Below are 72,089 nucleotides of genomic sequence, written 5' to 3'. Positions count from 1 at the left end.
GAATTTGAATCGCTCCTGAATACGACAGCAAAAATACTCATAATAAAAAGGGAAATCTTCTGGCACATTCTGCATCACAGCTGCTTCCTGGCCTACTGACTGGAAACTGGCCTGGTATTTGCCCATACGAAGGTAGTGTCAGAAAACCTCTGCAGCCCTGAACAAAGTTGAACTTTGAACTCCATTCTGAGGGATTACTCCAGACAGATTAGTTAGCCAGCAGTGACATTACAATATGAACATCACTTAGATCCCACTATTTTCTTTAACAATTATTTGGGTCTTTGATCATTTTCAAGGATGATAATTCAATGGAGTTTTGTCCAAGTATGTACCTTTCATACGTATGGCAGACATTAATGTTTAAAGGTCTCCCTTAATGACACAAATTTCAGATGAATGCCTCTAATCCGCTATTGTACTAAAACTTAGTTCTTTGGAGAAGGAATTGTCTTCTTAGTTATATAGGAATATTTCGGCTAGAATAACTGGCCCCTGCCCAGACAAAAGGACCGTTCAAGCTAATATTGTGTCTCTAGTGGTGACCAATATGGGATCCCCAGAGGACAGCAAAGGTAGGTCAGATGAAGCACACAGTCATACTTCCCCAAAATAATTGTCTTGCATTTAAGCTTTTTATGGCAGAGACATTTCCCATTTTTCTACACGGAGATTGTCAACAACAAACATCTCTTGAAAATCGTCCAAATACATATAATTATTACTCAGAAAACATGATTCCAAGTAATGGACATCAGAAAATTGCTGTGAACTGACAAAGCTGTATCTTCAATTTAAGTACTGCTTTACTGTCAATCTAGTGATACATAATAATGGGCTTATCCTATTGTATGCTAAGGTATAACATATATTGTACATGGTATATTTTAAACATCTTTATCAGCTAGGTGGTAAATTTACAAAAACTATTTTACAGCCCCTCTTGAATCACAATATACACACGGCCATGTACGTGCATCCTTATTTGCATTCATATTCAGTAGTCTGACATTTGAATTTAAATATGCATTCATATTTTGAAATAGCCTGATTTTATAATAGCATGAAATCCATGAAAACACAAAGGATGAGTGCACGCTCATGCTTTAATTCACATTAGGTTAACCTGCGAAGTAGTGAAATGTCAATTTCCACTGACTACCTGAGGGATAAGCTCAAACCTTAGGCCAGAAATACGTGCTGTCCAGTAGACTATAGAATAAATAAATAAAAAACTCAGTTGTATCATTTTGAAGAGATTCAAGTACACATCAATAGTGTCATGTGTACTGGCTGTTAGTGTGTGAGCAATTGGGAAAGCATAAGCCCACAGGCAAGTAAGAAGGGACCGCAGAGGACATATTAGCAGAAATATTTAGCATGAGACAAGACTAGTAAAAAAGAGCTTTTCTCCTATCCATCACGTATATCAGAAACACAGTGTGTTGCCACAGAATCTGTCTTCTAAGGTTATCAATAAATAAAATAAGAAATTGTTTCTAAGATGCAGTATTAATTTAACATGGAAAAAGCTCCTAGCACATTTATACTATAATTTACCAGTACAATAACAATAGTACTATAAAAAATCTAATTGCTACAAGTACTGAGAGTATGACAGTGCATACTGCTGGTGGCATGCACTGAGGACTGCTGATGAAGCCCATTCCCTTCAGTGAACTGTAAAATAAAGCACTCTGTCTGATTTACTGTCTCATATGAATGAACTTGACAGTATAATTCTAGAATCTATTTTAGCCTCTGTTTGGTCAATTAAAAAAAAAAAAAGTGAACATGAAATTTAAGTTAGTTACATGGAGACCTGTCAAGCAATCTATTACAATGCAAAACCAGTATTTTGACTTACCTTTGGAAACAATGCAGCAACTGATCTTTTTTCTAAGTCTTCAACACAATGCATTATTTGAGCTACAATAAAAACAAGAGAAAAATGTCTTTTAGTCCTTTAGGAATTCTTGGCAAGCACTGTGAAAAGCTGGTAACAAAATTAGTCATTTTTTCCTGTGCTGTCTTCCACAAAAATAAAATACATTTAAAGTAGTTTCTCACTGTGAGAGATACAAGCCATAATTGCTAATGAGCCTATTACAGAGGAAGAAAAGATTGCACACCCAAGAGGCATATGATATCTTCTAAAAATTATAGATGAAGATGTCATCGTATAATCTGTTTTTAAAGGGGACAGATATTCGTTGCCTTCTTCAAAAGGGTTAAAAGTTTCTGATTAGCTTTTGGGTCATGTATCACACTTGGATTGCCTAAGCTTAACGACACACTTCATTGAACTCCATAGCAAGCTTCATGCTTATGAAGGTGTTCCTCTTGATTGCTTTTCATCTGGGCTGCAGAGCGATTTGGTTGGAGGCTGACATTGATTAAGTGGAAGAGAACCGTGTTTTACTGTGACAGCTGCTAGGCCTCTGTCAACAAATCAATGGGGCTTTTTCCCTTTTTTTTTCCCTGTGCTTTTTTTTTTGCTTTTGCTTTTTTTTTTCTTTTTCTTCTTTTTTTTTTTTTTTTTTCCTCTGGTCTTCTTAGCTCTCCTGTTAGCATCCTGCTGTTACTGGAGATGAAAAACATCTTTATAGCTGTCTTGTGATTGAACATTTTCTGATTTGCCAATCACATAAAATGTTTATCTGACAGGAACTAGGCTTTTTGTCCCTGGATTCTCCAAGCTATAGAGAATACACAGGAGGAAAGAGTCTACAATACCAGAATAAATGTCCTAAAAAAAAAAAAAATAAAGCTGTTTTTTTCTGTATGGACTGATGCACAAATAACAGTGTCTGTGTAAATAGTACATCAATGTATTATTGTACTAAATAGTGCCAGTTCTGAGCTGTGAAACTTGGCTTTGATAAAATCCTGTGGAGGAAAGCTTCTTCCTTTTCTTTTTTTAAAATACTTAAAACAAAACACTCTATATTTCTGGTCACAAAGCTTTGTATTGACAAAGAGCTTAATCTTGATTCTCTTAAATTCATTTTACACATTTCTATTTTATATATTTGTTTCATGTCAAACGTCACAAATTATCTACATGACCTCACATTTCTACTATTTTTGTCAGTCTTTTTTCCAGATTTGTTTTAGGAACAGAGCAGAATTTTCATTTTAAATTTCTCACTTTTTTTTTTTTAATTTATTTTCAAAAACTGATTGAGGAGTTTATTTATAGAAAAGCAATTAAAAGCTTTTTCTTGTATATGTTAGTTCCATAGGAGGCAATGTTATCCACATGGGCTTAATTTTGTATCATTAATTGGTTGTTCCACGGTCTAAAATGCATATTTTTATTAAAATAAAATTAAAAAATATTAGGATGCTCAAATGAAACATAACAGATAAATCATTAGTCTGAGTTATTTTTCAAATACCTAGTAGAAAAAAGTATCTAGTAAGCAGAAAAGGAACTTTTTGGATTAAATCAAAGAAACCTTCAAATTAAAAAAGCAACCAGGACAAAAAAAGATTATAATGTAAGGGGTAAAATTTATTATCAGGTTGAAATTGCAGAGTAATTAACCTGTATAAAAATAGATATAGAAAACCATCATCAGATTACTTTTAGAGGGTGCTACAAAATTTAAAAAACACCATTGTATTGATGTTCCTCAGGGCTCGGTACTGGGACCTGTACTGTTCAACATCTTTGCCGGTGACATGGACAGTGGGGTCGAGTGCACCCTCAGCAAGTTTGCAAATGATACCAAGCTCTTGGGCGAGGTAGACACGCTGGAGGGGACAGATGCCATCCAGAGGGACCGGGACAGGCTGCAGAGGTGGGCCCAAGCCAACCTCATGCAGTTCAACAAGGCCAAGTGCAACGTCTCACATCTGAGTCGGGGCAATCCCAAGCACAACTCCAGGCTGGGTGGGGAATGGCTGGAGAGCAGCCCTGAGGAGAAGGACCTGGGAGTGCTGATTGACAAGAAGATCAACATGAGCCAGCAATGTGCGATCGCAGCCCAGAAGACCAAACTGTATCCTGGGCTGCATCAGAAGAAGTGTGGTCAGCAGGTCAAAGGAGGTGATTCTGCCCCTCTACTCCACTCTCGTGAGACCCCACCTGGAGTACTGCATCCAGCTCTGGAGTCCTCAACATAAGAAGGACGTGGACCTGCTGAAGCATGTCCAGAGGAGAGCCATGAGGATGATCTGAGGGCTGGAGCACCTCTCCTATGAGGAGAGGTTGAAAGAGTTGGGGCTGTTCAGTCTGGAGAAGAGAAGGCTCCGGGGAGATCTTATTGCTGCCTTCCAGTACCTAAAAGGGGCCTAGAGGAGAGCCAGGGAAGGACTTTTTACTAGGCCATGTAGCGATAGGATGAGAGGGATTGGCTTTAAACTAGAAGAGGACAGATTTAAATTAAACATTAGGAAGAAATTTTTCACTTTAAGGGTGGTAAGGCACTGGAGCAGGTTGCCCAGAGAGGTTGTTGAGGCTCCATCCCTGGAGGTGTTCAAGGCCAGGCTGGACATGGCATCCCTTGTTGGCATCCCTTATCTTCCATTTAAGAAAGATAAATTGAAATGAACACATAAATCCACAGGTGCACACAAAACCTGCTCTATTAGAGTTGTAGTCATAAAAGTTTCAAATATATATTTATTTATACATAAAACCTATATTCTGTGAATACACTGAAAATCCAAAATAGCAGGATTTTATTATACAGAGAACTGCTCAGAGAGTGCTTGTGGATAAAGAAGATTGCAACTCCTTCCTATGCAAATGATGCCCCAAGAAGCAAAACATACATTTTGGAAATGCAACAGACAACACAGAAAAAAAGAAAATAGGACGTTACCATCAACTTCCGTAAAATGACCTCTGCAATCTCTGACAATACCCAAAATTTTAAGTTTCATGAATTGCAGAAAAGCACATTCAGAAAGCAACTTCTGTATGACCTGTTAGCCTTGACACACTACCAAGACCTGCAAGCTTGACCATGCTTCAAGCGGATATTATACTGAACAATCAAAAAGTAGGATTTTTTTTTTTTTTACAAAGTAAAATTATTCTTTTACAAAGAGTAGTACCATTTAGTAGCAAATGGAGTTACATCAGGCTGGTGGCCAGTCACTAGTTGGGTTTGCCTTGGATTGATTGCAGGTTCACTGCTCTTTAATGTTTTGATAAATGATCTGGAAGCAGGAATCAAATTTATATCAAGTCAGGTTGCCAATGATTCTACACTGGGAGGAGCTGTGGACTCCCTTGAGGGTAGAGAGGCCTTGCAGAGAGATCTGGATAGACTAGAGAGCTGGGCAATCACCAAAGGTATGAAGTTTAACAAGACCAAGTGTAGGATTCTCTGCCTGTGAATGGGTAATCCTGGTTATTCATACAAGCTGGGGGACAAAAGGCTGGAGAGCAGCCCCACAGAGAGAGATCTGGGGGTTTGGGTTGGTGGCAAGTTGAGCATGAGTCAACAGTGTGTCCTGGCAGCCAAAAGGGCCAACCATGTCCTGGGGCGCATCTGGCACAGCATAGCTAGCCAGTCAAAGGAGGTGATTGTCCCACTCTATACTGCATGGGTGTGACCCCACCCCGAGTACCATGTGCGGTTTTGAGCACCTCAATATGAGACGGACATCAAAGTATCTGAGTGTGTCCAGAGGAGGGTGACCAAGATGGTGAAAGATCTCAAGGTAAAGACTTATGAGGAGCAGCTGAGGTCACTTAGTTTGTTCAGCTTAGAGAAGAGAAGGCTGATGGGTGACCTCTTCACAGTTGACAGAATCCTCAAGGGGGGCAGCAGAGTGGGAGGTGATGATCTCCTCTCTCTGGTGATCATCAATAGACAAGAGGAAATGGAAGGAAGCTGCATCAGGAGAAGTTCAGATTGGACATTAGGAAAAGGTTCTTCACTGAGAGGGTGGTCAGTCACTGGAACAAGCTCCCCATGACACCACGCTTGTGTCAAGGAGCTTGTGTTCAAGGAGTTTCTGGACAATGCTCTTAGTCATATGGTTTAGTTTTAGATAGTCCTTTGAGGAGAAGGGAGTTGGACTTGCTGATCCTTATGGACCCCTTCCAACGAGAGGTATTCTATAATTCTATCCAAGAAGTCCTACTTGCAAAAATTTGATTTTGGCCTTTGTCACAGAATCACAGAGTCACAAATGGTAGGGTTGGAAGGGGCCTTTGGCAATCATCTAGTACAACCTCCCTGCCAAAGCAGGTTCACCTAGAACAGGTTGCACAGGAACGCATCCAGGCAAGTTTTGCGTATCTCCAGAGAAGGAGACTCCACAGCCTCTCTGCACAGTCTCTTCCAGTGCTCTGTTATCTTCAAAGTAAAGAAGTTTTTCTCATGTTGAGATGGAATTTCCTGTGTTCCAGTTTGTGTCTATTGTCCCTTGTCTTGTTGCTGGGCACCACCGAAAAGTGTCTGGCCCAAATCCTCTTGACATCCACCCCTTAGATATTTATAAGCATTGATGAGATCAATGTCAATTACAAAAGAATATTGTGAAAAATTTTGTTAACACAATCACATCTTCCTTGCAAAACTTCCAACCTTTAGCTAAGCAGCTGCTGTCTTCTCCTACTAAATGTAAAAGAATATGTACTGGAAAAGAACAGAAATGTTCATCAAAAAAAATTTAAGGACTTTGAAATTGTAGGGACTTCTGAATATTTGTCAAAATACAACCACTCACATACCACAAAAATTATATATCCAATTTCCAATATTTCACTGTGTTTTAAATTTAAAAATTACAGTCCTGTATTGCAGAGAAATTTTGAAGATATTAAATACATCTAAGTCATGCAAAGATTTACAGAAACTTCCAAACTATTGAAATAGTATGAACAAGTAAAAATGCAATGTTATCTCAGTGAAATTTAACTTCAGAGGCTTACTGATGAAAATTTTGGCACCAACTTTCATATTTATGATGCATAAGGAAAGACAGGAAGGATCACAGATCTGTTAGATAAATTGTGAATAAAGTCTGTTTCAATACTGTCAGTAAGAAGCATTCTGAGAGACTGTTTTTTCTCTAATTAAGAAAAATTACATGTGAGCCTATGTGAAGCTCCAGAGATTTGTCTGGCTATCAACACCAAAAAAACCCTATCATGATTCTTTATCAGAAATTCACTCTAGTACATGTACTGACGATTACTCAAAACTTCTGGCCAATGACAAAATAAACAAATTAACAAAAAAAAAAAAGCCTCCCTCAAACCACCAAAAAAAGTCCTCCAAAAAACCCATGGAACAATAAGATAAATAATCTTCTTTGTGCATTTACTCATCTTTGCACAGCAAATGTTAGACTACTCATAGGTTAAAGTATGAATGATTTCCCATTTTGACCACTTTCTGGAATACAGTTTGAGTAGAAAAGAAAAAGAAAGAAACTATATTTATGATACAAATTTTTCTATGCACTGATTACCTCATAATTAATATTTCAGCTGACACACAGCTAAGAATGATTGGAAGCCTAAAAATTTTCAAACTTTTAAAGAACTTGTGGCAATTTTAAAAGATACTTGATTCTAATTTGGTACATCTGTACAGCTTGTAAACAAAATTTAGATACAGAATAATTTTATGAGGCAATTTAGGCCTCAAAAAACTATTAAAAAAACTAAGAAGGAAGGTATCATAGCTTTTCTCCCTCCTTTGATATCTACAACAGTGATTCTCCAGTTAAGCCCTATCCAGTCAACAAGAGACAAGAAAGTAGCTCATTAAAAATAAACAAAAATTAGTTGTGCTTGTAGCTGTGGGAGAGTAGGGATCTTCAGCAAAATCATAGTGCAGTTCAGGAAAGAAGTAGGAAACAGAAATGATATTTTGATTGCCAAGCCTTCTCTGCCTATTTATGATTTTCATTCTTTCATTTAAGCTCCCAGTGCCTTCAACCAGCTACACATTTTTATTTTGCACTAACATTGTGATGACCTACAGAACTCAAATAGTCTGTAGTACCATGGGTACACTCTGTTTCCATTGCCAATTTACCTGAATTTCTCAGAAATCAAAGTAGATGTAGCAAAGCAAAAAAACAGATGCCAGCTGTAGCATCAGGGTACTTCCTACTCCAGGAATTGAAGGTCCTCCACCCCAAGCCCTCGCTGTACTGCAGCATCCTTAGAAGAGCTTCATTCATTGTCTTATTTCTGCCAGGTTATTCCTACCTTTTATTTTCTCTGGTCTAACTTTTTGTAGGAAATGATTGAACAGCTATGGTTAATCCAATATTTGGTCTTCTCATTCAGGGTATGAAATACCTCTTGTTCAGAGTAAAGATATAAATCTGGCTCACTCACATCTCGGGTGACCACTGGAATAAATGGCATGAAGGAGCAATGTTATAATTTCCTCGGTTTGGGTTTTGTAAATGACTCCTGAATTCCCTTATGAACATATCTTGAAAACATTCACTTTAGGATTGTGCATATGTCCTGCCAACAAAAACTTACCTACTTGGGGCATTTTACCTTTTTTGTAATAGCTATTACTTCAGTGAAAATTCCTTTCTGGTGAATAACTGGAAGGGAACATTAGGAGGAATAAATTATTTTAAACAAACGAACATCATCTGGTCTAGTTCCACTCTGTGGAGAAGCCTGTACATTTTTCTGGCCTAAGGATGGGCTGAGAACTGTTACACAGCACTGCTGTGCTCTACTGTCAGTTTTTAATTTTACAGTTCTTTTGGCAAAGGCACATGTTAGAGCCTGGAGCAGCCATATGTTTATATTTGCATATATGTATATACATATCTACATGCATATATATATATATATATGTCTTAGCGTGTAAAAAGTAATAACATATCAGGATTTTTTCCCTCAGCGGAGCAGAACAAACATTAGGGGAATCAATAGGTCAGTTTCTTCCAATGAGAGGTGAATGGAGCTAATGTTTTCATTATTTACTTATTTTAGATATAAGAAAAAGGTAAATGTATATCTTCTGTCACAGATTTCTCAAACTCCACCTTCTACAGTTCTTTCTTCTTATTATAACACTAGTCTAAGTCGCTGCCGTAACAAATGTGTCTTTAGGACTTACTAGAGCTTCACTAAATTAAACAGTGACATCAGAACTTACATACTAATTCAATGCTTTTTCCACCTGCAAAATAGGTTAGTTTGGATTCAGATTTTTCCACATGCCAGATCACTGTGTAAAATCTTTCCTTCCAGAAAGAAAAGATTTTCACTTGGAAAGAGGAATAGAGTGGAGAGTCATGCACATTTTATTCTAGGGTATTTGTTTTACCTGACACAATTACTAAGAAGGGTAATGAAGGGAAGAGAAAGACTTCTCATCAAATCCCTAATGTCTTCTTTCAGTTATAAAACATTTCTGAAGGTATCTTCTCAGTTGCCATAAAAGTCCTAGTGTTTCATTAGGCATTTTAACCAAATCCTACTTCAATTCTATTTGTTCTTCATCAGGAAAGGCTAAGAACATGATGCCTTAAGGTGAAAACTTTCTGGCTACCAAGTGTCTCCTGTCCACATCAAGGTTGCCTGTAATCACACAAACTTGAAGACTGCAATGTCAGGTTAAATACAAAAATGTACTTTTCAAAATTTTAGTCATACATATGTAGCACAGACACTTTCAAAGTCACCGTTTTATGGGGGATGATCCTCCAATATGACATCCAGAAACCAGACATTGGTCCTCAATATCAAAGGGAAACTTATTTAAATCATTTCAGCCTTCAAGACCTTAAAATACTCATTGATAAATTGGAAGTGTTTGTATAAACTCTGTTTTACTGTGAGGTCATATAAGGCATCACTAAATACATAGATTGTAAAGGACAGGAAATGTCTAAACCAAAGAATTTTAGAAAATTTTCCTTTCAAATCTGTAAATATCCCAAGTTAAAGCTTAGTTTCTTCCTAAGTGTTTATAGGATACAAGCACCTGATTTATACTAGTAAATTATCACCATGTGCCAGCACATGCAATGCAATGGAGTGTATTTTTATTCCCAAATGTTCCCTGACCAATTACTTCAATTTTTAATGCAATATTAGTAACAAACTAAACCAAAGACATAGATAGATAGATAGATATGCACTTTAAAAAGCACTAGATATGGGTATTTTTGTCAGGTTCTGTGTCAATATATTCTTTGCTTTAACTCGTTACACCTACTCTGTTATGCATTCCAACAATTTAATTACTCTGGGCCAAAATTTTGTTAAGATTTTTTAAAGTTAATAACTACTGGTTCTAGTCTAATCAATGCTTAGAAGAGAAAATTATCAAGCTTTTTATTTTCATATAACTAGTCACAAAATTTTCACGATAATACGAATATCTTTCGGTGAATGTCCAGTTCTTGTCCACATTATTTTGACGTTGTCGTTTTTCCTTATGACGCATGTTTTCTCCAGAGGTGCCAGCACAAGCCCTACCAGTTGCATTTTGTGGCTAGGTAAGACCTACAACTTTTCTTCATTCTAGCTAATGCCAGTTCAAAGAAGGACAGAGTTTGCTGGCATTGGTAGTGTCTTGTAACAAACCAACAGGGATCAGAAAGTTAAGTAGTTAGTCCAGTAACTGATTTACTGGAAAGAGGCAATGTCTACTTCTCCCTAAAATCTTGTCTACGTTATATCCTAGATCACTGTAGCTACGGCAACACCACAAATTCAAAGCAAGTATATATGCTACCAAAAAAAAGTACTATGTTAAGACAGTATGTAAAAGAAGACAGCTTTATTGTTTGCAGTCTCTATCGGAAGCAGTAGAAGAAAGAGAAAAGGAGCATACTGCTAGCAGACTCCAGCTCTTCACTACCTGGTAGATCCAGCAGAGGAACCAGCAAATGTACTGCCTGATTTCCCTCATGGGTGACTAGATCTCTGGCCTTAAAAGTTTTTTGTCGCAACGTAGGTATTGGGCTGGTGTATATATAGGAGGGGTGCTCTATCGATGCATATTTTCTACTGAGGTAGTCAAGGAAATATGGTTGCACATTCCTCCAAAAGCACCATTAACATTGTGTTTTTCTGTAGACGCTTCCACAATGGTCTCAGTGGAATTTGTTGATTTTTGTGGTAAACAACTACTATGTATCAATCACAAGGAGGAACACCATATATTGATAAAAGTAAATTAGGTGTCTAATCCAAAATGTTAAACTACCTAAGTGCAGTTTAAATGCTGTTTTCATCTCGGTGCTTCAAAAAATACCTAGTTACAACTCTGGTAATTTGTTTCTACATCACTCACTGGGACTTTTTTGCAGAAGAATTAATACTTTTCAGCTGTATAAATACTTACATTTTGTTTGCACCACTGTTAGTAATAATAAAAAAAAAATCCTAGAGCAGAAAAAAAAAAAAAAAGATTAAAAAAGCTTAAAGATAATAAACTGCATGAATGCATTTCTGTATGATTTGGACATCTATGAATAAAGAAAATATTTCTTCCTGGTTTTAGAGTTACATTTTGACCTTTCTCTTTCTAAGGTCTAAACACTGAACTCCAACACTGTGGAGCAATTTAGGTTTGGACTTGGGTTTAATGACTTTTCTTTCTCAAATTCAGTAGAGTTGGCTGATCAGCCCATTGAACATGTTATCTGAAGCTTTGACTTAAACTCATCTCCGTCTTATAAACGTTCAGTAGCAACTTGTTCTTACTGAGTTGAATTATTTTTCCCCTTATCTTTGTCTCACTGAAGAGCTATTTTAAAGTTTTTATATTTTAAAATCCTGAATTATCACCCCAAAAATTATATATTTTTTTTAAATCTATTTTAAGAGCAATTCTGGCACAAAGACTTCAGTGATGAACATGCGAAGAGTTTCAAGGAAAGATTTTTCTTGCTATTCCACCTGAAAGTCTACCTGAAGAAACATTTATCTTTAAGAAAATATGTGTCAGGCTTTAATCACATCCTGACCTTAACATCTGTGATCAAAGTAGGTTGTAAAATGATGACTGAAAATTATATGGATGATTTTCAAAATCAGATATCTAGCCACTCAGGAGCTAGAGATAAAAGCACCAGCTTTTCCTACCTAGATGGTTCACTGGCTATCTGATGGCTTTCTATTTGGCTGCTTTCATGCATCCAGTTGGCATGGGTTTAAAAGGCATTAGAATTTCTTTTTCAGGCTATTAGAGATGGAAATACAGACAACCCACACACACACTCAAATCCTCATGAAATTGTTACCATACTTCTATGTATAAGCTTTCTCCATTTTAGCTAATGAAAATATTTAAGGCATTATGAGATTGATTGCAGAATAAGTGTAAACAGAAATATTTACATTTTCCATTTCTTGTTTCAGTTGTCATTATGTAACAAACAATGCCCAAGAATCCTTTTGTGAGGTTGTAAAAAAATAGAGGCAGTTGTGTTCCACACCTGCACAAGTTATAGTATTCATTTCTGTATCGAGTCCAGAAGAGTACCAGTGTGATGTTCAGGGACTGGAGCACCTATCTCTGAGGAGAGGCAGAGGGATGGGCTTGTCCAGCCTGAAGAACAGATTACTTTGGAGGCATGTGGTATTGGTTCTTACCCAGGAAAGCTGTGCAGTCTCCACACTTGAAAGTTTGCGAGACCCAATTTGCAACCTGGTCTGAATCCACCATACAATCTACTTTGAGCAGGAGGTTGGCCTAAAAGACCTTCAGAGCTCCCTTCTAGCCTGATTTATACTGCAATTCTGTGATTTCAGAATGTCATACGTTGCCACCAGTGGCTTTAGTGTTCTGAATATGAATTAGTGTTTTGATTTCTGTACATACGGTCAACATTTAGGATTTTTCTCTTAATCGAGGTTCAAGAGAAACAGGGAGAGGAAGAAAAATTATCTAGAAACAAATCTTTTAGTATGTTGAGATCTCAGATAGCAAGAAGGACATGAAAGATTGCACTGATATAAGTTGGGGGGGTGGATGTAGAAATTGTAACTTAAATCTTTAGGTTTCTACCAACTCGTTAGAACATTATGTATCTTCTTTGACTAAGTAATCCAGAAAATGAGACACACTGAAAATGATTGGCCAATAACTAGAACTAGGCTCCTTTTAGCAGCTTCTTGTCAATGTTATTTTACATTTATCTTAAAAGTCAGTTCTATTGCAAAACATCCAGAATGAAATCCTAACACCAGTGAAGTCAGTGTTAAAAATTTGAATGTATTTCTTGAAAACCAGAACTTCATCTTTGGATTACAGCTAGAACGTACCTTAAAATACTAGAGTCTCTAAATCCTAACTTGCCCAGAGTTCAGGATGGTAAATAACCCTGCACTTTTCATGTTTGATGTGTTGCACAGAACGTTTCCCACTTGAAAAATTTAAAATATACTTGATGTTATAGTGGTAAAGAACAGTATAACGTATGATATTAATGACATAAATTTAATTACTGCAGCAGGTATGCACACTGGGTATATGAGAATAACAATTAAACCTCTGAACAGATTTGAACTGTACTATGATTCATTTTTTAATCTTACCTATAAGATACTCCGATTCCAATAGTGGTTTCTTTCTTCACAAAAGTTAGTAACTGTATTATAAAGGCACTGAGATTAGTGTTAGTTTACTTTAGACTTAATTTAAACAAATTTGTCATATACTCATCAGTGCAGTGAAAAGTGACATATCTTATTTTATATATTTTATTGTATGCCTCTTACACTTTTCTCCCAGAAATGCATTCAGCGGCCATCAGAATAACAAAGAATAGTGAAATAAAACTGTGAGCAAGTTAAAAAATGAGGCTGTAGCATAGTTAGGAGCTAAAATTAGAGACAGCAATTGAGGCTAAAGAATTAACTCATTCTTTGAAATCTAGTTATCACGGGTTCTCTCAAATAGTAAATCTTGAATAAGTGTTATGAAAGCTTATCTTTTTACCTGTTATGCTTTGCCCCTTGTCCTCCTGCTGGGCACCACTGAAAAGAGGCTGGCCCCATCCTCTTGACACTTGTCTTTTAGGTATTTATAAGCATTCATGAGATCCCCTCTCAGGCTTCTCCAGGTTAAACAGACCCAGGTCTCTCAGCCTTTCCTCATAAGGGAGATGCTCCGTTCCCTTGATAGTCTTTGTAGCCCTCCGCTGGACTCTTTCCAGTAGTTCCCTATCCTTCTTGAACTGGGGAGCCCAGAACTGGATGCTGTACTCCATCCCTCTGCCTCATGCTCAGTATAAAAGTTGAGGGATCAAAGGGTCAGCTCTTCTTCAATGACCAACATCTGAGGAGGACTCTGTTCATCTGCCTTTGATCCCGACCCAGAATCTAGATCCGGAATCCAATTCCCATCTGGCACTGAGTCCAGCCTGGGACTTCCCCAGTGCCAGCTGGTGACATGATCCTCATCCTGGGAGCTTGATACGGTTTTGTATATATTTACTTTTTTTAAATTTTATTATGAATATTTCATTAAAGGAGTTTAGTTCCTTCTAAACTCCTAAGTCTCTTTTTCCCTCCTCTGCCTCTCTCTTTGAAGAGGGATGGGGGGACCATCTGTCGGTCCCATCTGGGTTGCCTCACATCCCCAGTAGCCAATTCAGCCTAAACCACAACACCAGGACAGAGTAGAGGGGGAGGATGACCTCCCTCGACCTGCTGGCCACACTCTTTTTAATGCACCCCAGGATACCATTGGCCTTCTTGCCCACAAGGGCACATTGCTGGCTTATGGTCAACTTGTTGTCCACTAGCACTTCCCTCTCTGCAGAGCTGCTTTCCAACAGGTCAGCCCCTAACCTGTACTGGTGTATGGAGATATTCATACTTAGGTGCAGGACTTTACACTTGCCCTTGTTGAACTTTGTTAGGTTCCTCTCAGCCCAACTCTCCAGCCTGTCCAGGTCTCTCAGAATGGCAGCACAGCCTTCTGGTGTGTCATCCACTGCTCCCAGTTTTGCATCATCAGCAAACTCGCTGAGGGTATGCTCTACCCTCATCCAGGTAGTTGAACAAGACTAGGCCCAGTACTGACCATCGGGGGGTTACAGTAAATCCACTGGGGATTTCATCGTGTACCTTTGAGAGTTCCATGTCACCCACAATGCTAATGAAGCCAGAGATTCACTACAGAAGTCTTGCCAGTTGTAAAACCTAAAAAAAAGTCAAAGTCCATTTTCATTACAGTATAGTTGCCCTCACGCTTCATGCACTGAAGGTCCCAAAAACGTTGTCAGAATAGTATTTCCCTGCTATTTCTTCTCTGTTACACAACAAATATGAAGAAAAACATGACCTGTCCGAAATGAACGTGACAGCTATTATTTCCCAAAGCAAAATCAAGAGATACATTTGAGAAAGTCAGGTGTGCAGCTTTAGATCACACAACTGGCAGTAACACATCTGGAAACCAAAATGGAAATTGAGCTCAGCAACATTATGGCATCATGTACAATGAACTGTTATTGAAATGTTTATAAAATATGTTCAGAACCAATAGGCCTTTTTGAAAGAGCTGAAAATCATGCCTCCTATTTCAACTACACAATTTATTAATTTGTTTGTTTATTTACTTAAGACCCTGGGTAAAAAAATAAAAAAAAAAAAATTGTATGGAAACAGAGCCATTGACACAGCTGTTTTCTCAGGCATTTCAATGAAACTCTTTCTCCAAAGAAAGATATGTACATAGAGATGCATGATACATTCACCTGTAAACTATGCAGATTTTTTTCTGTGCTAAATAGGAGGACATAGAGCTACTGACCCACCTCACTCGGTCCTGACCGTGGTTTTCTCTCGAAATTTCTTTCGTAGGGACGTTGTATCCAATTTTCTGGGACATAATAGATCATGTTAACAGGACCAAATGACAGTACAAAGATTCTTCATAGTCTTTCAAATGTTTTGACCGTCTGGATTTTCAGGGATATTAATAACGTGTCTTTTATTACAGAACACAGAATTAGTATTAGAAACTTGCATTAACACTGCAGATAGATTAAAGGTAAATATATTTTTAAAAGCTGAAAATTACCTGTTTGCAATGGAAATAAATCACCCAGGGATTTCATTGTTGTCATTCTAATTTTTATAGCCATTTAGTCTTTAAGACATAACACATCCAATTATGCTGCCGTTGGTTTCTATGTTGCCTCATGCAGTTGGCTAGCACTTGTGAAGCATGCTGTTATGTTCATATCTCCACGGGCTACTTTTTCTCTGGAATATGAGATACACTGGCATGCAAGTTTGGAAATCCTTATACCATATTCTAAGGGATATTACACTTACTTATATTCTGTACAATAAAATCAGAATAAATAATATTATCAATGCTCATAAAATTTCTTTAGCTAAGTAAAATTTAAAAATGTTTTTACTCATTTATTGAAATATATTTATATTTGCAAATCATGTTTAACTACATGTTTTTGGCGATATATAAATGTTTTGGCAACCTATCTTCAAAAAACAAGGTGGAGAAAAGTTTGATAGGAACATTCAGAATCGCTGTATCATTGTTTCAGTTTCCAGCATACCCTGAAGCAGATGTACCATGCATTAGTATTTTCAGTTGTAGACAGAGAGTAACAGACATCATCTCTTGCAAATCAGCATCATTGTTTTCATTATTTTGAGTTCATGACAATTTACACACGCGTTACTGAGACCACAACCCGCCCACACTTTTAGATGTTCAGATGAAAAGGTGTTTTTCCTCCATTTTAGGATAGTTTAAAATATACAGATCAATCTCATCCAAAGATTGCAATATTTAGTAAAAAATGTATAGAACTTCTCTTGAAGAGAAAAAAACAGCAAACAGCCAAATGCAGCACGCCCAGCAGATGAGGCTGCGTGGCCAGGCTCTTGCCAGGGGCAAACTCCCTGGCAGGCTTTGGAGCCTCAAATTCAAAAGTCTTCCAGACAGAAAATTATCCTTTAGACAGCTGTTGCGAGTTATTCCAGTTACCTCTAGATAACCCAAAGCCTGGCGATACCCTCACACTCTGCAACGCTCTTTATTTATCCCCAGTGCTGACTGCTGGGTTACACCCTGAGTAGAGCTGAACATGCACTCGTTGTCCCTCAAAGTTTCCTCTTCAGCTGGCTGTGGGCTTCACTTGCCCTCTTTGAACTTTCTGAGGTCTTAATTTGTTCTGTTCAACCACAACCTGTTTTGCCATCTGAATTCTCCCTGTGCAAAAAACCACAGTTTTATCATGGCGTTAACATCAGTTTGATCACATTCCTTGTGTGTCTCTCACTATTTTGTCTGCCCTGAATACTTAGATTTTAAGTTTTTCCAGAATCTGATTATATATTTATATGGTATGTGGAACAATGAGGCCAGCACTGACTAACAGCTCCAAGAACTGTGTAATGAAAACAAATTAAGGATAAAAGTTATAAACATAATCTAAAGAGTATATTTTCACATAAGTTAAATTGCTAAAAGGAGGTAATGGTAAAGGCTGTATAGTCCAAACAGTATCACCACATTGGCTAACTCAATTCATATAAAAGTAGTTAAACTGTTATTTTAATTCTAGCTCTCCTGCCAGTGCTACTTGGAGGTCCATAGCAGACTAATTTTCCCTGTTGCCTTGTCTGAAAGGTAGATCTGTCTTCCATCTTCAGATTTCACTGAATTTTTAAAAGTGTTAGTGTAATGCCTCAGTTAATTTGTGGCTTTAGTGAATATTAAGGACGCTGCTGAAAATCTGAGAAGTTTTTGTCAAAGGAGTTTCAAACGGGCTTTAGCCACCTTCTAAAAATTGAAGAGTTTATCTTAAATAAAAGTTCAAGTTGAATGTTAGTGAATATTTATCCATCTGATTTGACTAGCAGGTATTGAACTTTTTTCCCTTGGCATTTGTATTTTGAATCTAAGCTACAAACCAAATCCCAAAGTTGAAACATCAGTGCTCTGTGTTCAGCTGTGTATTTACACATGCACATCTTCCTGCAGGACTCAGACTTACATATGTATAGAAGAGCTATGTGCAGATTTACACTTGCATTTTAAAAGTTTTGCTTTACTTGAGTGATCTATGTTTTGATGATACATTACAATGTTGTTATTACAAAACAGCAATGCATAGCGTATCTTCATTAGAGTTAAGAGAATTCATCATGTTCAGTAACAGCAAGTGAATATATCAACCCTTTTTTAGTAAGTAAGAAATCATTATTAACACCTTTCGCAATATTCATCATGATGGAGCTTTTAGATATTAATATAAAGTGGTGCGTTATATATATCACTTTACTGAATGATATCATAATTACATTATGCTTCATTAGATTTATATAAGGTAGGTATAAATATTTTAAATAAAATATATGTGTGTGAGCGTATGAATGTGTATATATACATAGATATACATATACACTTACCCAGCTTCTCTCAAGGCCAATGAAGGCCGATCAAGGCCAATTCAATCTCAAAGACTGGCTACCGTTTATACATCTTCTGTACTTTTCTTTCTTTAAAAAGATAATTAAAAGATATTCTGCCCCATATAAAATATTCTCATGCTGTTTTCACAGATCATCAGACATCAAGCAAGTCCTGATCTTCCCCATCTAAATGAATCATTAGCACTTTAAATACTTCTTGCTCAAAGTACCATACAGTCTATACCCTTCATGGTATATGCTCCAAGGCTGTTTGTAGAACGCATTTTAGAAAGTTACATTGACATTAACCATTTTACTCATGTACAGGAAAATATTTTTGATTGAGAATTCTACAAAACATCCACTCTACACTTTTTAGCTAGTTAACACTTTAGATACTGCCTACAAATAGAGATGTCTTCAAAGGACATGTTCTTATTTATAAAATAATCGACTCTCATGAGTCCTTTTACAACAAATGGATGCTCACACTACTACTTTTATCAGTACCAGCAATCAAACAAACTACCCGTGAAAATATTATTTAAAGTTAAAGCAATATCTCTGCATGAAGTTTTCCCAATAATTGCTTTAGAAAAGAAACAAAAAAAAAATAAAGAGCTCCGAAATTCTTGCTGCAAACAACACATGGTTATACCTTGGGCTGGCACTATTTCCTCACTAATGATTAAGTAAATTCAGTAAAAGTCCTGCAGGAATCTGTGGTTGCCTGAAGAAGAATAATTTCAGTTTTATCTAGCTATTTAGATACATCCTGGTCCCCTTTGGTATATAGTGGACAACAGATCGGGTTCCTTCTACTTTTTTAGCTATTCACTGATATTGTCTGGACAGCAGAATACTAGAATTTTTTTTGTCGCCTCGCTGTTTGTTTTTTGTTTGTTTGTTTGTTTGTTTGTTTTTAACTTAGGCTGGTTAAATCTGACAATAACAGCTGGAAAAAGTCCTAAAATTTCCCTTGTAAAAGGAATCCAGCAAGCACTTCTCCCCCTTGGCTTGACACTGCTGCGTGTCCTCCTTTCTCCTTGCACAATCACAAGTACAATGACACTACAACAAGACCTATCTGCACTATTTCCAGGAAAAGGATGGTGCAACTTTTCTTGTACACCACACCAGAGAAAACAGCAAGAAAACATCAGTTTTCTGGACCCAATGGCAAGGGCCTTTCACCTTTCTCCAAGTGTAGGGGCATGGAAAGGCTGCTGCTATCAGAGGTGCAGAGATGGTAATGCTGTAGAGTCATTTCTCTGCCACAGGCAGAAATAGATTTGGGCAGCTCTCTTCTCTTTATTTACCCCAGTACTTCACAGGTATGTTTTGGAGGAGTAGGACCTACTATAGTTTTTGCCCCTTTCAATATACAAACTTATCTGCTGAAGTACTGTTCGTGATTCCCAGAAATAACATGTTTAGAAGTACAATTTCCATTGGAACAGCTTCACTGCCTGCTGGCTATCCTTAGCTGTGCAGTCTAACATTACCCGTGGGTTTAGAAAATTTCACTACATCAGTTGCAGTCCTAATGCATTTTCAAGCTTCTCTTCGTGACTGCATGGGCTGGATCCTGACATAATTACATGATTCCCAAAGGAAAGGTTACAGAAATAAGTCTATAGTGTGTACACAGTCTAGTCCTAACTACTATAGGAACTCACCATAGATTGTTATGACAAGATAACTGGTTTATAAACTTTCTTCCATAAATATGGTATCATTTCTGTCTTTCAAAATATGCTGCATAGACTGCTGAGTAAGAGGGAACCAGTGTTTGATAAGGAGCTCTCTATTTTCTAGTACACACATCATTCCTCTGTGGACAAAGAGCCACAATTACCACGTTGCTGGAAACGGTTCTGGCTGGAGTGGGAAAGAAATTTCCAACTACAAAATGAATGTAAAAATCATGAGCTGTATGAAATTTAGCATACCAGAAAATCATCAAAAGCAACAAGACAGTACTACCCATGGACCATTTGGAGAGAAGGCAGATCCCATACAGCCATGACACCAGTTGTGGAAAAGTCCAAGTGTTATTATTCCATAGGTGTGTGTATCTTATTTAAATAGTTCTAATCCCTTCTAGAGGAGAATTTGTCATGTTTGTTTCCTCTGGCCAATTGATAAAAGAGTACAAAAGATAATTGCAATTATCAGCCCCATAGTCTTCACAAAGGTGAAGTTATGGCCTCAAGGCTTGCTTTTAACCACAATCGAGCTGCAGGCAGAAGCACAGTGGAATATGTCAACAGGGCAATGCTTTCAGGAGTCAGAAACTACAGTTCCATTTCCAGAAAGTATTGTCATTTAAGAAGCATTTGAAGCTTTCCGGTTTCTAGTGACAAGCTGCACTGTTAGTAAGGGCAGTTCTGTAATATCTTTATTGTGTGCAACTGCAACTGTCCTCTTCGCAAGGTTCAGTTTATTTAGTTGAAGGTAATGTTGGGTCCAAAGTCTTAAATTATAGAAAGAGCAGCTTCAGCTGCAGAGATGTTTGCTTAGTTCCCACTGGCTCAGGATAAGCTTCCTTTGCCTCACCAAGCAGAGCTGTTGTCTTTGGATCACAAAACCCTCAGTTCAGCTCCCAGCTACGACAGCATACAAAACACATTCACACAAAGTCCAAACACCATATGGGGGAACTCTGCTAATTGGAGGAATCTGCTTGGCTTCCAAAGGGTAGACACAATAAAAGTCAGAGGAAGGAGTCTGAACTCTGTACCAGAGAGGAGTTTACTTTGCTTTTAAAGGAAGCAGCTGAACTTAGGATGGAACTACACTTTTATCTTAAAAATCTTGGAACATTTTTAAGATCATCCTTGGAGTGAGGAATTATAAAGCTGTCTCAAATTTTAAATTGTTTCAGTAAATATGTCATAAATCAAAGGCCTAATAGCTGCATCTTGGGGACCACCAAGATGAAGAATTGTTTTTTGCATAGCCTGCAAAGACATTTTCTGTAACCAGTTTAAAAGGTTTCCTTGCCCTCTTCCTCCAATTAAAATCATTAGGATCCAGACAAAACCCAGCAATTAATCTAAGATTTGCAGATTTAAATAGTTAGCATTCTTTCAAATGAAGACTTCTGACTAACTTTTTCCATTTTTTTCCTGGCTCTTGCTCTCTCATTTTTGTAAAAGGCAAGCACCAGGACATTACAGCCAAGATTCACCTGCTAGAAAGGCAACATGGCACACAAAGGGGGACTTTGCAGGAAGGAGAGCCTTTCAGTGCATTCATCTTAAAGAGGAATCTTGAGAAGGTTTTGTTGTTTTTGTTGTTTTTATGTAGGTTGGGGCTGAGAGAAGTATTACTCAGTCAAGAAACAAAGCAGGAAGAACAGCACTGTTCCATTTCTTGCCCTTTACCACTTGGGTCTTACAACATTTGTTAATTATGTCCCCCACTAGCTTTTGCAATAAGGTGGTACGCTATGTACAAACACAGCTTCCAGTAACTTTATAATCTCTACCATTGATTTCAATGATGTACAGCACCAGCATCACTTACAAATGTGCATAATCCACCCTGCTTGTTGTGGGGAAACACTCAAGACAGGAAAATGGAAGTGGAGGAGGAGATGGAGACAAGGGATTAGGAAAAGCAAAAGAAAATAACATGTAGCCATGAGCCTAGGGGAACTCCAGGATGTGTTTTCAAACTAGCAAATCAACGATTAATATTTAAAGAAGAAATAAAAGCCAGGTCAGCAGAAAATGTGCTCTGGAAGTAACTATAAAGAAAATTTTATTGATGCTTTCATTCTGTCGACCCATTTTTATGGACTTTTATTGCAGGATACCTTTAGTTACCCACACAGGAGCATCATTTCAAAAACCTTAAAAAAATAAACTAAAATAAAATTTCAAAAGCCAATGAATATTTTATCAGTATTCATTAAGATCTAAACAATAATGATGAGACCCATCCAAATCCATGAAACTTGGAACTGCTCCTGTGAGCCAGAAAAATGCCACAGGGGTTCTGTCAGAGTAACAGAGCCATTTATTATTATTGCAAGCGCGTTCAGGCCGAGCAAAAGTTACCGCTGTCATAAACAGAAGTGTGTTGTATTCATCTCATTCCTTTCTATTTAGAAGGGCAAGAGAGGAAAAAATACACAGGCTTTCACCTACTTTCCCCGCGCCCAAACTGTCGTATTATGAGAAGCTGCACCTGATTCATCATGTCACACTCTGCGATGTGGCTGCATGGTTAATGCAATACAGTATGAGCCAGCCAAGGGAAAGTTATAAACCACCTGAGACCACTAGAAGTTAATGAGGTTTAGGGAAAATCAACCACTAAAGAAACCATCATTGTCAGAAAAAAAAGGAAATCCAATGTGCTTTTAAAAACATATAAGTGTTGCCAATGTTCAAGAGAAATGGAAATGGCGATAAACTAATTTCTCCATCATGTGGTGAATACCCAGTTCAAAACCATTGTGTGATTCATGTAACTAAAACCAAAATCTTTGAATACGCTTAGACCACAGTTTATTAATTATTAAATTACAAAAACCTAGGTTTAACACCAACATGAAGTAGCAAATGATAAATAGTGGCAACTGCTAATAAAAAAGGTGAAGGTGGTGGTCCTTCCCCACAACTCTGTTTTCTTCAGATTCGCTCAAAATCCCAGGAGTCTCCTGGGACTCTGTGTAACCTCTGGAGAACTTGATCACACAAGTGTACACTGGATATCACCTACTAAAGTGACCTTTCCTCTGGAGCCTGGCACTTCTACAAGATGATACCTGCTCTTTTCAACCCAACCAATCTCTTGTTGACTACCTGACCTATATAAAGCACCTAACTTGTATGCACTTCTTTGCACATCCATGCTACAACACTGGTCCTCAGGATTTATGCATACCTGCTCTTCAGTATGGATTTCTTACACCTGTCCTAGAGGTGGACTGGCTCCAAATCTTACCTGCAGTAGGCTGGCCCTGCTAACAACCAAACCCCCACCCAGCTTCTTACTCAACATTTTGATCTTAGTGGGCCAGCATGGATCCTAGCAATAACAGGAGTGAGAAAGTTCATGGATCAGGGTAAAGGCAGAAAGATTGTTTACTGATGACCACCTCAGGAAAAAAAAAAAAAAAAGGCTTGGCTTGGGGAACTTAATTTATTGCCAATAAATATATATTTAATTACTGATTGTTAAGTATTGTGAAGCAAAAACAAACAAACAAAAAGAAACAAAGATTAAAACACCTTGAGAAAAAATCTCTTCTCCCCACTTCCCAAGGTTCAACTTTACTCCTTCATTCCAAATGTCTCTGCTCTCCTCTGATGCTCCTTGCTATGATGCAGGTTACACTCAGTCCCTCAGCGAGGCAGCAAACATTGGGAGTAGGGAGCTGTCATGGTCAGTCTTTCTGTGACTTCCTCACACCTTTCCTCGGCTCCAGTGATGTTCCTCAATGGGCTGCAGGGATTTTTTCTCTGTCATGGCATCTTGTCTTCCTCCTCTGACCTAGCTGTTTCTTCAACTCTTTCTCACTCCTTTGACTCCTCTACCTGTCTGGTATCTTTTGCCCTTTTTTAAATAAGTTTCCCCTGAGGTGCCATGAGCTTCACTGATGGGTTTGACTGTGTCCTGCAGTGGGTCCACTGTAAAGCCAGCCACGTCCAGGAAAAGGCAGCCCCTGATGTCTTTCCATGGACACTGCCCCTGCAGCCACCCCACCCTGCCCAAAACCTGGACAGTTACACCAAATAAAATAGTAATAAAAATCTAACATTCTCCAATCATCTTCATACTATGGAAAGTGGGTCCTGGGTCAACGTCTCCTGTTAATGAGTGGGTACAAGAAGGGCTGGGACATTCTGATACAACAGAGTTACACATGAACAACCAGGGAAGCTGATTCATGAAAAAATAGAGGTGATAACCAAAGTGGCAGACACTTTGCCAATGAAGTCTTGAGAACCAAGATACTGCAATGCTAATTATTATTACTATCATCATCATCATCATCATCATTATTATTATCATTATCATTATCGTAATAATTATTATTAATATAACCCTGCTGGTAGATTTCTTGCTACCTAGAAGGCTTACAAACCCTCAGACAGGTTTGCAAGGCACAGGAGGCACCCATGTGTAACTGAGGGATGTCTACATAATAGTGTTACAGAAAGGCACCACCTCATTCTACCTCTGCTCAGACTTAGTCAGGCTTTAGCGTTTTTATACCAGAATCTAACCAGCACAGCGTAGTCCAACTACTACCAGTCTGTGCACATATTACCTGGGCTTATTAGCTCTAGCCTGGTGCTGTTCTAAAGCAGCTTTTAGATTAGAAGTGTGATTGTATGGCAAAAGATTTATAACAAAATAAACAACCCCGACTCAGCCTTTCTTCATAGAGGAGTGTTCTTTCTCTTTTGCACTGACAGTCTTTTTGAGTGGTTTGTTGTTTTTTTTTTTTTTCAATAATCTATTTGAAACTACCTCTTAATAGTTCTGTAACTTGTGTATATCACTGAAGTAAAGAAATTAAATTGAAGGTTGAAAACGGTCATTCAAATTAATATATATTGAGAGAACTACCCATACAATTTTTGCAGATGATGTGGCTCATGCAGGTCATGTTTGGGAGGGGGGGGGAGGGGGGTGTGCCCCTTTTTTTTCCTCCTCTCTTTTTTTTATTTTATTTTCCCTTTTTTTTTCCTCATGGGAGTGTTCAGCAAAAGGAGGAAAAGGTTATAATTTAAAGTCCATTGTCATTTTAATCAACTACCATAAAAGTCACTGAGTCAGTTGTGGTAATGACCTGCGTTGTCAGTGGGCTTTAATTGAGATCTGATGTATTTAGTGACACTGTATTCTGTCAGGTGAAGCTCAATCTTTGAAATGTCATTATTCTGAGAACTGCTTAAGCATGTCTTGAATTGAATTACTTGTAGTTTGTATTTTAGTTTTCTAATTATTACCTAGCAGGGTTCAAACAGCTTATACTTACATCAAAGTTCAATCAACTTGTTTATCTATTAGCTGCTGTTGCTTATAAATGTTTCTCGTGGTTTCAGTTAGGATAGAGTTAACTTTTTCAATAACAGCCGGTGTAGTGCTACGTTTTGGATTTGGGGTGAGAAATAGTGTTGATAGCACACTGGTCTTTTCAGTTGTTGCTAGGCAGTCAAGGCCTTTTCTGCTCCTCATACTGCCCCACCAGCAAACAGGCTGGGGGCGGAGTGGGGGGTGACACGAGAAGCTGGGAAGAGACCCAGCCAGGACACCTGACCCTAACTGACCAAAGGGATATTCATTACCATGTGATGTCATGCTCAGTATATAAAGCTGGGGGAAGAAGAAGAAAGGAGGGGATGTTTGGAGTGATGGCATTTGTCTTCCCAAGTAACCGTCACACATGAAGGAGCTCTAGGGATGGCTGAACACCTGCCCGCCCATGGGAAGCAGTGAATTAATTCCTTGGTTTGCTTTGCTTGTGTGCGTGGCTTTTGATTTACCTAATAAACTGTCTTTATTTCAGTGCACAAGTTCTCTCACTTTTACTCTTCCAATTCTTTTCCCCATCTCAACAGTGAGAAGTGAGCAAGCAGCTGCGTGGTTCTAGTTGTCGGTTTGCATTAAACCACGATAACAGTCAGTCTCAATCCAATAACAATAATATTCAGTACTGACAATCCTACTCCATTTTTCCCCACAAAGTGAAATTATTTAATTTCCCTAACTTATAAATTTGCTTTTCTGTTTCTTTAGTTTCCTGATTTGCAATCATTAAGTCCATTAACTAATTTCTAACAGATACATCACATTTTCTGTAACTTCTGGCCTTACAGCGAGATCTGGATAGCCTAGAGAGCTGGACAATCAACAACTGTATGAAGTTTAACAAGAGCAAGTGCAGGATTCTCTGCCTGCGAAGGGGTAATCCTGGTTACACATATGAATTGGGGGACATGAGGCTGGAGTGCAGCCCCACAGAGAGAGATCTGGGGGGTTGGGTTGGTGGCAAGTTGAGCGTGAGCCAACAGTGTGCCCTAGCAGCCAAAAGGGCCAACCATGTCCTGGGGCGCATCTGGCACAGCATAGCTAGCCGGTCAAAGGAGGTGATTGTCCCACTCTACACTGCAGTAGTATGGCTCCACCCCGAGAACTGTGTGCAGTTTCGGGAGCTGCAATATGAGAAGGACATCAAAGTATCTGAGTGTGTCCAGAGGACAGTGACCAAGATGGTGAAAGATCTCAAGGTAAAGACTTATGAGGAGCAGCTGAGGTCACTTAGTTTGTTCAGCTTAGAGAAGAGAAGGCTGAGGGGTGACCTCATCATAGTTGACAGATTCCTCAAGGGGAGCAGCAGAGTGGGAGGTGCTGATCTCCTCTTTCTGATGACCACCAATAGGACAAGACTAAATGGAATGAAACTGCATCAGGGGAAGTTCAGATTGGACATTAGGAAAAGGTTCTTCACTGAGAGGGTAGTCAGTCACTGTAACAGGTTCCCCATGGAAGCGGTCGCAATATCAAGCCTGTCAGAATTCAAGGAATGTTTGGACAATGGTCTTAGTCATATGGTTTAGTTTTAGGTAGTCTTGTATGGAGCAGGGAGTTGGACTTGGTGATTCTTACGGGTCCCTTCCAACTTGAGATATTCTGTGATTTTATGCTTCATACATATGCTGTGCTGCCCTGAGGTTTTCTTCCCTGGGCAGTTAAGCAGATTACTACCACGTCTTGTGTCTACATTACAGCATCTTATTACGTTCTTCCAGTTGCAACAACTTATTATTAAATACTTGTTTTATAAAACAAGTAAGATCTTGACAGCTTTCAGAATCCTGAACCATTGTTCTAACCCATATCCTGCTTTCCTACCTCCCAGTTCAGCTATGGTTTAGATTAAATATCTATATCAATATCACTGAAAACTTTTACCAACTGAAGAACAAAGTGCTAGTTTGGTCCAACTCTGCACTCTCAACTTTGTGCTAAAACTTTTGCAACAATTCAACAGTTAAGCAGGAAAACAGAGGCCATAACCTGGTGCTTGTCTATAACTAGTTTCTAAGTGGCTATCCCTCTTTCCTTGTCTGTTCTTATGTATCTGTAGCATGTATGCCTTGATGCAATTTTTGGAATAGCAAGTCATTAATATATCTTAGTATTGCATTACAAGAGATTAGTCGTAGAACTTGGTGTTATATTACCTTCTTGTGAAAGCTGTAAAAAAACTAAACAGTCCACATCTTATTGATTAAAAATGGCTCAATAATACAAAACAAATAAAGGTTTATGCCATTGTAAGTTTATACATTTATACAACTGTCATTCTCTGTTTCAATATATATTGCCTGCCTCTCCTACTGACAAGTATTATACAATATTATGATTTTCTTCTTTTCCTATACTTTTGCTACATATTCTACATTCCTTGATACTGGGGAAACAAATTTTATTTCTTCTATTTCTATTAATTTATATGCACACACACAAATCCACATATTCTTGTGGGACAAGAATGAGAATCAATAGTTTGCAGTCTAATTCCTGTATATGAATTATCAAGCAAGTCTAGATAACAGACACAGATAACATTTCCCGACTGCTACTAACCAACACACTCCAAACAACAAATTGCTGTGACTTACTTGAGGCCCAAATGGTGAGTTTTTGAGCACAACGTCTTCCACAGGGACTCACCACCTTGATAGTAGAGTGTCTGTTAACATGGAGAAAGTGCAACTCTGGAACATGAGTCTCTCATTAGCACACATATAATGTAAAAAGTATAATCATATTTACTCCTGTTGAGCTGAGCTTATATTCTGATCAAGAGGTCATTTGGCCAGGACATCTGTCTCAGTTGCAGCTTCATAGTTGCCTTAGGCTATCATAAGCAAGGAACATTTCAGAAGGGAACAGGTCTTACCCCCTCCATGCCCTCAGCTTGACTTTCTCACTTTTCCATACAGTACAATTCACACTCATGAACTACATAACACGTGACCTGCATGTTCACAAAGGCATACAAGGTAGATCAAGGATCTGCTGTGCTTTGCATGCGCATGTGTATGTGCAAGTTAGTCTTCAGTTAGAGTCCCGTGAATGTGCAAGGGAAAATGCAAAAACATACTGTCCTGGTTTCAACTGGGATAAAGTTAATTTTCTTTCTAGCAATTACTGTGAAAGAAATGTCAATAATGCATATTAGTCTAGTTGTTGCTAGGCAATGTTTACACTATTGAAGGACTTTTTTCAGCTTCCCATAGAGGCTGAGAAGAAGCATAGACAAAACAATTGAATGTCCAATGGAATATTCTATACCATAGAGTCATGCTCAGTATGCAAATAGGGAGGGAGGAAATCACTGCTAGGGAAGCTGTCAATTTCACCAATTCACCTCATTTTCACAATAAGGTGGTGAGAGTGACTTGTGTCATCATTATTATTGTTATTATTATCATTTTCCTTTTCTGCTGTTGTTCTATTAAACTGTCTTTATCTCAACCCATAAGGGTTTTTTTTTCCCCCTTTCCTTTCCCCTCCTTTTCTCTCTCTTCTTTTTACCCTGCTGGGGAGGGTTGGGGGGAGAACTGCGTGAGTGGCTGCATGGTCCTAGCTGCTGACTGGGCACAACACATACACATAGAGCTGAAATGACCCAATCTTTTTTAATGGCAGCTCTTTTTCTCACAATCATGAAACTGAAGTCCTAAGTTCTCACACAACTTTAAATCACTTTAATTCTAACTCATATCTTTATTTTCTCTTTTCTCTTGTTGCTTGTTTTGCTTGTAATTTAAACCATTTCATCAATGCAGTGTAAAGCATGATCTCACAAACTCATCTACAGGCACAACTGGTGCGGCAAAAAACTGAAGGCAGTGTAAGGATCTCTTTAACTAATTTTATCATTATAGGAGACTAATGTAGATCAGCACTCTAAATCACCTAATTTCCATATTAGTTTTGAAAAATAGGTATTAGGAGTGAAAATCTTTGTTAGATATTTTAGACAATGACTCTATGCTAAATGACAGGAACTGAGAGTCTGATCCACTGAGTAACTGCATTGTTTGTTTTATGTGCGTACACATAAATCTTATTACCAGGCAAACAATAGATTCTCTGACAGTTGACTCCACATTAAATGATTAGTAACTCTTGAGTGGTCTCTCCAAATGATGTAAGGATGTTGCCTATTTTTGTTTGTTTCTTTTTTATGCTGCTTACTCTTGCAAAATGTCAAAGGCAAATTCAGCAATCCAGCTCTAAAAGTAGCAGGTGGAAATGAGTAATATTACTGCTTCCCTGAAATAATAAGGCAACCCTTGGCTTCTGGCAGATTTGCTCACCAGCTGTGGTCTAAAACCCCCTCCCAATGTAAGGCACCACAGTTTTAAGTCTGACCTAGCAAACCATCTTTGATTTATTTTCAGAAATATTTATAGGTTTTTGTTGTGAAGCTTCTAGGCTGCTTCTGTACTACATTGCTTAAAAATAAGAGACATTTCTTAAAGTATGCTTTTTTTTTTTTTTTGCAGATGCACTTTTGAATTTGTGCACTACTAATCCTGACCTTAAGTTAGAGTGTAAATTGGCAGAATATAAATTGGAAATGTGACCATCTATCCCTTCTTTTGATAACATTGAGCATAAGCTGAAAGAGAAGATTGCTATCACTTTTTTGTTGGTAAATCTGATGGCTAGAATTCCACAGTAAACATTTATTTTCAGTCTTTCACATACTCTACTGTTTACAAAGTTAGTAACGGTTCTCTGCCTTAAATTTGACTTGGCTGTTCATGTTAACTTATTCCACTGTTCATTTTAACTTCTGTCACTGAGTAAGCTGAGACCAAGTTATTGAATGCTCAACAGATGTACAGGAACAGTAGCATGTGCTTTAACACCATATAGTTAGCCTAAAAATAATTTGTAAGATGGCAACCTCCTTTTCTGCTTAAGCCTAGCTGAGCTCTTGCATAGAGATGAATAAGGGGTCAAAGTCTAATTCATCATTTAATGCTGTAGTCTTCTCTTAAAAGTTGTATATTTTCTAACTTCTGAACTTCTAAGGAAGTATTACTCAGCGTATTTTACATGTACTTGAAACCCAAAACATATTTTTTCCCACCGTTCAAAAATGATATGACCATCAAACATAGAAGGAAAGAAAAGACTAGCTAGATTGAAGAACAACGAACCACATTATATAGCTCCAGCTAGTTCAGTATGCTCATTCAGCAACTCAGTCACTGGGGACACATTACCCTGATGCACTACTCTTGTAACAGTTCCTTTTTTAAAATAGAGACTGCTACAAAGCTGCTGTCTCAATTTTGAAACTTTGACTGGAATGTGTTTTGAGATGTTTTCCTATCACCACAGTCCCTATTGAGACAATCAACTGCATCAAGTGTTTTACCCCATTGCCAAGACCCTGAATGATCCAACCCCAAGTTCTTGAAAAGACATCTGAATTTTATGTTACATGAGTGGTAATACCTGCCTGTCCTGATGGTTTAGCTACAACAGCAACTCTATCCAAAAACCCCACCTTCGTCAGTTTGCCTTTTCTTTGTTTCACTAATAGATGTAGATATAAAGAAAATGTTTGTCATCTCTCTTTAGAATTTTTTTATGGTGATAGCAATTGGGTGCAGGAGTCAGCTTCAAGATGAAAAACAGGCATTTTGCTTTGTCTCTGGTAGGGGGCATCAAGAAGAATAGTTTGACTGGCATTCTATCTGCCTCCCATATTTTAAGATTACTGGTATTTTGCTTCAGGACATTTATGTTTAAAAAGCTCACCAGGGCAAAATCAGATAAGAACGTACACAAAGATTAACTCTGAAGTTCTCATTAAAACCAGATACTGTAATCGTGGAAATGAGAAAAATCTTTCTCTTCCTTGTACGTTTAGCTGTGCTTATCTACAAAATTACTATAAAGACATGTTATATCTGGAAAAAAAAATAATTTGAAAACAATTCTTCTGACAGATCTGGGTTGCAACACAAATAATGTGGGCATCATATCTGTCACAAGTCAACACTTCCTCACTGGAACTGATCAGTACATGGATTTTCAGCATTAATGTGAAACAAATTACTGAGCAGAATCATGGGGAAAAAAGCACACTCTTTACTATAGTAGATCCCTCATTGTCAGGAATAAGGTAAAATTCTGCCTTTAATTGTTCTGTAGGTCTCCTCTCCCTGAACTGTTGTTCCTACTGCTCAGTTTACTGTTTGTTCAGAAGTGAACACCTCCTAATTGTACTTTCTAATGCAAACTTACACATATTATTTCCAGTGACACTGTCACAACATCAAAATTATCTCTCTTTAAGAACATATATTTTTTCCTAAAGTTCTAGAAAATTCAGGGACAATAAGTGACTTTCCCAGAATAGTAGAGGATTTTAGTAGCAGGAAAAAAGCTGGATCCAAATTATTCTTCATTTTTGTAGTCACTACCCAATCCTCCCTCACTTATGTTTAGTGCATTCTTCAGCTGTATCAATGTTACATCGTATGCAATAAATAATTCAGTGTTTTAGTTTGTTTTGACCTATCAAATATTTCAAAGGGTTAATCAAGACTTCAGAGTCCCTTTGAAGGGTTACAAAGGATGAGAGGACTTAATGGTTTTCCCTCCTCTGCCTGAAGTAACAAGTGATGTTTTGCAATCATCTTCTTTTTTTTCTTTTTAAGGTAACAACCATTGTAAGCCTTCCCATAAAAAACTGCAGCTTGTTATTTTAAATTGCTATATGAACTGCACATAAGTCACATTAAAAGAGCTTCACAAAATTAGAAGAACATTTCCATAAATTTAGAAGAACTTTAACTCTAAGGGAACTTAGTCTAAACACAGAACTATCTAAGGACTGTCCAACATAGCTAGCTTTACTTCAGTCCCCTTCAGCTTCTCCAGAAATGGCTTATAACCCAGCTTATTACACAGACCCTTTACTCTGTGAGTTCTTTTGGACCTTTTTGCCTTCTCCTTTTTTTTTCCTCTCCTTGAGTGTAGCTAAGAGGCAAGCAGTTCCTGGGGAAACAAGACCAAGTGGGTGGCCTGCCTTCTCATTTTCATAAAACTTTTATGAAAGAGCAGAAATGCCTGAAAATCCAGGGATGCATGACGACAGAGAGGATGTTGAAGCAGAAAGTCAAGCACTGGAACAAGACTGTATATGATCCCACTGTCCCACCAAGCTTTACTGTGTCTTGGGAGATGATTTTCCCCAAACTTTTCCTTTTCTTTCAATTCAAAACTTTATATTGCTGTCTTTTTTTCACAGACAACATTTCTGATCTTTCATTATTCCCCACACTGACAGTTCCCTGTGCCCAAAATAAGCCCCATTAGCTCAATAAGCAATGCTGTGTAAAGCCTGGGTTTTTTGGTTTATTTCATCTCTGACTTCACAACACGTTGGTTCACAACAATTCCCAGTCCAGCTGAAGTTACGTACAGATGTCACTAATCTCTTGTTTGCTCCTCTCTACTATTCAAATCAGAGTGCTATGTGTATTGCCGCCTGAACAGAAGCTTGATTTTATTGCATCCCCCACTAATAAATAATATGCAGGTATATGTTTTTTGTTTTCACTGTAAGTGTTGGAAGTCGAGCCAAAAGGAGTGGAAATATGCTTTGTGCAAATTTCACTGGAGGCTTAATATCCATGAACCAAATTTTTAACCTAATTATAATGAAAAATTATTGTTAGGATGATTGTTAAAGCTTAGGTTTGATTCTTATCAAACGTTAAGTGACTACTACTCCTTATGTAAAGGCTGAATATGGGCAAACACACTTTCTATACTTCCACTTAAGTACAACATTTAGCTTCCATAATTTGCAGATTCAAAGCAACTGTTTGAGTTTTTTTAAACTGTACCCTTTATTGCAGTCAGGGAACCCAGTGCTCAAATTTTGTTCATGACATGTTTTTGCCTCTTAGTCCTTTCTTTCATAATTTTTGTAAGATTTGAATTATTTTGCATACTTACAGGATCACTGATAATTCCTATATCTTGACACTTCTTTATGTTTCAGTCCTTTAATATTTCTATTCTTTAGACAAAAAAAATGATCAATATTAGCAATAAAAGCTCTTCAACTTGCTTAATTCCCCAAAACCCAACAATCACAGGGCTGGAATGCAGCCGTATAAGTGGTAGTTTAATTTGCGTATTTTTATGCCTATATTCTACGAATAGTTACATTTTCAATATGAGTATTGTTGGAAAAATATTCCAAAATTTTTCCCTTTCAACAAGACAGTTTGCTTGGAATTATCATTTTAAATATTTTCCATTTCTGAATGTTGCATTTTAGTTGCATGATGAAGTAATACAGCAAAAGAAATCTTTGGCTCCTTTATTAAAATCTTGCAAATTCAATTAGATAGTTAGTTTAGCCCTACTTACGACAGAAAAAAAAGTCTTCGTAGATTTATTTACCTAGATTTATTATAAACAATAAATTTGAACTCTGGCGAGCTGCCTTTATTCAGGATGACCTTGGGGAAAACAGTCAAGGTTTACCTTTCCACTTTTCCCTGAGACTTACTGGTAGGTTGTTGCAAGAGAAAATTAAGGTAAGAAATATCTGATGTGGCAGGAGATCAATAACGTTGAGTGTCCCCGAGTAGCCTAGTTGCTGGATGAACATGCTGGATGCACGTCGCTGATGTAAATGCAGTATGTCATCTCTTCAAAGGGGCACATTTGCGTTGTAAATTTATAACCAGGACTTTTGGATCTAGCTACAGCCAGCCTGCAGAGCTCCCTTAATTCCAGTCAGGAGCTGGAAAGGACGATCTTTCACAATACTCAGTCTTTCATAGGTCCAATGAGAAAGCAGAAAATGTTTTGAGTAAAAATTAACTTAAAAGCTAACTTTTCAAACAACAAAAATTTAGTATGCAGGAAATGATGCAAAACTGAAGGGTTGAGATTTGATGATGAAATACTTTAAAAGGAAAAGAAAAAACAGGGTTTCTATAATGAAGTGCAAGAGGGAAGATGAAAAAATTTAATGAGGAACAGGGTGAACACAAACATAGCTGTGGAAAGGAGTCATAAAACAGCATCAAAGAGGAGTGACAGCACATGGAATCAGGAGAGAGTTTAGGGTAAATAGTAGTTACCTAACTTTCAAAGCCCAAACCTATTGTCTTCAAAATATATATTTTTCTGCTTAAAAACACCAAACCAAACCAAACCAAAACAAAACCAAAAAACTTTATTCATTAACAAAAAAGCTTTTAGCTCAGCAAAATCAGTATCAGCACACACAACTGTGCTAATATGTGCTACTATTCACAGAGTGAACTGAGAGATAAATGCTTCCTCAGGTGCAGGACTTGTTCCCACAACAGAGAATTGGGTCCAAGGACTGAGATTGCACAGGAAAATTACACTGACACTTTGATTTCTAAAATATCTTAAAAAAAAAAAAAACAAAAAACAAAGGAAAACATCAATATTATGGTTTGCCGGGTGTTCTTAACAAAGCAATGGCCATCTGGGATTTTATTCACTTTAAATGGTGGTATGGTATCCGACTTTTTTGATATGGGCTGATGATCACTTTTTGCAGTACATCACTAACTTCAGTTCCAGGAGTTTAAGATTTAGAGCTAAAAAAGTGAGTAATACATGAGTCTCTTTAGGCTTTCTGCTATTCCCTATATGAAAAAAGGACAAGAGAACACCGGGGGGACCCAGGACAAATTTATGAACCATGGCAAAATTCAGAGTGTGGAGTCTTATTATATACGGAATACCAGAATTTTTACCTAAGGCCTTCTTTATTTCAGTTTCTCTAAAACTGATGTGTCATGCAAACTATCCACACATATGTGAATATCTAAGAAATAAACCTTGCCAACTTTCAGACTTATATTATGTCAAAAATTAATCCCACTGAATCCAACAATAAGGGCCATGTGAACTTATATGGTAGCAGACTGGCCCTTTTTCTACCCCTAATTTCCCTCACTCTGTTTTATTATATTAAAATATTATAAGGCTATTTTTTGGCAGGTGGTGAAGGTGACAAGCATTTGTCACACTTCAAATAGAGCTTGCCTTACATATATACACATGTATGTGTAAAACCAAAGGTAAATTAAAAGCATAGCTGTAAGGCCCTATTCAGAGCACAAATTCCATGTGTGTTCTGTAGACTGACAGCTCATGACAATACACAGACAAGAAGCAAAAAAATAAAATACACATTTGTAAATAAATGACAGATTGTTTCTCTCTCATTTTCCTGGAAACTTGACTTCTAGGAAAGCCTGAGTCAAGCTTGAGGTTATAAATGAAAAGTTAAAAAAAGAAGAATTGTCTTGATACAGTAAAAGACTTCATCTGTCATTAAAGCAAATAGTATGCTTATTAAGACTGGGTGACATCTTACAAATGGTAATGGCGCAGACTAAGTAACATAATGTTCCTAAAATGAGTATCCTTAGTAATGTTCATGCTAATGTGTCACAATGAAACTACGTGGAGGTAAATACTGCACTGATTCTTCCAAACCATCATAGATAATAAACTATTAATAGAGGAAAAAAAGACCAAAGTTCAGCTCACACCAAATGGTATCACTCCAATAAGAACATTTTTGAGAAAAGCTCTTTGACAAGAAAAAGGGCCTGATATTTTAATGTCAGTATGGTTATGGTTAGGTGTAGATTATCTTGATTTTACATATGAACTTTTAAAATCTGCAGAACTGGACGTGAATGATATATTAAAATTTCTGTATAAAATTTACACTTTTAATCAACCTAGAAAGAGATTGTAAAGTATAAGTTTCCCACTAGAAGCTTTTGCATGCTAGCAACAGGTCCCCTATTTGATTTAAACTCTACCACTACCAGCACTGGAATAGTCAACATCAGATTCCTATTGCAAGAAACTGTAGCATTTCTTGTTCAGAGAAAAAGTCTTTAATTATAAGATCAATTTAGATATCAGTTTTTGTACGTATAACATGTACTAATCAAGAAAAAGTTCATATTAGAATGAAATTCTCAGATCATTATTTTACTTTTGAATAATGCTTTTACAAAGAGGCTTTAAGAAGAGTCATAATCTGCATACAAACCACTATGGGGTTCTTCAAGGGCCTCAGTACATGCAATTTCCAGGATATTTTTTTTATTGCCAGGGGAATATATAGCAGCCATTAGAGACTGGATAATCCACCCCAAAAACTTCCTCCGCTCGTTTGTCATGAAAATTATTTGGATGTTGAAATTTCAGAACTGAAAATTGTCTGGAAGAAAACAGAAAACTGTGAATCACTGAGAGAAGTACCCTTTCATCAAACAAATCTCCATCAAATGACAGTGGGATGGGAAGCTAAAAAAAAGGTATTGAAACTGTAATTAACAAACGGCCTTTTATTCCTTCAAGAAAGTCACAATTTGAAATAGCCTTTCTTAATGAAAATTTCACTTGAAAAATAATGTTGTATCAATCCTCCTTGACATTTATAACAATGACAAAATATCCTCATGTGTTTTCCTATGTAATATTGTTTAAATGGCATAATAAATACTGTCATATGGCCCTTCTGGGTACTAACAGAAAAGTGCAATCCTTTGTTCTGTGCATGACTGCATTTGCACATTATAGAACTATGAAATATTTACAAAGGGAAGGTTAAATCAATACAGCTTTAAAATTTGCACTCCTGTCTCCTGGGACTTATATCATCTTGATTTAATGAAGTAAAAGGAGAGAGAATGTTGACACAGAAAAAAATATTTCGATTCCCCTTTATTGTACATACAGGGGGTATTAAAGTAGAATTTGCTGGTGATTCATGCTGTAATTAATTATTATACCTTTTGTGTTCTGGCTGTTATTTTAGTTGTCTCATTTGCAAAACATAGAAACTAACTATTACACAAAAGAGAAGGAAGAAATGAGATGCATTCAACAGAAAAGAAAAAAAAATATTGCTTAACCAGTGCTGATTATTAGTGGATTTAACATATAAACTATTCTTTGGGCTAAAACAAGAAATACACTTAATTTACCAGAGTTTTCTATAGACCGTGAAAGAAAAAAAAATACAAAACCCCAAAATACCCCAGAACACAGCAAGGCAACGTGAAGTCTGTAATTAAGGGAGCATGTATATATACGAATATATGGTCTTATCTGGTTGCTTGGGTACTTAAACTCATAAATCAAATTACCATAAATTATTGTTGCACACACACATTTTTCAAATAAATTCCACAGCAGCATAGGAATATACCCATTGCTATTCATTAAGGTTTCACTTCATCCATGCAACAATGGCTAGCTTTCTTTTTTAATTCTGAATGCAGCTGGATGAGAAATTCACAGCATACAATTTGTTTGATAAATCTAGGGAGCATAGTTTTGTTTAGGATTCTTTCTGCAAAGAGACTTAGATTTTTCTAAACAAAATTTGTCCGTTATCAAGAATTGTTTAAGATTACTGGCTGGATGGTTTCATTCAAAGAGTTGCAGTGAACAGCTTGATGTCCAAGTGGAGAACAGTGATGAGTGGCATGCCTCAGGGGTCAGTACTGGGACCTGTACTGTTCAACATCTTTGTCAGCAACATGGACAGTGGAGTCAAGGGCACCCTCAGCATGTTTGCCGATGAGACCAAGCTGTTTGGCAAGGTAGACACTCTGGAGGGAAGGGATGCCATCCAGAGGGACCTGGACAGGCTGCAGAGGTGGGCCCAAGCCAACCTCATGCAGTTCAACAAGGCCAAGTGCAAGGTCCTACATCTGGGTCAGGGCAATCCCAAGCACAAATACAGGCTCAGTGGAGAATGGCTGGAGACCAGCCCTGAGGAGAAGGACCTGGGAGTGCTGATTGACGAGAAGCTCAACATGAGCCAGCAATGTGCGATCACAGCCCAGAAGGCCAACTGTATCCTGGGTGGCATCAGAAGAGCCATGACGATGATCTGAGGGCTGGAGCACCTCTCCTGTGAGTAGAGGCTGAAAGAGTTGGGGCTGTTCAACCTGGAGAAGAGAAGGCTCCGAGATCTTATTGCAGCCTTCCAGTAGTTAAAGGGGGCCTAGAGGAGAGCTGGGGAAGGACTTTTATACTAGGGCATGTAGCGATAGGACGAAGGGGAATGGCTTTAAACTAGAAGAGGGCAGGTTTAGATTGAACATTAGGAAGAAGTTTTTCACTTTGTGGGTGGTGAGGCACTGGAACAGGTTGCCCAGAGAGGTTGTTGAGGCCCAGTCTCTGGAGGTGTTCAAGGCCAGGCTGGATGTGGCCTTGGGCAACCTGGTCTAGTGAGAGATGTCTCTGTCTATGGCAGGGGGGTTGGAACTCGATGATCTTCAAGGTCCTTTCAAACCTAAACCATTCTATGATTCTATGATTATATAGAAACATCTTCCAGGGTCTGTTGTTTGCCAGATATAATCTTCCACTCTACATTTTTATCATTTGCTTATTCCCACTCATTATTTATGGGGTATAAGAACTTATGCCACAGTTCTGCTTTTAGGTTATATTAAATGACATTTTGATAAACTAGAAGAAGAAAGAGTTCTGGTGAAGACTTTAGAATAGTGATTTTTTAAAACCTTTTAAACTATTATCATTTGAACACATCAATTTGGAACTGTGGAGACAAGAAAACCTCTAACATTTTTTCCAGTTCTAACTAGCAATTGAAATTGATAGCAGGTAAAATTCAGAAGGTGTGACTAACATGCTTAATTTAATTCACTCTGCAGACACTGATGACTTCCAACTGTAGTACCTGTCGTAAAAGCCTATCCTTTTCTGAAGTAACTATTTAGATTCAAATACAGCTTTTTGGAAACAACAGATAAGCCTTCTAGTGTGCTAGAAGTTTAGCTGGTGGGACGTTTATTTTGGGGGCTGCTGTGAGTGAAGGAGAAATGCAGCTGGAAATAATTTAACAAGGGCAACTGAGGGATATAATTTAAACGCTCTGCTTAGGAAGCAAGGTGTTTGGTGTTCGTGACTGCTGAGAATCACACCATTGCCCAACAACCATTTACAATATAAGCATTTTCCTCTCCTGGGCTATCCCTTAGACATGACAGCAAAGCTGCTGGCACCTATGAGCAACCAGCTTTTCTGGCCTGTTGCCCACCTGCATCCATCCTCTACATCTCCTTCAGCTGCACCACAGCTGTTCTGCAGCTATCAACAGCTCCCATCTCTTCCAACAAGGATAAATTCCACAAGTCACCCACCCCTCTCTTTTCTTACCTTGCCTCAGACCTTCTGTCTAAGCAGCTCTAACTACGCTATGGATTTTATTCAGGTAAGTGTCTATTTATTTTTTAAAAAAGATAGGAATGCCAGACAATGTTGCACATCCTGCTTTAATTTAACACCCTGCAAGTACACTCTGAATGTATCTAATTATATGATATACTTCCATTATATTACATACATAATAACAAATACTCATCAGCCATGAAATTTCAATCTTGCAAACCGCCACACAGGCACTCTCTTGCAAAGGCAAAGATATAATCCTATGTATAAAGCAGTTAAGTCCCACCCTTTACCACTCTTCTCGTAGCTCTTTGTCCCTTGTACAAAACATCTTCCAAAATCTGCAGTGAGTAAGGCTAGCATATTATACATATTCTTCATGACAAAACTTTGATTTATTCTGATGGCTTGTAAGCTTTAGGAAAAGGTCTTGTCAGAGAACAAAATATTTAAGAAGCTATGAAATTAAGAAAGTATCACAATGCTAAAAACAGGTTCAGTTGGCACAATCAACATTAAATTGGGCATCTTCTAATTTTTAAACACTTACTTCTACAGCATGCCCTTATTCATCTTTTTTTTTTTTTGTAAAATAATACAAAATATGTTATGCCATGAAAAGTTATTAAAAAATTAAGAGCATTTTTAGCATGGAAGGCTGTGGATTTTTTAAACTCTAATGCTCTTTCAAAATGGGATGAAAAGGTCACAGTGATCTCACACAAAACAAAGTTATTCCTGTTTTGTTTCTCATATCTTTATTATTTTAAACTATCTCTCAAGACAAACAACAAATCTCTAAATGTGTTTGTGTGAGCTATTTTGTAGCACACAAAACAAGTTTCATTTTATTTTGCAACACCTGCAATAAGGCTGTATTGCAAAGTACTTGGGACACGCTGCAAACTAAAGGTGCAACGCAAAATTGTTCTGGAAGACATGGAATTAGTTAATTCAATTCTGGCAGCCCTGTTTGACAGATTAAGTCAAGGAACATGAATGTAAACACAGTGAGCTGCCTGTTTGGGTACATTGAGTTGGTCAAGAAGAATTTGGTACCATTAGCTGTCTAGGAAATAAATAGCAGGGACCTGGAACAAGATACTTAATTAGAACAGCAAGGGCAACCTTGCATAATGCAACACAACAGAATGACAGACTGGTTTTAGTCCTTAAAAACTGTACATGTGTGGAGATCTCTGCATGGACACTTGTTTCTTGTTGCACATGGAATGGTGAAGGTAAAGGCAGGAGGATAGCGATAACCTCAGGATTACTGTGGCACCCCTTTACAGGTCCGTGTAGGCTCAGAAACTTGCAAAGACATTGATGGCACTGCAAGTTCTCTCTAACACACCAAACCTGGAAGAAAGCTCTACAAAATAGTCCAGAACTTTCTCTGAGTGACATAAGTATCTTTAAAGTTTCCAGGCACTGAATCACTAGAGACAGTTCCCTTCAGATGTGATTCAAACCAGCTGAGAGTAAGCAGTGAAAGCCAAACCATGGACAGTCTCTGGACCTTAGAATAATTGTGAAATATTATCAGGGACAATATTGCAAAATAGCAATAAATCAGTATTCATTAACACAAAACTAATTTGGCTCCAAAGTAACCAAAAAATCTGTTTTGATTTTGTTTGGTTAGTTGTAATACAGAGAAGGTTGTTCTGGAAAATGAACAAACTAGGCTTTGGGGTGGCAATTCTTTTGATAATCAAATTTACTCCGTAGTATGATAAAATATTAGTACCCTCGTACAAAAAGGTGTGATTGCATCTCTTCTACCACAGATTACCAGCAAAAACTTATAATGACATTTTTCATACATGTTCAGTCCCTCTAAAGAGTTGTGTGGTTTAAGAACATTAATTGAAAGAATAAAAAACATATTGATATTTTAAAATTTATTACATAGGAAGTTTGAGGAGATTCTTACCAAAGTCTATTAATACTGAGATGTTTGTAGTTACATTCTAAGAAGCAATCTAACATATTCTGTTTGGATGATTTTGCCACTTCTGTTTTGTGAAACTTTGCCTTAAGTATAGCTGGTTCAGACTAAGGTGTGTGTTGCTTTCTATCTTCGAAAATACTCTGAAGAGATAAAATGGAAGACAGTGAATGACATTAAAAAAAATAGTAAACAGTCTTAGCTGTTTCACTTCTGCTTTTCTGTACCATCCTTTGAAGTTCAGCTAGAAATTTAAATTGTTCTGCATTCTTACCTGTGTTCCATATCTAATGAGTCTGTGGAAATATTTTTGAAAAATATTAGTTCGTACTTACAACAAGATGGATACCAGCTATTATCTGCCCTTTTCCGACACGCACAGCACAAGTAAGCTCACCTGAGTTCTATGTACCAGCTGGTATTAGGTGTGATGTTAATTTTACGGGCATACAACCTATAAGACATGATTGGGGAAAAGCAAGCTATTTCACAAAAGGCCATTGGGCAAATCATAACTCATTTATAACACTAAATACTGTTGTTAAGATTTGGATGAGGGACAAAAAGACCTGTTCTGCACGTCAAAATATTTTCAGGGGGCCCACTAACTGATGAAAAAGTTTACTCGATGGTTTTGTGACCTTTCTGAGCAGCAAGCTACAGCACCAAGCGCTGACGACACAGTTTCAGATAAGGAATTGCAAGTGAAGTCAGAAAATTAAGTAAATCTAGAAAGGACTACTGAATTGCTAGTAATAATCATGATAATTGTACTGTTGCATTTTATGCCATCATATATGCAGAACACTTGACAGAAAAGATATTCTCCATACTCTACATATTCATTCTAATTGCTATCATTAATTTTTTGCTATTATTTTAGATTTCTCATACTGTGACACATACCAGGAGGTCCAAGTATTGTACAGAAAAGATAGATTTAATATTTGTTTTCACTCATTAAAACTTAGGCCGAGGCAAGCAAATGGGGAGTTTGTTATTTACAGATGATCAACAAAAAGTGCACAGAATGCCTTATGAAACAGACTTTAAAAAGCATAATATTCAGTAAAATAATACAAGCAAATGCCTGCGGTGCAATACATTGATTTGACAAAAAAGAGGATTGCTGCTATGGACAATAGTATCCTCCTGCTACGTAAACACTGGTACTGAATGGACCTATTTGTTTTTAGAGAAACCAAGACTATATCTGTGAAAATGTCCCGCTACAATGATTTTATCTTTCGTGCTGGAAGACTAATGTTAATGTAAAATTTTCATATGAGTAGTGTTGCGCAGTTTTGCAACTCAACATTACGCAATGCTAACTGGTTTTCCCTTTACTGCTATTATACTCTTGTATTATGACTTTCTTAAAAGAACAGCATATGAGTTGAAGACAATGGGAGAGCTGGGATTTAGGCTTTGGGGAGTAGATCTGTAATGTTTAAGATTTTTGTAAAACAAAATTCCAGGTATATTGTTGACAAAAAAAATAGAAGAAAAAAAAGTTATATATTATTTTAATTTTGGTGTTTTACCAGTAACTGGTTAGCTATAATTTACAATATAACAAGAACAACAACAATAACATAGTTTCAACTGAATTAAGAAACCTGTGCCTGATAGACTGCATCCTGAGCATGAATTTACAAGGCCATTTCCTGGATCTTTTGGAAAACTATAAGAAGAAAAAGGAATAACAAACACTAACTAACTGAAAAAATGGCCCAAGCCTTCATCTCTCAAAAGAATGGAACTGTTCAACATAATCAAAACCACCATAAGTTTATTCTTTTTGTGCTGTTTATCTGTAGCATCACCTAAAATCACCTAAAACAACCCTCTGGAGTGCAACGCTGGAATTTACACTAAAACTAACCAGAAGGCAGTTTTGGTGCACAGCCTGCACCCCTCTGTCACCCTCTCCAAAGTGGCACCAGGGCACTGCCATTCTGTAACACTGTGGCAGTGACAAAAACCACAAATATCAGCCACAGGCAACAACTTCCAAAACATAACACTGCTGTGTTTTTTCAGGAAAGTGAGTCCGGTATGAAGCATGGGAAGATGTACATTGGCTGATGACCACACAGATAAAACAAGGGCTGCTAGACTGCTCAGGAACGTTTACCAGAAGGTTAGTCACAAAATATTGATATTTCATTGAAATTTAAGCACAATATTCCTATTATCTCTGATGTAGCGAGGACTGTATCTGAAGTTTGCAGTAGCTACACACTGTGTTATTTGAAACAGCATAGTAGTATCAAAAATTCCCTTAATCTTTTATCTCCTTCTTAGTTTTACCTGCTTAGTTTAGATTCTGTTCTTCACAAAGCCTGCTCTCCCCTCACCTTTTTCTCCTTTACTTGAGATATGAGTTAGAGTTAAAAACAGCCTGAACTTCCTCAGGTCAGACTCTGAAATTGCTTTTAAATAAATGAATAAATCAATAACTAACATTGTGTCATGATTACAACTCACAAACCAGCTGAAGCTATATTTCTCACTCTTTCATAATGTCAGCTCATCATTCAAGGAAGATAAAAGTAAAAATGTTAGAAGCTGACACTGCGTACCTCTTGCAGAAGAATTGAAAGAAAATAATTCTGTTTCTCAAAAGTCTCTGTGACTAACATGATTAGTTATGAAGGTTTTGAATATTTATTTTTTTCATTTATGTGAATTTTGCTTAGTATTCCTTTTATTCTTTTTTAATCTATTCAGTCCAGAAAGGGTAAAAAGCAAAAACTTACAACGACAACAAAGGAATGCAAAAACATATTTAGAAAATAAAGCACATACTTAGAAAATAAATGTTAATCCGTCAAATTTAGCCCAGAAAACAAATCATTTATCTAAAAAACAGAATGCTTTTCGCACGACCACAGGCTGAACATACATTCCACAAGTTACCTGACACGTGGTCAGTTGCCATGAATAGGAAAATATAAAAGTGGCTACAGAAAATGTCTTCTGTGTCTTCTTAAAGAGAGGGAAGGAAGGTTCATTTGAACCAGTAACCTTGTGCCTACAGTAAATGGAGCTGACAAGGGTCAACTGAATAAGAAATAAGCTTGGAGACTGCTGCCATCTAGGAATCCAACAGTTTCTGTTACCTCAAAGACTGTAAAAATAAAAACAGTATTTTTCCTTCTAAAGAGAAGGTTATGAAATGTTCTTGGTGAATTCATTGCCTTACTCAAAGAATTGTCACCACTTGTTTCAGTGGATCTTCAGAAAGACTTTCTACCAGAAAGATGTGTGATATAAAATATAGAAACACAAGTCAGATATTACCACCAAGATATCTACCTGTGTGATTGTACTTCGAAAAAGAAACAGAGCACTCTACAGAAAACCGTGCAGAGGCATAGAAAAAATGATGATTTTGGAGCTGTTCCACTATTTCCTGAATCTCCCTCCTGGTGACTGAGAGTCTTCTCCCAAGATAACCTGGTAACACTTATATATATTCACTCTGATTCTTTATGCATGACACCTGTGAGCAGCTAAAACCAAAGATCTGGTTTAAATTAGATACTAATCTCTGCAACTATGAATTAAATAGTGATGAAAGTTACCCTGATTAGGAGTAACACTTAAAGGGAGATGCTGACAGAGGAAGGCCACAAACATCTGAAAGTGTCTCTTCTTTCTCCAACAATAGCCTATTCTTCTTTCAATCTGCTTGCTACCTCGGATTGTCTGAATGGATCTGTTTGAAAGTAATTTGTGAGATGCACCAATGAACCATCACAACTATGGATGGAGAGCAGCCACGTAAAAGCAATTACATTGACTGCTGAATCAGGCATAAATGTCTATAAGCATAAGCACTTCTTTTCCATCAGATTAAAAATAATCACCACTATTCTTTCTGATACAGTCATCCATTAACTACTTCAGCCTTGTCTATATTGAAACCAGATTCTCTCAGCTTTATAACCTACATGCCATGGGCTCAGGGAAGGCTTAACTTCCCCAAATTCTCAATGTTCAATGGAGTATGATTTGCTAAGCACTGGCTCAGCCAAGGTGTAACATCAGTAGGAAGTCAAAAGTTATTTGCAAACTTATGTATAAACTCTGAGGTTTTATCCCATTCCTGTATTCCTTTTTATCTGTGAAGACCAGACATTGTCCTGTAGGCATTCATGAGAAGTTAATTGGACAGCAGCCGTGTCCTTCTCATTTTTAATCTCCATTGATCAATCCTGTATCACTAAACATGAAAGATTGTATAACCTCCTCCTACATCTCCAATGAAAGATCTGATGAAAGCTTTCATAATATAAAGGCTTTCTATCATTTGGTGTTACTACTCCTCCACTACCTAAGTAGGTATTACACTCTTCACTTCTACAAACGATTAAAAGTCTTCTGTAACTTTTTTTAAAACCTCATGGCAACAGATGTATCCTTTAAACAAAGCACAAAGGTCTGATATTGCCTAATCCAATCACATTTTTTAAAATCCTACAAATCCAATTTAGTGCTAAAAATGACCATTTCACAGGAGTGAAAAGACAAGTAAAGTTGTTTCAATAAAAGGAACTGTACGATAGCAAACAAAAAAAAAAATTAAAACCTTAAATACCAAGAAAATGTTTACGTGTTTAGGTGTAAAGCAGTATAACCTGTAAACCCGTTGGGCTATAAATTCAATTTGACTGTCTTAAGTGAGAAGTGAAAAGGAAACCAGAGACTTATCCAGCTATGTTTGCCCATGTTACAAATCAACACACCATCTGGTACCCTGTGACCACTAAGCTCAAAGGTGAGCTAAGCTACAAATAGCAAAGCACGTTAGGACTGAGATAGAAACACAGAGTTTCCTATGCTAAGTCTGAAGAGGAGCTGTGCACTGACGGCATAGCAACATGTTCCAGAGGTTCATTCCTCTCTAGGGCTTTCATGTAGCATGTTACAACCTTCTGTAACCGATGTTTGTGGTTCATGGCTTTGGAGGCAAGTTGACCTTGGTGTACAGTGTACCAGAACTGAGCAGGACTCAGCAAAACAATTGAATTTCCCTAAATATGTTATAGTAAATGGGGCTGAATCAATCCCAAAGCTTCACTCACTGAAGTGCAATTTGCACGTCAAGTGATTCTGTTGATTTTACAGTAACACTTTGCATGACTATCGGTTAGTAAATCACTAGGCATGTGTGAGGAAGGGAGGCACAGTGAAGACCGTTATCTAGACCTAAACACTACTATTCTTATGTATGTTGGAGTGTTAAGTTGACGAGAATCTCACTGACTTCAGTAGAACTTGTCAAGGCATAAAAAATATTGCTTCAGGTGAGTAAGGGACCTGGTCTATAGCGACTCAAATTTGTCACTGTACCAAAACAGAATATAACTATTTATTATCTGGCATGTAACAATTAGCTTCTGTTGTAGGCAGCATGTCCCAGCTGACATCACAACGTTACTCCTACTATCTCACTTAAAACTTGGAGCACATCACAGAGTAATTTTGATTGTTATAGGAACGTGCTTAGTTTTTCTATATAAATTCATCTCACATATTGCTCTTGATGGAACCGGCTGTCAGTATGACTGTTGAGAAAGAGCCTATTTTATGACGGAAAAGACAATGTAAACTATGAACCGAAAAAAAGAAGAAAATGCCATACTTTGGTGTTTAGGGCTTTTGTGAAAAGGCACAGTCTTTTTGTACGTCCTCCATGTGAGTGATACAAGAAGAACTGTTATAGCTTTAAGAGAAAACAACTATTCTCTTTGAAGCAAAGCACTTGCACGTGCAAGTGTCTTGTCCGTAGCTAGATTTTCAAGGTGATTTAAATCCCCAAAGAGCTCACCAAGGAGATACACCCGTGATATTTCCCATGGGCATTTTGCTGAGCCAGCCAATGTATGTGCTTATGTTATACATCACTTTGGCACCATTAAAGAATTATGGGACCTCGTGTGGTCTTGCAGAAATTAATCACTGCTTAACAGTCTGTGCTTCTGTGTTTATGAAGTCATTTGGAATATCTGCATGTAGCCATTAGTACTCTGAAGAGAGTGTATATGCAGGTAATGAACCACAGCATTATGTTACAGATGAGATAGATAGTTTTCAAATTGATAATTAATATTTTGGAAGATTGTTTTAGGTACTCTGTGATGCATCGCAATGATATTTCCAATCACACCTAAATACTGAGCGGTGACAGTCATAGTCTGAGATAAACACACAAGTACTTACTGTAAAAAAGTGATTAAAGCAGATATTCATATTTAAGTATAAAAAATGGGTCAAATCCTCTTTTTTTTAACTTCATCAAAAATAAACTTGTTTTTAAATAATGATACTTTAGAAATCAGAGAATAACTGCAGTTTTTTATCAATCAGGCTTGATTAAGTTTTGCATCTTTCTAGCCTATATTTTTTAAAATAAGGCTTTGAACACACCTTTCACGAATAAGGTGATGTACAGAAAAATTTCTGTCTCAAAAGCATTTAATTAAGCCTTCTTTAATGTTAATGATAAATGCAGATCTACAGTAAGGTACGTTTATGCATGATTCAAACAGCTTGTTTAATGGAAATGAGCTCCATTAATGGAGTTGGACTGGGGGGGGAGAAGGGAGGTTGCTTGTTTTTAAGAATAAAGTCAGCAGGTTCTTTATTAGACTTCCCAAAAGATAGCCCACTTCTAAATATTTACCTTGTTTATATGATTGAACTAGTATACTTGAACACCAATTAGCCTCCTCAGTAAAAAAAAAGACGTAGGAAGGTGGAGATTCTAAACTTCTGAAAAGCTATTTGCTCTAATGTATTCTTCTGTCAAGTTGTTTATCATTAATATACTTTATTTTTAAAGTGGCAAAGAGGGTGGTTGTTGTTTTTTTTTTTTTTATAATTGAAGCAATTTAATTTTGAACGTAAGAAGTGCCTTAGAATGAGTGTTTTCAAGTTTCTCTAGATTTCAGGGTCATGAGATAATTGGTGTGCTAAGATGCGAGAATGTTATTAGATTATTAGAGATAGTTAGCACTGTACTTCTGCCACTCATTTAAATCAGTGGTACAAGCTCAAGAGTTTAATAGATACTGAACACATTTATTCCAGCATTTAGCCTAAAAAGAAAAGCAATTTTTTCTAAAAGATGTGACTTGATCTAGCTGACCTGTTGCATGTATGCTTATTCCAAAGAAAAAAAAAAAAAGAAATCCATCTTGAATACATAAGCTTATTTCTATGAGGAAAGTGTGCTATTGTTTGCTTAATGTCAAAGTTTAAATATATCAGCCAGTTTTAAATGTTAGCGAGGGAATATATTTTTTACTCTTTTTTTAAGCTGAGTCAAAGTTTCTGATAAATAGTTGCCATTAGAAAATAAAATTGGCAGAGTAGTAATGTAAATAATTATATTTCCCTAAAACAGGATAGATAAGAGAAATGTCTGCTTACAGTTTCAAGAATATTGAAACGTCCTCCCCCACCAAGTCCCAGCTTTCCACCTCTGCCTGTCCTCAGGGCTGTGTTGCTATCCTGTGGCTCCTTATTCCAGTTGCTTTTCATGTTTGTTTTTTTTTGTTTCCAAAATGCATTGTAACACTAACATTGCTTTTGAATTTGTTATTGTGTTTGTTAATGAAATCGTATAACAACCACAAATTAGATTCCACTAAGGCTTTGTTGCTTTTCTGTTTTGGTTGGTAATAACCTATGAATTGCCAGAATATGGTTATCTACATATGTATGTGTGTGTGTTTATATGTATAGCTCTTTTTTATATTCATCCTTGCATTAGTGAAAAAGCAAATTTTCCATTTTATTTTCCCTTTTGAAGAAATTCTAGTTCTTTTAATTTGTGTTCAGCGTGCGTTTCACTGAAATAAATTTGTATTCTATGCAAGCAGAAATACTGGTGTAATTTAATCTAATCCTAGTCTTCTGAAATTATGTATAATGTCAAAATCCCAGCAGGGAATACTAAAAGTTTTTGTGTGGTGTCCACCACTAATAAGGAGCAGACAAGCCATTCAGCAGGTGTGGACACCCACTCCCCACCCCCTCCCTGGAAGGACCTGCACCAACAGGATTTGGGGGCAGGTTTAGTGAGAAGCAGCCGGAGGTGCCAATATTGCAAATCTCACTTAGTAGCTCACTTAGGAGTGCCACTGTCCTGGGTGGTGGCCCACCAGGTCTGTCCTTATTCCCCATTCCCCAGAGAAGAAGGTCCTACCGGAAAGTCAGAGGATGAGCTTCAGGACCACAGTCTTCCACACAGTCCCAAGCCAGGCAATCTGATGGAAACCCAGGTGGTTCTCCAGCAACTTGGTAAACACGTGCTTTGAACAGGGCCTGTCAGCCTTAATGAATAATTTTTTACAGATAAAATTCTTTGGCTTTAAGCTGTCTGATGAACTGAGAATTAAGCAGCTTTACACACATCAATTTCAGACTTTATCCAAACACAACACACAAAATGAAGCCAGAAGCAACCCAGCTATATTATTTTCACGCTACCTAATCCTAAACAGATATCAAGCCTAGCATTCATACCTTCACTGCAAGACTTTCATTACATATAAAAGAAAACCTGCTGAACTTTATTCATGCCATAATGGGATTTATTTGCAACCATCTTAGATGATATCTGAAGCAGTTTTGAAAACAGGCTTCTGTTGGTAAGCAATCTCATATTAAAACTAAACTGTAAAAGTTACTAGATCAAAGATTTAATTGCAGCTACTTACGGTCTGGTATCTGACATCCAGGGATGGACATGGACTTCAAGCCTGCTTCTGGCTTTTATCTATTGCGTTAGGGTTTTTTAATATTTTAATAGTGTACAAAATGTATCTCAGTTACTAAAACTGGCTATGTCTACATTAGTAAGTAATTTGGACCAGCAGGAGCAATTATTACTTCAAGGCGGTTGATGTTGAGGGCACTATGTCTGCTGCAAGTCATTCAGGGATTTATTCTGGACAAAATTTAGTTTGCTTCTCTGGGCTGAATGTCCCCAAAAACCCACACAGTTCAAAGCTGTCTAAGGAAGATGTGGTAGCTTGGGCTTTGCAACCCCATTAGGGGTTGGAGAAAATTTGGTGAGCACATGGAGATGAGCTATTGGTTTAGCCTCCCTCCTGATAGAAATCTAGATGTTGTGGTAGCAAGCAGGGTATTAGCTTCAAAATCACATTTTTGGTCTGAAAGAAAACACTAGAATTCATTCTGAAATCTGGTATCTGTTTGAAAGTATAATTTTCAAATGATATTTCAGTGCAGTTGCGTGTATTAAAATGAACATTATGTGTACATGAAACTATTTGGTTTCATGCAGTTCTAGTTCCCCAGACGTTCCAGGACGTAAATATCAGGCACAAATAAATTTGGACTAAAAACAAGCACACTGTGGGAGGTGGTTTCTATAATAATGATTGACAAACGAGGTTCAAATTGGCTCCAAAAAGAAAAATCTGAAGTTATCCAAACTTCTTGGTTTGGAAATTAGGCAGAAGACTCAGAATAACATGTTTTTTGTGGGATTTTCAGTGCTTTCTGGTTTTAGCTGGATCTTAATTACAAAGAAAAAAAACCAAAACTTTTCTCATGGAATTTATTATTTCTGCTTTAAGCTTTGGCATCAGTCAGAAACCACAAAGCTCTGTGAGGATTTCAAAATTTGTGTGTGATTTCAAAAGCTCATAAGAAAAAAAAAAACCAAAAAAACAAAAAAACAAAAACAAACAAAAAAAAAAACAGAAAAAAAAAAAAACACAACAGGTTTCTGGGTAAAGATTAGAACCACATAAACACTCACTTGGTTTTGACATAAAAAGCTAACAATATTTTCATGAACTCTATTACCTTCATAAGGACCGTGTCTTATTTCCAGGACTAATTATGCCAAACTCAGAGAAGGGAGGTTATTGTTAGAATCATGTTTTACAAGGAAAGTCTTCGGAAAATATGTCAGAAGAAATGTGGTTGTTTTAGCTGAATTTCTATTGTACTATCTTAGTTTGGTTTAATTTCTAAAGATATTATGAACCAGAGTTGTTTCAACAAACAGGCCACGTTTTTGCAAACAGATGCCCAACTCAGGAACATCTCAGCAACAGTGCATGCAACCTCCTTGCACACGTGAACTCCCACGGAACAAAACTGATGGGCTCACTGCCTCACTGCGAAGATATGCCTCACACTTTTCCTAAACCTTTCTCTTTGCCTGTGTTTTTTCCTGGCGAACCATATGCTATGTAAATTCAAGCGATCCACACAAACTAAAACCAACTGAAGCAAGTTTTCTTAGGTGATGCACCACTTTTTCCCAAATTTTCTTTGAAAATCTTGTCCTGTCTGTTTTCTGACCCCAAAATTTCTGAAAAACTGCTGGGACTGTGCAGATAAAAGTTTAAAAACAAAACACGTATAATTTAATTTGCTAACACAAACACTAGGGTACCCCACAGAGAGCTATGAAAAACTGGAAACATCAGACATACGGTATGCAAATAGCACCTCAGTGGATGTGAAATAGAAGCCAGTCTGTGTTTCTTTTGGTTCATTTTTAAAGGAAATCCTTAAGGAAAAAAATCCCCATCCAGGGATGCTTATCCTGGACAGTTACCTCCCAGACATCCGTTATGCAGCACATGACAGACAACTGCCATATTAAGAACCATCGTGAGTCTTCACATTAAAGAGTTCACATTTGAGAGTGAGGGTGAAGACAGTAGGAGATGGCCCATATGGGACAACTCGTGCATGTCTCCTTTTCTTCGCAAACAAATGGAATATGAAAGAATTGCAGAGCACAGCAAGGCCACATGAGCATTTGAGCAACCGAATACAACAAGCTAAAACTAACTACATATGAAAACTGGCAGTTTGAGACTAGCTTCTGGAAAACAGAGCCCTATGGGGGCCAAAGCAAATCTCCCAGACTACTTAGGCTCGTGCTCTTTGATTCCCAACTACTATGTAGAGACATTTTAGTCCTGCCCTCAAGATCTTAAAGGAGTTACAGACAAGGCAAAGGATGAAATATAAGAAATATTTTCTTCATTTAACAGTTGGGGAACTGCAGCAAGAATACGTGTTTTTTTTTCACAGCGTATTACTATGTAAGGCAGGCTACTGCAGGATGAGATGTGTTTTTCCTTCGGAATGTGTCATAATGATTTTTTCCTCCATTTTTCTATGTTTGTTTGACGACTTCCTCGCAGTTGCCAGACAACAATACATTTCTATCTGAAGTAGCAAAATAAGGTGGGAAATAATTTCCTCATGTTATTTCTGCATTGCTTGTAAAGCTAAGGCTTCCTAGACGCAAACTCCACTGCATGGGCTGGGAAGTGAATACAACCTCATATACAATCATTTCACGCCTCAGTTCTGCTTGATTTTTCATGCTGTTTGAACCTTAATTTAAGTGTGAAGTTCACTTAATTTGAATTTGGACTTTGGGAGTGCTTTTAAAGAATGTGTTTGTGTTTTGATTTGTTATTTAATCCTTTCTTCCAAATGTAATGAAGAAAATCAGGACTGAACTGAGTGACCAGGTGTAGCAAAAGGAGTTTCTTCCACGTTGTCTTCATCTTTACTTTGTTAAACTGCAATCTTTCCTCCTTTGAGCCATTAGCATGACTCTTCTGCTACCATTTTTATTCTATGCAGAGTACCTGTGGCTGAAATGCCTGAACCCAAGAAGTGATTTCAATGAAATGCAGACTTCAGAAATTGCCAAGTTATCTCTAAATCTAACTGCAATACTTTATCAAAATGAACTTAACAAAATAATGAATTCCTGAAATATGCAAGCTGTCAATCAAATAATAATATCTTAGATATTTCTGCACAGCAAGGGTAAATAAAAGTTACATGCCCATAAGAAAAAAGAAATCAAGAGTTTTGGAATAAATATAAGTTCTCTCATCATCTCTAATTGTCACTTGCTGTAGATGTCAAACTAACAGAGTAGCAGAATCTAATTTCCTTGTTTGATTCACCATGAAATTAAACTGAACCAACAATTTTTATTTTCACCTGGCAAATTCATCCAACACTATTTAAATCTAGCTAATCAAGTACAGTTATCTGCTGCACACACTCATCTCTCCTACCACACCTCTGATTTGCGGTATCCCACATCCACAGCTTCCTCTGACAGCCTGGCATTGGATTACATTTACAGTCTTGCAAGGTGTAAAGGAATGCATGGACATAGTTAGCAAAGCCGCCAGCAAATGTATAAAGTCATAGAGCTACTGCTGAAAGGTGGTGGGCAGGAGGGAAAAATAAAATTGTTACAAGTATGGAAAACAAAACAAGCATGCAGAAAAAATCTCTGGGTTATCATTGAATGCATAACCCAACCTAATATTTTTTCTTCATAAATAAATAGTTTATTATCATTAATATGTTGCTAGTCAAAAATATAGGAAGCAATAGTTGATACCTAACACATTCCAAATATCATGTGTCAAACATTATGCTACACCAGGTGCAGCATAACTATAAACAGAATACATTTGAGGTCAGACTACACACAAGCATATCACTTAACTGGATGAGCTGTAGACCCAACTGTGATAGCTCTGGTTATAACGACTCACATAGAGAGATGGGTCTGGTCATCCATAAATTATATTTTCCCTCAATTAATAACACAGAATTTGAAGTCAATGAAATACTCCAGAGGTCATTTCCCCCTCCAAAAGAGAAGAAGGGGACTGCATATAATATGAAAGGTATTTGACCTCTTAGACTCCCCTGTAAATTAAGGATTCTCTCCTTCTGACACTGAGAGCAGAGGGTGCGATGTACGTTGTAAACAGCAAATCTGCGTGCACTTCTCTGTAAACTCATAAAAACTGATTATGCTGGGGAGCAATCTGAGGCCTCTGTTTCTTCCTCCCTAGGAAGAGAAGGACAGAAGACGCTCTCACAGGGTGGCGGAGAGCAAAATATTGCTTCCCCGGCTCCTCTTCACAGAAGCCTGTTACCAGTGAGGGGAGGGAGTGGTGGGTCACTGGGATGCGATTTCTTCTTTGCAGTTCCCCTGGGGTGCAGCAGCATGTTGCAGACTATGTCCTTAGGGCAGGACCTAGCTCAGACACTTTGTTTTAGCGACTGTCTTCTTGGCAACTTTTTTCCAAGAACAAACTGTTTTCTTGTGGAAAAATTCTGCAAAGAAGTTAGAGGGAGTGAAAGGCATCAAAGGGATTATTTAACTATTCTCTTTCCCCATTAAAGTAACACCGCGGTACTATGTTGGCTCACTTAAAGTGCAATTTTGCTTTACTCTGTTCCTCCCAACCCAGCAGGTTTCTTCTGTTAGAAACAGTCCAACACCCTCAAGCTTCCCTTCTAATGAGGTAAATCAGCTATGTGTTGCAGAGTCAGTGGGATAATAATATTTGACAGAGAATTTACATTAGCCCACAGAGAAAAGTGACAGCTCTCTTTCAAGGCTGAAGAATTCTTTGCCTTGAATCAGTCCAGAAGTTACAAATACAATTTCACAATTACGCCGCCTGTAACCACAGTGCCATTCCAGATAGATCACAGTATCACAGTATCACAGTATGCTAGGGATTGGAAGGGACCTCAAAAGATCATCTAGTCCAATCCCCCTGTCGGAGCAGGAACACCTAGACGAGGTTGCACAGGAAGGTGTCCAGGCGAGTTTTGAATGTCTCCAGAGAAGGAGACTCCACAACCTCCCTGGGCAGCCTGTTCCAGTGCTCTGTCACCCTCACTGAGAAGAAGTTTCTTCTCAAATTTAAGTGGAACCTCTTGTGTTCCAGCTTGAATCCATTACCCCTTGTCCTATCACTGGTCGCCACTGAGAAGAGCCTGGCTCCATCCTCATGACATTCCCCCTTTATATATTTATAAACGCTAATAAGATCACCCCTCAGTCTCCTCTTCTCCAAACTAAAGAGACCCAGCTCCCTCAGTCTTTCCTCATAGATAGATAATTGGGTCCAAAACATACCATGAAGGTATGTTTGACTATTTTGAGGGGACACTCTTTCAGGTTTTTACGAGGTGCATATTCTTCCTCCCAGCCTGCATTCAAGCTTTTACTAGCTTCACACACTTCCCACTCATTCTTACCTGTCTTCTTTACAACTTTTTTTCCTCTGGCAGAGAAAACTATTCACCTCAGTTCAACAAGCTAAGAACATTTTTTTCCTCCAAGGCTGCCAGATTGTTTCATGGCTCATCCAGCTCAGACCACAAGAGTCAGTTGTTTCCAACATCTCCTAACTGCAGTGATTTCCTTTCCAGGAACTTTGCCATTGCCTTCTATCCTTCTTCAATTTTCTGTGCATCTGTTCCGTATCTTTGGGGAATCCAAATCCTCACATGGCAATGCAGCAGAAGGGGCCTTCTTACAGATTATTTTATTTTAAGCAACTTTAGTGTATTTACCAGAATTTCAATTTTATATTCCAGTTACTAAACTAAGTTTAATTATTACCAAGTACTGAAGTTAACACAAGTTGCTGTGTAACTTCCGTTATTTTCCCATAATGTCGCTTTTCAGTCATCCTGTTATTACCTCAAAATAATGCACCTTATTTCATCCTAAGTAGACCTTCTGTCATAAAAACACTGTATAAATGTTGATACAGAATTAAAAGTGTACTTTTATTCCATACTTGAAATTCATTATATTCTCTTTTGTTGGAAGTGACATAATATGTCTGCATTAACACAGGAAATACATACTTTATTCCTTTATGAAACTTTTTCCTGTTGAGTAAATGAACGCAGTGCCTTGGAAAAAGAAGACATTATGCATCAAATTTGTGCCTGGTGGAACTCCTTTGAAGATTATGAAGTCAAACCAGAGATGAATTTGGCCCCATGTTCACACAAAAACCAGTCAGATTGCCAGACAGTTAGACCAGCAAGCATATTTTATGGTGGAAGCCAAGAGCAGCTAATGAGAAAAAGACAATGGTTTATTTTGGAAAAAATGTCTTACACTTTGGTTTGTAGTCTCCTGAGAGTTAACAATAGTATTTGTTTCTTCAACAGAATTAACATTTTGGAAGCTATTAAGAATAGAAAAAGGTTAAACAAATTAAAATATGTGTTTGAAAAAAATGGCAACCAAAGTATAACGTGAGAGTTTTGTACCCTGTACTACAAGCGTTAGGGAAGCAGTCTTCTCTTATTAAGAACTGGATAGTGCAGGAAGACAGATACATCCAGTACTAGCCAATGATAACGGACAGTGACCTGGCAAAGCAAAAAGTTGCATGTAGGTACAAACAGCTCTAGATCCTGAAATACCACATGCTTCAAGCAGCACAAGCAGGGTCCACCATATCTTAACTCAACACACTGGACAAGACACTAAAACAATTAAATCTTGAAAGCCATAACAGACTGTCCTTGCTTACCCAAATGCTTCCAACTAATTCCATATGACAATTTTCCAAGTGGGGTTGGCAGACTTGTGTGCATGAGTTTCGTCTTACAGGATTTGAATAATCAACAACACACAATCACACTTTCCAACAATAAAAATTACTTCAGACTTTAACCCTGCATGGAGCTCATACATAAGATTGTAGGTTTGTATCCTAAGGAAGGAAGGGGTGAGTATTTTCTCTTCGTTTATTTCACCAAATTTCCTGTTCAATGATTATCTGCAGAAGTTATTTGTTAACCTTCTACTGTTACAAGAATAGGGTTGTCACTGTAACTGACTGAGTCTCAACACTGTAAAATCAATTAAGCAGAACAGATGGCCAGAAGCTTGTAATGGGGGTGCTATAATAAATACTTGATTTACTAAAATGGAAAGTGCCCAACTTATTCGTGGTCCAATTTCATTTGTGGTCCCCACAAGATTCTTACTTCTAAACTGCAGAGATATGGGTTTGATGGATTGACAGTTAGTTGGATAAGGAACTGACTGGATGGCCATGTCCACAGAATTGCAATCAATGGCTCAATGTCCAAGTGGAAACCAAAAATAAGTAGTGTCCCTCAAGGGTCCATAATGGCATAAATATTATTTATTATCTTAATAAATGCCAGAGCTAGTGGAATTGAGTACACCCTCAACAAGTTTGCAGGTGACACCAAGCTGAGTGGTGCAGTTGATTCACTGGAGGGAAAGGATGCCATCCAGAGGGACCATAACAGGCTTGAGGAGTGGGCACATGCAAACCTCAGGAAGTGCAACAAGGCCAAGTGCAAGGTCCTCCATTTGGGAGAAGGACCTGGGGACACTGGTGGACAAAAAAAATGGATATAAACCAGCAACATGCACTTGTAGCACAGAAAGCCAATTGCATCCTGAGCTGCACCACAAGAAGCATGGCCATCAGGTCAAGGGAGGTGATTCTCCCCTTCTACTCTACGCTCATGAGACCCCACCTGGATTACTGTGTCCAGTTCTGGGGCCCCCAATGCAAGAAAGACATGGACCTGTTGGAACAGGTCCAGACAATGGCCACGAAAATGATCAGATGGCTAGAACTCTCCTCCTGTGAAGAAAGGCTGAGAGTTCGGGTTGTTCAGTCTGAAGAAGAGAAAGCTCCAGCAGACTATATTGGAGCTTCTCAATATATAAAGGGGCTTATGGGAAAGATGAGGACAGACTTTTTACCAGGGCCTGTAGTCACATGACAAACGGTAGAAGTAGATTTAGATGGGATACAAGGAAGAAGGTGGTGACACCCTGGAATAGTTTGCCCAGAGATGTTGTAGAAGGCCCATCATTGGAAGTGTTCATAGTCAGGTTGGATGGGTCTTTGAGCAACCTTATCTGGTGAAAGACAGCAGTGGGGTTGGACTACCTGATCTTTAGAGGTCCCTTCTAACCCAAACCATTCTATGAGTCTATGATTCATGAATCTCAGTACTGTTACATCAGTGATGTATGGTCCATAGTGTTTGAATTTCTTAAGAAGAAACAAGCAAATGAAAATCCTCTCTTCCATTTAATGGGAAATAATTTTACCTGAATAAGTATTAAATTAAAAAACAGGGTGGAAAAGCAGGGAAAGGTGGCAGGAAACAATAAGCGGGAAAATAGGAGCAAAGAATTCCTAAACCAGTTGTATTCCCTAATATCACTGAGAATGTTAGCAATTAATTTTTCACGTTGTTTTAAATAAACAAATAAATAAACCAAGCACTGTTTTCTTTTTCCTACTTACAGAATATATTCTTTTGGGATAATTTTGGCAATGGAGTTAATTCCCAAGTTTTATGTTTTTATGGTACATAAAGGGCTTTAAAAGAAAGGAAAGGGGGAAAATCCCAGTAAAAAAGTCAGTAATCTTTACACTTCTTATTGATGGCTGTTATTGAAATAAAAAAAATATGTATTGGGCACTTTAAGGAAAAGTTAATAACCTGGTTTATGTAATCCTTCCTTAGAGATCCACTAAGGTCATGTTGACTCAAAGCACTTGGTTGATAAAAATCATCAATAAGACTTGCACTATGAGTCATGTGATTAAAGGCAAAAGAAAAAAAAATGTTGATTGCATTATTTTCTGTCAGGAGCACCATAATGACAAACATAGATCTTAAATGTAAGGTGCAGACCTTGCAATTAACCCAAAAAATTCATCAGTCTGCCTTAATGTCTTAATTACAATGCCACCAACAATCAGGCCTGGAGCTCTAATTCCAAGATACAGAAAGATGTTCCTGTCCTCCTACAGGCTAATCCTGTTCCTTCTTTGGTTTTTTTGTTTGTTGAGTTGGTTTTTTAGTTTGGGGGGGAGAAGGGGGCTTGTTGTTTTTTTTTTTAATGTGGAACTATTCCGTTAGCCATTGTACAATGTGATTCCACTGACTGTTAGTCTAACACATAGGAAAAAATACTTAGAGGGGAACTTTTTAGCCTGTCTTTGCCCCTCAAGACCATTTTGAGATTATCATTAAACTGCTGTCTCTATTTTCATTTTTATTGCAGAAACTCACATTTAGAGATTAAAGACTGAAGTATTTAAAAGCATTATTTCAAAGTGAAAGACATAGTGCCTTCTTGGACTCAAAATTGCATATAGCTATTTAAACTTTCAATCAGACACAAGCTTTTCAGCACACAAATGACATGTGAACAAGGAAAAAAGAATATTTAAGTCACCATTCACTGCAGTACTGAAAAGAAGAGCATGTATGTGTTGATTTAATGCCTTACCTCAAAATGAGTTTCTTTTTCAATCACACATAAGAAGTGTGGGGCCTGACTCAGGGTTTCAAAACAGACTCTCAAGGTGTAAGGGTATTGTCTAAACAATATTCATCTGACGATATTTCTTTAACTATCAAAAATTAGTAAGTTGGCTATGCTGATAAAACAGAATGCTTGCCATGATGTAGAGCATGAAGGAGCATGTCTTTAAAGATTTCCACTCTTGAACATTGGAATTTTCCACTGTTTGTGCACAATTTGATAGCTGTAACTGAAAAAAAAAAGTAAATTCAAACTGAGAAGTGAATTAAGAAAAGCTGACTTCAAAATGAAACCCAGCATTTCATAAATAGGTATTATGAGTACTCAATGTTATTTTTAAATGTCTATTCCTCTGTATATATTCAAACCTCCCAATTATTTTAAACTACCTCGTCCCCCTTGTAGTTTTGGTAGGTCCTTATTTTCAACAAACAGAACATAAGAAACTGAAGAAGATTAAACCTTTGCACTCGTACAGAAAAAAGGAAGGGAGGAGAACGAGATCAGCTGTCCATCACATCCATAGGAGGCTGATGTTTCCTTTTCATGGGAAGGATAACTGTCACACAATAAGATGGGCACTGAAATGAAGCTTAGTATCCTAAAACACACAGAGACACTTCATACTATGTTCTACTTAGTGAGTGTTACAACAGATAGAGGCATTGCAGCAATCTTTGTGAAAATGAGCATAAGAATATACACCCATATGAAATGACAATTGAATTACCAAAATGATCAGAAAGATTATTTTACTAAATAGAATCATCTCAAGGGCTTAACTAAGAAATCAAACCCCAGCTATTACAGCCTTCTCAGAACCTGGAAGAGTTATTCTGTTGTTGTCCCCAGAGCCCACTGCGCGGACTGAGTCCATTTCTCAACCTCCTTTGGGTTAACAGCCTTCAAAAAAAGGTAGTGCTAAGCAATTTTTTCCAGAAAAGGTGTGTTTTACTAAAAGAGTGCACAAAATTAACTGAAGAGTTAATGGTCGTGTAATTTGATCCTTGACTTCATTTCTCAGCTTTTTTTCTAAGTGTGCCTTCTCTGATTAGATAAAAAATAACAGTAAAACTGGCTGAAAGCAGGTGCCATAGAATGCCTGTTTCCAGTTATTCCAAAGCCAGGAACACTACACGAGTCACCAAAATGATTTCACCGTTCACAGCAGGGATGGTCAACTCTCCTTGAGATCTGTTCATGCTTTCTGAATATACTCAAGGACTATGAGCTAATCATTGTGTGACAGTAGGAAGAGTCCTGGGAAAATTAATTCTCTGTGATTAGCATGGTCTTGTTACCTTGGTACCATAAAAACTGTGAACTGTTGGTGTCAGCCCCTCAGTTGCAGTTCTAATATTGCTTAAGGATAATGAAAAGCCATACACAAACTTGTAAATGATTAACAAGACAAAAGCCTTTTAAACGGGCATTTTATGTGAGCTAAGTGAGGGGTAAAGCCTTCAGTAATTGTTCATATTTCATGGGGACTTGGCTTTTCATGAATTCATCTCAGTGTCATCTTTCATACATATTACAGTATCGGTTCATTAAAATTCTCGATGCAGCGCTGAACCTGGTCAGACTGAAATGGGGCTGACAAACCTCATGTCTGCCACACAGATAACCAGACCTTATGAAGGTGAAATTAGTTTTCAGGATCTGTACTGTTCACTTGATTGATTCCGTCTTAGAAGTCATATGACTTAATGTTTCCTGCATGGGCTGCCACTGTCATGCAAACATGACCTGATAACACATTGTCAGGAGCGCTCCAGAGAGCTAACAGCAATCTAACATCTTTCTATTGAGTGTGAAGTTCCATCTGAAATGTGCATATTTGATAAGCAGTTCCTCTTCTTCTATCTGTCCTTTTCATTTTCAGAAAGTTAATCTTCTCTGCTCCACTGAATGCTGTGTCGAAACGAGCTGGCTCGGAAATGCAGCAGGTGGCCCCATGTGACACTATGTGGGCCAGCTGAGCCCCTGGGGACAGAGAGGTTTTGCCACCATGCCTGGCCAGTAGCGTGGATGGGAGCAGCATACATTGTGCCGCTCAGTTCCTTTCAAGGAGATGGACTTTCGGGTATCAGGAAAAAAATCCCCTTGAACTCAGGTTTATTACTGTTTGGTCCTTAGGTTCAGGTTCAGCTACAGGATATAAAACATTTTTGCTCTTGAGGAAATATTGTTAGCAGGTGCGCCATGCTACATATGAAATCTGTTTTTCCCACGTAACGTCCATACATAATCTCAGTACATTCCAGAACAATTTCAGGCAATGGCAAGTTTCATGGATTATCAGATCAGTGCTTTGTGACACCTCTAGCTCTCAGCAGTCTGCTGTCTGAGCGTCTGTCCCCACGCTGTCAGGGACAACCTTAGCTTTCATGCCACACCAATCAAATCTGTACAGTAACATTAGCTGCCTCTGTTATTCATATTGAAATAAAACATCAAGCTATCATATCACTTTCTACATTCACATGACCAAATGTCAAACCATAGCACTTTATGGGGTCTACAATTTATTATTCATTCACTGATGTCTCCAGCATAAATTACTCTTGAATTTAACGCAGTAATAGTTTGCTTTTTATGTGAGAAAGATAGGTCTCCACAAAGCACCTCAGGACGTGTACATGTTATGTCACAATCCACTGTGCAAAAGTTTAAAAAGTCAGACGATACCCCTACTCCTGGTCATGGAAATAGACTGACGGAATGTCCTGGTTCCGGCAAGGATGGGGTTAATTTCCAAGGAGCCGGCAGGGGAGGCACGTATTCCATACCACGTGACCCATGCCCCGCTATAAAAGGAGCTAGCCGGGGCGGGGGAGTCAGTCGCCACTCGGGGGCGGGTTGCGGCGGTGGGGGTCAGGTCGGTGCGCTTCGCGGCGGTACTGTAATCGCGTTCTTGTATTCCTTTACCGGTGTTATTGTTTTTCTTTCTTTCTTTTCTTTCTTTTTCCCTTTGTCTGTTCTGTTAAATTATAATATTTCAACCCACGAGTTTTGCCCTTTTCTGCTGATTTTTCCCACGGCTGTGGGAGTCGAGTGAGCGGCTGCGTGGTTCTCTGTTGTTGGCTGAGGCCAAACCACGACACGGAAGAAATTCCAGGGAGCCGCAGAAACCCATCCCTGGGTCAGCTTTAACGCAGGTCAGCAGCTTTGGCCCTATTAGTCTCCCTGAAGGGGTGAGGAGACTTCCCTTGATTGCTGCAGCTGTTTGACAGCAACTGTATATTGCTTGTCTGGATTTGCAGCTATTCAAAAGAATTTTAAATTCTTTTTTTTTTCATTTTCTAAACATTTAATAGAGTTTAAAAAGAAAAAAAAAAAGAGAGAAAAAATATGAAATGTCAGTATTTTATTTCCAGTCTAAAGCACTGACATTGCAGCTTATGTGTATCTGCCGGCCTTGGTGGAAACACTAGATAACGGTACATAATACAACACACCATGGAAGTGATTGTAATTGTACTGTTTAAATTTTGTTAATGATGTTTCAAAAATTAGCCCTGAGCACTGTTAAACTTTTTATTCCTTTAAATGTAACAAAAGGAAAGTTTTCTCAAAACATGTTTTGGCAGACAGTAGCACACAGGAAAAATCAAAGTTCCCTTGCTTTAACTGTTCTCCTTATGTATGTTTTCTCACGACAATGCAATTTTACTGGAGCCAGTGACAGAGTTTTCTGCCTTGTGAGTTGTGTGCTTCCAAACAGGAATACAGGAAAAGGTTGTGCAGCACTCACGTTTTTCCTCCCAAACATCTGGTGTCAGTGTTTTATCTCCTCCAAGATTTTGAGTGGAACACTTCTCCACGTCAGCTCTTAAAGAAGACAACAATCTGCACAGTGGCTAAAGAAAATAACTGTATCCCATACACACTGTACAAAATCCTCTCTTACACATTCACAGATCTGCTAAACACTATAAAATGAGCACTAGTTGCACTTCACTGTCATGGGTCCAGTTCAGTTGAAACAAGAAGAAAGACCTGTTCTTCTAAACATTTGAAAGGGGGGGGGAGAGATGGAAGGATGAAACAATGACACTGTACTTCCAGTCTAGCCTATAGCTGTGACTTAACAGTGACACCAGTGAACTCACTTAAAATTATTTTGAAGCTATCCTGAGGAAAAAAAAAACAAACAAACAAACAAACAAAAAAAAAATGAGATGGAAGAGCAGAGCCAAAAAGTAAAACAAGTTTTTCAACAGCAGAGCCACCCTCCCCATTAATCACAGCAGCTCAAAGAACCACACTTCTGTCCCTCCCAACCCCTTTTGAAATGCCATTTATAGTACAGCGGTCTACGTTCAGCTACAGTAACTAGGCCTTTTTTCACTATTTAATCATACAGATTATTTTCAACACACTATTGGATTTTCCACATCCATTTGCAGAAATACCACATAAAAGAGTGCACTTGACCACAACTTGTCTGAGATATTTAAATTTAAGTTCCCCATAAGTTTCCGTACTGAAATTCAGGTCTTCCAAATTAAAAAAAAAAAAAAATTATGCCAGGAGAAGGTGAATACTCCTAAAACTAAGTTTCTAGCCATATTTCAAAGCAGTAACTCCTAGAATGTCACATTACATATTGGCAATCAACAGGTAAAAAACAGGCTAGACAATTAAAATACTCAGTAAGCCCATTACTCAGAGATGTTCAAACTCCTCTGAATCAGTTCCTTTATCCTAAACAGAATAGCAGTAATGCAGCCCTCAGGAGATGAAGGAATCAGGGCACTGGCTAAAGGCAGAAGCAACAGACACTGCTGACTCAGCCATTTCTTCTGATCAATCTCCTGCCACAATAGTTAAGTACCGATGGTCCTGATAACGCTAATCTTACCACTGCAAAATATTATTTCTCTTATGATATGATTGAAAATCCTGAGTTAGTTTTTAGGGAAGTCTAACACATTTGTGCTGTATATTGGCCTATATCAGAACTTTGGGGTTTAGCCAGATGAACGCTGTCAAGACCATACTTGTGTGGTACAGGAACTCAGGAGGTCCTCTAAGTCAAGCAAAGCCTCTTTTATATCTAAATGTACTTCAACTTGCCTTAAACTAGCTCATATGTTATAAATTCTTCCTGTATTCGGTTGTTAGGGGCTATTTCTGCTCTGGATTTTGGAGATTTCCTACCAGACAAAAGCATTTACAGCTAGTTTTCAGTCTCAGCAGCAGTCACTTGTGATTTCACAACTTTCCAATACCTACTGAAGTTCTTTATAAAGTCTCTACAAAGTCTTAATTTATTAGTGAATAGCTGTAAATCAGAAATTAGTATCACTAGCATAACTACTATTGGACTAGACCTAATTGGTCTTCCAGTGGTATTTACATAGTTGATAAATCCTGATCTCAGTTAATAGAAGCATTATTAGACCTTCGGAAATCAATGCTGGAAATACACAAACTGTATTTATCAGTCTCATGAATACCTAGCTATTTGGAACATTTTTTCTCTGCATATGTATTTCTCTCTTTGCTTGAATGTTTGGATTTTACTTTTCCTGGAGATACACATACTGCTTTAATTGCACAAGTGTCAAAGGTCACAGGTACCCAGGGTGTGCTGTTGTACACCTCCATTCTTTCAAGTACTCAAAATTTTGGCTCTGCTTGGGCTTGGCATTTAGGCACGGGCATAACAATAAACTCATAAGTAGGTCCATCGTATGTAAGCAATGGGCTAAATTAGGACAGAATTCTTAGTATCCATAGGATTTCCATCCCAACTGGGCAAAGCCATGACTCAATTTTTTCACTTTTTTTTTCCCCAATAACACCATCTTATTATAGCACTTAAGTATTTTCAAGGTTGATTGTAAGGCATTTCCTAATCACCCTCTCATAAGAAGAATGCTACTGAGTTTTAATGAACCCTTGCAACCTGACTGTGTACTGTATACCATCTTTATTATTTTCGATACTCAGTGTATTTCTCTAGTCCCACCTACCCCTTCCTTATCATTGAAATGTACATACTTTTTCTCCCCATATGCTATTCAGGTTGTGTTTTTCTGAGAAGTCACTAGATAACTAGATGCCAAAATGCTATTATTGCATTTTCCTGAGAGCAGTGTTACAGTCTTCCTAGTTTAGGAATTATTTTTTGCAAGGGCTCAGGGGAACCCATGTAGGAAAAGACGGATCAAGAAAGCAAGAGGTTTGTTTTCTTGAGTTGCCTTTCCCACAGTATTCACAATGATTATGTTCTGGCTTCAAGTTTGCCAGAAAAGGTTCTCAAGCTACTTTGGCAACATGTGCATCAAGGACTACAAGAAGTAGGGAGAAAATGTCAAATATTTCATTTAGTATGCAAAGCCACTAAAATAAATGTTACTTATCCTGTGAACTTTGTAGTGATCGACACATAGATCTTGAATAGATTTCGCTAACAGCTTCACTTTGTCACTGGCTGCAACAGTGATATCATGTGATCAACATATTAAGCACATTTTAGTACAAGTTTGAGCATCCTGCCTACAGAAAGGTATAAGCATTGACATGTGAAAATAAGGTATTGATTAGAAAATTTCTATAAAGCCACAGCTTCATATGCTTCTCTCTTTCTTTGCTCTCTTTCCCCCACTATATATTTATATATATATACAGTACAGAAATATACTAGTGTCTGTAGATGCACAGAAATATACATGTGCACAAAAACCCCACACCTGCAAAAAGAAGGGCCCAGTGAAAAAGGCTGTGACCATCAGTGTTGTTATTTGCTTTGTATTTATGACTGTCTTACTTGGGACAGAGATTCAAGTAAATGCAAACACTCAGAGATGATGCACTGGCAGCATTAACTTGAGTCAAACATTGTGAAGCTAGAGCTGTGCAAGCTTCTCTAGATGTTTCTACCAATGTACTTCAGTATTGACCTATTGACCTATTGATATGTCTTCAGCATTTTTCTGTAAAAAAATGGACCATGTGGACTACCCAGCCTGGACTGCACTGGCCTGCAAGGGCTTTGGCATTTACATAATGAAGACTGCAAAAGCTAATCCTTAATTTCTCACATGGGAAAGTACGATACGTGTAGAAGTATGTAAAGTATGTAGAAGTAATAGAAGACTCTTCTTGTTGGATGCAAATCTGATAAGACAAAACTGGGAGAGAGGAGGAAGTGAGAGAGGAATAGAGATAAACCATCTCCAGTGTGATTGTATTTGGAGGCAGTACTGACTGTTGTGGTTAGTCTGATTTGGACATGAATCCACTGGAACCACAGATTTTGTCCTGGTCTGCCACAGGTGTGTATATGAGAGCTAGGCAACAAATAGGTTAGAAAGGGAAATACCTTCAAACTGTTGTTGAATTGACTGGATAACCCTCAGCAACAGCACTGAGTGTAGTTAATTATGGCAATAAAATGTATGAAATTAACTTGTGTGAACTATGAATATGAAGATTATGGACTTTATCAGCCTAGATAATTCAGTGACACTATAAACTCATGTTTCTTGTTCTATCCTCACTCTTACTCAACGGCTTCAACAACTGAACCAAAAGCTCTTGCTAATAAGAGATGATGTGGCCTGCTCTCCAGGCAGAGCCTTGATACTTCCCAGGATTTCATGGATCATCTGCATGGGAAGCAGGCATTGTATTGATCTCCAAGAAGGCTGAACAAGGATAAGAACCAAGCAGCTCCAACCCTGTCACTGTGTCAAACTCCGTCCAGCTCTTCTCTTACACAAGTAGGTTTGGTCAAATGAGCAATTGTGTCAGTGCAGCAGATGCAAACCTTGAGAGAGAGGTGGGAAAAATAAGGACTTTTCTTGCCTTTTCTTAATAAAGCGCCCAGAGTTGTGTGGCTGCCTAACAAGCTACCTTGCTTTGGCTACCTTAACCCCTGGGGCACTTTGTTCTCAGAAATCCCAAAGCTACCCGGTTTTGAGCAATATTGTTATGCTGACAAGGGCCAGCCACTGGCAGCTGTGACACAGCTGGAAGAGGTCTGCGCTCACTCCAGCCCCTTCACTAGCCAAAGCTTGTTATATTCCATGGCTGCAGCAGATTTGCTATGCTAGATGCATACTGGCTGCCCAGGGGCACTCAAGGGATTAATGAGTAGTTTTGTAGCGAGCCCAACCCAAGAATCCCATGAATAATCAATGGTACTTGAGGCTTTTCGGGTAATTGAATTGCAAACCTAGTAATAACTAGAGATGTATCAGCAGCAGAACTATGCTTATGCCTGCCTCTAAATGTACAGGCTAATGAAAAAAAACACTGATTGTGAGGATTGTTTATCTACTTCTATACCTATATTAAAAAAAGGAGTCTCTATAAATTTGTGAATCTGATTACTGTTCATCCTCCCTAAGTCACTCTCTAATCATGCCTAAACTATGTGATTCTGGTACATCCAGTGGCAAGATTAGGAAAGAGCTAGAACTCCATAAGATCATAGGTATTTTTTAAAGGGGGAAGCAAAACTGAACACTAGAAAACAGATATGATTGACTTAGTCATGGATTAGCAAGTAAACAACATCACACGACTAAATTTTTATGTGGAGAATCATCTCTAATTCGGTCTTTTACAATAAGTTCTCTTGTGGACACAGAAAAGCAACACCATATGCAAAGCCAGACTTCCTCTCTACATAAAGAAGACAAGGGATAATGGCTTCAAACTAGAAAAGGATAGATTTAGAACAGATATTAGGCAAAAAAAATTCACTATGAGGGTGGTGAGGCACTGGAACAAATTGCCCAGGGAAGTTGTGGAGGCCACATCCCTGGAAGTCTTCAAGACCAGGCTGGATGGGGCTTTGAGCAACCTGGTCTAGTGGAAGGTGTCCCTGCCCATAGCAGGCAGGTTGAAACTAGATGATCTTTAAAGTCCCTTCCAACTCTAACCATTCTATAATTCTGTGATAAAACATTAGAGCACAGGTGAATCATAGAATCGTAAGATCATTTAGGTTGGAAGATCATCAGAATGTTGCAGGTTGATGACTAGGGTGTAGAAGGATTTTCTCATGCATAATTAAAATCAGTATTGAGAATCAATGGTTTTGGGGTTGTTTTTTTTTTTTCTTCCATCAGCAATGACATCAAGAGATCAAATGGTTAAATCAAAATAGCAAATTGTTTGTTATTGCAAACAGAAACTAACAAGAAAATTCATCACAACTATCTGTATATTTAATTACTTAAGTAGCACATGTGGCTTACCCAAAAGTTAGAGAATTGTTAGGGGTGGGACATCATCTCTGGAAGTGAACAGAGCTAAGACTTTACCACAAAGCTTGCTGCCTTTCTCCCAAGTGCTAGTGCGGTTGTCATATGGCGACTGTTTTTTGTCTTGATTATTTCCAGAAGCAATAAGCGGCATTAATTTTTCATTAATAAGGGATACCTCCCAAGCCCTTATCTCCAGTGGTTTGTTGCCATCTCCCTGCACAGGATCTTTGATCAGATAAAGCAAGTCACATGTGGCTTAACTGAGCATTTGCCACACTGAAGGGGACAGAAGGACATCAGAGCACAAGAGGCACAAGAAAATGAAGGGGCATCTGTTTTCCTAGTGAATCTGTCACCAAGAATACTTCTATGACCTGAGAAACACATCTGCTTTATAAAATTTCTGTTGTCTTTCAGAATATTCCTGATCACTGAAGCATGCTAATTGCCGCTTCAACTGTTTGTAAGGCTACACCACAGCTGAAGAGATGGATATCTCAGAGGAGGTGGGGGAGTGGAATAAGAATGATAATTGTCTTTACCCATTATTCAACTCAATTGCTAGTTGTGCTTACAAGGCAAAATTGACAACCTCATGGGAGAATTCACCTTGGCAGGCGTCAACAGAAAAGCTGTAATTGATTACACTAAGTTATTAGTAATAGCAGTATAAAAAGGGTGCCTCTTCATCCATCCAGCACATCAGCCCCAGAAGACCTTTATCCTGTCTGCTCTTATGTACTGTTACTGCACCTTCTGTGACCCACTGTTGTTTTATGTAATTCAGTTCATTGGTTAGGCCAGGTTTCTTCCCACTTCCTCAGACATAACATTTATCCACCATATTTCAAACAAGGGTCTAAGAAGCAATGTCCTCACAACCTTATTTCTTCATACAAGATCTCTCTTCCATGATTTTTCTTTCAAAAGCTCAAGACTTATGCCTGCAGCTTCCCCTCCATCTCATTCTTTCCCTCTTCCCTTCATCCTCAAATCCAATCCTCAAATGAATTGTCCAAACATAAATCCAGAACTCCCTTGCTCTGGCCTACGTGGAGGTTCTGGCAACCCCTGCACTTCTCTCGGCCTCTTTCTCCTTTTCTCTCAGTCAAGAATATGATACGTAGAAAGCATTAAATGGTTCTGTCCTGGTTCCGGCAGGGATGGGGTTAATTTCCCCAAGGAGCCGGCAGGGGAGGCAGGCATTCCATACCACGTGACCCATGCCCGGGCTGTAAGAGGCACTAGCCGGGGAGGGGGGCAGTCGCCACTCGGGGGCGGGATGCGGTGGCGCGGATGCTGTCAGCCCGCCTAATAGCTGAGATGCTGGGCTGTACAGGTGGGCAGTAGGACATACTCTCTTCAAGTTGCTGGACCTTCTGGGACAGTTTCTCCACAGCTGAAACGAGGGAGGAAGAGAGACTTTCTTCATATCGACGGAGTCTTCCAGCCGAGTGGTACGCGACAATTGATGTCGGCAATGCATTCTTCTCAATCCCTTTGGTGACAGTTTGCTTTCACTTGGAAGGGCATCCAGTACACCTGGAATCGACTGCCCCAGGGGCGGAAATACAGCCCCACCATTTGCCGTGGACTGATCCAGACCACACTGGAACAGGGTGAAGCTCTGGAACATCTGCGGTACATTGATGACATCATTGTATGGGGGGACACAGCAGAAGAAGTTTTTAAGAAAGGGTATAAAATAGTTCAAATCCTTCTGAAAGCTGGCTTTGACATAAAATGAAGTAAAGTCAAGGGAGATGCAATTTTTAGGAATAAAATGGCAAGATGGATGCCATCAGATCGCGATGGATGCCGTCAGATTGCAATGGATGCAATCAACAAAATAGCAGCTATGTCTCCACTGACCAGTAAAAAGGAAACACAAGCTTTCTTAGGTGTTGTGGGTTTTTGGAGGATGCATATTCCAAAATACAGTCTGATTGTGAGCCCTCTGTATCAAGTGATGCAGAAAAAGAATGGCCCTACCTGGAGCGTCTGGCAGAAAGCACCAGGGGAGAATCAAGGTCAACCCCTGGGGTTCTGGAGTCAGGGATACAGAGGATCCGAAGCCCGCTATACCCCAATGGAAAAGGAGATATTGGCAGCATATGAGGGGATTCAAGCTGCTTCACAAGTGGTTGGCGCTAAAGCACAGCTCCTCTTAGCACCTCGACTGCCGGTGCTGGGCTGGAAGTTCAAAGAAAGGGTCCTTGCCACACATCATGCAACTGATGCTACGTGGAGTAAGTGGGTTGCACTGATCACACAGTGAACTCAAATGGGAAACCCCAGTCGTCCAGGAATACTGGAAGTGATCATGGACTGGCCAGAAGGCAAAAATTTGGGAATATCACTAGAGGAAGAGGTGATGCGCGCGGAAGAGGCCCCACCATATAATGAACTGCCAGAAAATGAGAAGAAACATGCCCTGTTCACTGATGGTCCTGCCGTATTGTGGGAAAGCATCGAAAGTGGAAGGCTGCTGTGTGGAGTCCTACACGAATAGTTGCAGAAGCCACTGAAGGACAAGGTGAGTCGAGCTGGTTTGCAAAGGCGAAAGCCATCCAGCTGGCTTTGGAAATTGCTGAGTGAGAGGAACGGCCAGTACTTTACCTCCATACTGATTAATGGATGGTGGCAAATGCTCTGTGGGGGTGGTTACAGCAGTGGAAGCAGAGCAACTGGCAGTGCAGAGGTAAGCCCATCTGGGCTGCTGAACTGTGGCAAGATATTGCTGCCCAGATAGAGAATCTGGTTGTGAAAGTACATTATGTAGATGCCCACATCCCCAAGAATTGGGCCACCGAGGAACATCAAAACAACCAGCAGGTAGATCAGGCTGCTAAAATTGAAGTGGCTGAGGTGGATCTGGACTGGCAACATAAGGGTGAACTAATCATAGCTCAGTGGGCCCACGATGCCACAGGCCATCAAGGAAGAGATGCAACATATAGATGGGCTCGTGACAGAGGGGTTGAGTTGACCATGGACACTATTGCACAGGTTATCCATGAATGTGAA

This window comes from Vanellus vanellus (genome assembly GCF_965231255.1).
Source record: "Vanellus vanellus genome assembly, chromosome: Z".
Taxonomy (NCBI): Eukaryota; Metazoa; Chordata; class Aves; order Charadriiformes; family Charadriidae; genus Vanellus; species Vanellus vanellus.
This window is presented reverse-complemented; position numbering follows the sequence as displayed.